Source organism: Lissotriton vulgaris, chromosome 7, assembly GCF_964263255.1.
Source record: "Lissotriton vulgaris chromosome 7, aLisVul1.2, whole genome shotgun sequence".
NCBI classification, from domain to species: Eukaryota; Metazoa; Chordata; class Amphibia; order Caudata; family Salamandridae; genus Lissotriton; species Lissotriton vulgaris.
This window is the reverse complement of record NC_141695.1, coordinates 265,846,701-265,918,789: the sequence shown is the minus strand read 5'-3', so window position 1 is coordinate 265,918,789 and position 72,089 is coordinate 265,846,701. Positions and strand designations below refer to the sequence as shown.

At 45.4% G+C, this 72,089-nt stretch overlaps 1 long non-coding RNA gene across 1 annotated transcript; it reads right to left on the bottom strand.

Annotated features, from left to right (window-relative positions):
- Positions 1-31,749: 31,749 nt before the first annotated feature.
- On the bottom strand, positions 31,750-57,821 carry LOC147701341 (uncharacterized). Its single transcript, XR_015297451.1, has 4 exons — positions 57,722-57,821; positions 54,452-54,509; positions 43,342-43,392; positions 31,750-32,442 (listed from the first exon to the last, which is right to left on the bottom strand). It is a non-coding gene; the product is annotated as an uncharacterized LOC147701341 (long non-coding RNA).
- Positions 57,822-72,089: the final 14,268 nt, after the last annotated feature.

Here is a 72,089-nt window from a genome sequence, read left to right as displayed (position 1 = left end):
GTTATAGGACTCTGAACACTTTATCAGTGATACCCAGTGATAAAGAGCATGTGCTCCCCTAAATATGGCAATATTGGTTTATCCCCAATTGGCATATTTAATATACTTATAAGTCCTTAATAAAGTAGTGAAGTGCATTATATGTGCCCAGGGACTGTAAATTAAATGCTAGCTGGCATGCTGCACTGATTGTGCCACCGACACAAGTAGCCCCTTATTCATGCCTCAGGCCTGCCACTGCAGAGCCTTTGTACACAGTTTTACGATCCCATGTCGATCTGGCAAGTAAACCCTCTTGTCAGGCCTAAAAAATTCTCCCTTTTTATACATGTGAGTTACCCAAGGCCCTGTATTACCCACAGGGCAGGGTGCAATGTATTTAAAAGGCAGGGCATGTACTTGTAAGTTTTACAAGTCTTAGTAGTGAAAAACCCCCAATTTCGTTTTTTCCCACTGCATTGCCTATCTCTTCCAAAGGAAAATATGGGGATTGCCTTATTACATCTTTTAAGTGCAATTACCAGTTGTGAAGAGAATAGACTTTTCAACTTCGGTGTCATTGGACTTACAATTTTAAATCACAACTTATGGTGAAATCAGATTTTATATTACAGTTTAGCAAATGCCACTTTTAGAAGGTTAAACGCGTAAGGGTGCCCACAAGGGATTTGGTCAACAAAAAATATTTTGTATCAGCCTATCTCTTATACAGCCATACATTTATTTGTCTGATTAAATAAATCCCATTAGCTCAGTTTATTTCTACATTTTCAATTTATATCAAAATCTGTAGAATTAGGGGTTCATTACAACAATTCAAAAGGACGTTGATAACAGATATTACTGTTGTAATATACAAAAATTAACTAGTCATCAATGCATAAATACACATCTAGATGATGTCAAATATGGAGTCTATCCCATACGTAGGATATAGATGTCTCAAACTGAATTTCACAATATCAAAAAGGAAAATTGGATTTGGCATCAACGTTTCAGTCTCTGGTTTAATATATCTGTGAGACCATCTTCAGGACACAAAGTTTGTGTGAAGATCCAAGACCCCTTGGTCTGTTAGTAGAAATCCGAAATATTGTGAGAGTGGTCTCTTCAAAGGAATGGAAGCAGATTTTGATAGGTACTATCAGGTAGTAGTCTTATTATTAAAAGCTTCAAACTCCACACGGGCCTGCCATCACACGCCACAGCTGCAAACACCAAAAATGTATTAAGAATAGCAAATTTTGGCGAATTAAGATGGTGGCCGACAGACACCGCAGATGAGTCGCTCCGCTGAGCATCTCCCCGCGTACTGAGTTTACCGATGCTGAACGGGTAAAGCCGTACAGGGAAACCCGACAGGAGCAATTGCGCTAGTTTGGAACAAAGTATCGAGTGAGAGGACCGTGAGGAATGGTCTTGAGACACCCACCTAGGGTCGTGCACGTTGTCCTGACCTACAGCCTTTGGATAAAACAGTCGCATCGCCCCTGCCGCAAGGACGTGAATCAGCTATCCTGGATCTGTGCAGGGCTGGTGCAACCTCAACTGTCGTTCCACAGCATCAAGCCCACAGTGCTGCTGCAGGCTGCGCACGTGCAGTCTCCACACCAGTCATCGGATCCAGCCTGGTACCTTCGGCTTGAGAAATCGCTCACCGCGCTGCCCTTCCCTGTGTCATCTCCATGCTGGCATTGACTTACAAGTAAGAATGACAGGGAAGGGGGTTTGTGGGGGGAAACCCAAAAATACACTTGTGATAGGGAACACTCTTTTACATTTTTACTCTTCCAACTGCTACCCGGCACAAGAAACTGGAGATTCCAGGCGGCAAGGCAAAAGTGGGGGTGAGAAGGGGGAAAAAGCAAGCTGCGCAGAGAAAAGGCCAAATTAACTGGATGCCTTAAACTCTGCCACAATTAAAAAAGGCCCCGCACGAGTAACTGGGAAACAGCAACCACTAATAACAACAAGATTTGGGGCCATTTCAAGGGACAAAACAGGGCCCTCTTCTATTTATACTACTGTTGCTGCCACAGATAGCGAGACCCATTCAGGCGAGCATGAACAAGGGGGGCCCATCCCTCCCTTGCTGGATGTTTCAGTGAGTGATTCGCGGTTTTCAGACAGTGCTACATCAACAACAGCCACTGTACTCTCTTTTCTCCCTGAGGGAAGCATTACGTAGCAGCTTGGCAGCCACAGCACGACCCTAACAAAGTAAGCCACCACAAATCCACCCTGAGGGAGCCTGTGAGATCATTTCCCCCCCATATACAACCTAGTAACCCCTTTCAGCAGGAGTATGCTCTCAAAACGCCGGACTGTCAGGACAAATTTTACTCCCTCACTGAGGCTTCTGAACTCTCAGACATAAGTATCTCTATCTCCAGCCGGAAGAAAGGCGCCAAGTTGTATAGTGGTTCTAATACTGACACTCTATGAAGCATAAGTACCTCTCAAAAAAAGAAACAACTGCTTAAAACAAAGGAGAATAAGGACCCACATGGCAATTACTTGGACACGCCCAACAAAGATGATAATACAGACCTAAAATGGGAGTATGAAGACACCTCACTCTCGTCATTCTCTAAACCTCCTGTAACCTCTGGGGGGGTCCCAAGCTGTGGGAAGTAAGTAAGTAGTGGAAGCGGTCAAAACAACGAACCAGCTTTAGCAGACATTCTACAATCGATCAGGAGTTTCCAAGCAGATGCAACGGCACATAGCTGGAGGCCGCAACTGACAGCAAAGAAACTACAAGGTGCTGTGCGCAAGGTGGGGAAGACGACGTGCACTGAAATTGTTGATCGCATGGCCTTGGTGGAACTGCGAACTGAACACCTGGAAAATTATGTTTCCTTGCTCAAAACTTAGCATGGCGAACACAAGGGCATTGTTAAATACATGGGGGTCCAGTAGGATGTTGGGCGGTGGCACCACCGAGGTGCTGGCAGTGCGGAAAAACTCCTTTTTCCGCCCGTGAGCAGCGGTACCCACGTCCGCCATATTAGTATAGCAAAACATATGTCATTTCCTGTCCGCCGCAGAGCGGCGCGCACCGTCATCAAAGTGCGCCAGCCACGTGGCGGTGTGAGCCAATGGAGACTCACCGCCCTGCGGAATGATGTTTGCCCGCTCCACAAATTAAGGTGGCCCAAACAGACAGACGCACCGCAGCAGAGACACCGCCCAGCCAGACACGGTGGAAACTCGATAGCGGAGCGCCATAGCACAGACCCGGCCGTCACCATCCGGTCATGAATGCCATGGACCCAGCCCTACATATGCATCCAGTGATGTACCTGCTACTACACTACCATCAAATGGGCCACCGCGGACGACGTCGCAGGTACGCAAATACACAAATACAACACACAACACACGGGCTGACACAGGGTCCAAGTCCACCCCAGACACCCTGCTGAGGGTCACAATACATCCACAAGGGCACCTCTACATCACCCACCTGCCAAGAAGACACCCCTCTGCATCCGGGACACACATCGACCGCGAACTAGCAGCAACGTCCCGCTCCCAGTCACGTCATCGCCGTGGTCAACACATGCGCACAATGCATAAGGCAGGGCCACTACAAGACATGGGCAGGGCACAGAGACCATAGGGACACATCACCCCTAAACACACATCAACACACAACAGCAACTCACAGGCTAGGCGCCCATCCAGTGCACCGCCATGCACAGCAATAAGCACAGGAACAAGCAAGCACAATAAACACCCTGCACCACACAACAGACAACCAGGGAGACAGTCACTGCATGAGTGGCTGACAAGGAACACACAAATCCGGTGCTAAACACACTCAAGGCTGACAATACTTCCCAGCACATACACATACCCTGGGTGTATCCACAAACAGAACACACACACAGGGAAGCCTGAACAGATGCCTGCCCAAAACTACACACAAACACCACAGGAACACACACACCCACCCCAACAGAAGCAGACAAACCCTGCCAGCCAATCTGCTGAAAGGCAATGGGAGTACAAACACAACATGAGTGCACAACCTCATCACTCATGAACAAAACACACACACACCATACCAACAATCACACAATAATTGCACCTGCACAGAACTACACTGCCACATCAAACAAACCACACATGCACATAAAAGCACAAATCAACAAACACCACAGGACATCAGGGGATGCACATCAGGCAATGCCAAGTCCACATACACACAGCACTGTATGCACAACAAGCAGTATGTGCACGACAAGCACACCAGCTACACACAGACATGATTGACACAACCTCAACACACACACCACAAATCAGTACAGCACAAAAGCAACAGCACACCCAGGAAGTGAAGCAACACCACAGCCAACAGACAGACATCCAACACAACAACAACAGGATGCACCACTCTGGGATACAAGAGCACAACCAGCTACACCAGAGCACCGGGCAGCTCATAAATCGAATTGCATGTCAGTAGCCGACATGTAAGGGGTGTACCATGCACAAATAGAGGGAGTCCGGACCCACAATGGCTAGGCACAAGTGGCACACATAGGGGATGGCATCACATCACACACCATGCCATACAGGAGGAAAAAAGGCACCATGTGCCTGCAATGCATGAGAAAGTCAAACACAATGCCAGTTAGGAGCAGCAGGGCCACACAATCTACACAAACACACATAACGCACATTGATGATCAAAGAAACACAACACTGATGTGCAAGTCACACACTTTGCACACTCATAAGTGACCAAAACAACAAGGAGGAGTCACACAGAACTGCATGGACACACCAACACACTGCACAGTGCACAACAGACAACTCACACAAGTGCATACAATCATTTACACTGGGCAGGACAATCCAAAAAACAGTCACACAACTCCTGGGTGACACATGTGTGGCTATCAAAATCCAGGGGAACACACCCATCCACACCCACTACAAAGTCACACCCTTTACACTGCACACCTCTTGACTACCCAAGAGCACACATCTCATGTAGGCTGTGGGAACAGGACTAAGGGCCAACACAGGATGACCATACACATACACATACACATATATACACATACACAGCTGGACACACATACATCATGACAGTGCCCAGCCTGCATGCAAACCTGTGCACAGCATCACACACTGTGCTGGCTATGTACCCCAACATGACATGGCAACAACGTAGCAAACCACTAAAAAGGGAACTGCATGACAGGTAAAAGAGCCAACACAGATAACACTGGATTAAAGACCATGTCACCCCTGTTTAAAATGTGATGCGGCCAAAGAGCTTGGTAATGTTTAAGTGACACATAGAGCATGGGGCACTGGCAACCAAATGCACACACCAAAATAATTTTAATCAGCAAGGACACAGACGAAACAGACAACAGGAGTAACTGTCTTTATTCACATATTGCACAGATGTGACAGTAGAACAACAGATGTAAAGATTCCCTTTTCATATGTTTTTCAGTAAGGAGACTGCAGTCTCTAAGGGATCTAAATCAAAGAGAGGGGGTGAAACACTAAGTTGTATCTAAGGTTGTGTAAGGATTGACAAATTTACAATTTCAACAAGATAAAATAATTTCAAACATTTGAATCATAAGTCAAGTAGAGCCAATGAGAATGTGAAGACAAAGGGATTTATCAAATATATCTCCGAGATTTATTATCTATTTATACAAATATTGTTGATTAAAAACATCACATTTATTCATAAAAAATATTTCATGATTTAAAAACAATATATAATTCAACAAAGAAAAATATGTCGACGCGGCGTTTCGGTAATATAGATGGTCACCTTCTTCAGGACAATTTTTCAATTAAAACAACTCTAAATTTAAGACAAAAGTATAAAATACTTGTTACAAAAGCTGGAATTTATTCATATTCGTTTTTCACAACAATCAACATTTCATAAATTGAACACACTATGATCCCCACATTCTCCTCATCATTTTCCAGTTACTCTTATAAAGCTTTCTAGATTGTTTTTTATTATATGCAAAACATTTCATTTCAATATTAGGTGATACATTTCTCTTATTCCCATAGTACAGGCCTATACAATATTTGTTAATCCAAAAACCTTCTTGTGTTCACCCTCTTCTCTGGGGTCCCCACACAAGTTATTATTGTTTTGTTGGGACTGACTTCATCCTACCATCAAGTCCCTGTGCGCTTCTATGGTTGAGCTATTGGGTGATCTTGCTCATTCTTTACTTATTATGAGATATCTGGGTGGGTTACTCTACCACCATGCCTGATCATCAATCACTGTAGGTATTTATGGGTGGTTCTACCATTCCAAACACACACTAAAATTTAATTTGCAAGGTATACACAGTACATACCTGAATGAGCTGCTGGAAAGTCGCTTTAATCAGTGGGCGATTTCAAGCTTTGACAATTTTTACATCATTTCTAAAAATTGAAGAAACAGGCTCATCAGACAGAGAATTATATACTGTTGGTAGATTGCTCTGCTTAGTTCTTAGGAATTTACCTTATTCTTATGACGGTTATTCTTAGTAGAAGAAGTTTTTCTTTTCTTCTTTTATTACAGGCCCTCTAGATGATTCCTCAATGCTCACTGTTTAAGAACGGCATTATTTAGTTACATCCTCTTTTGATACAAACCACAATCATCGTTATGTATTTCAAACATCCTGGTTTTTTCTTGTGTTACAGCCTTATTCTGTATACTATCTTTACATCATTTTTAAATTCATAAATTATTAATTATTTTCTCGGAATTTAACTTCCACGGATTGATCTTTGAACTATTCAAGGGGGCTATGGCACCTTCGTTGTTTACTGTAGCTAGCCTTCCCAAGTCCTATCTCATCGATGTTTTGTTCAAGGGTGTTCCCTTTTGCTTGATATGTTAAAGGCTACATTTACATATTACCCTGTGTGTTTTTACTTCAATCGGTTGGCCAATGCCTATTTATTTGGGTTGTTTAATTAAAAATTGGCAAACCTAGTTTTTAAGAAACACCAAAAATGTTTAGATCCATTACCTTAATGGTTCTTGTTCTAATCCTTGGAAGGACGGCCGTTTGGTTATTGCTACAGACAGTAGAGTTTTCTTGCTAAGGGGAAAGGAGGGTCTGTATTAGCTACTGTTTTATTCTGCTCATATTAAGAGTCTAGTTCCGTTTTGCTCTGTTTCTATCTTACCTGACATCTCTGTATGGGCAGTGTAAACTTTTGCTTGCTTTCTAGTTGGTCCAGCTCCACTTTGCTTGTAGCGGTGCTTTGCTTCAATTTCTATAAAGTCAAAGGGGTGCATGTAGCATTTCGTTTATCGTTTACTAGAAATGTGGGTCTCTTAAGCTAAAGATTATCTCAGGGTCGCATTATTACTTACTTGGCTTCCTTGTCTCTCCTTCCAAAAACAAAGACTTCACAGACCGTCCTTTAGGGCTGTAATGGCATTGCTCACCCTGGGCTTTGCTTTTATCCCTCTCTTAATTGATTGTTAGGCATTCGATCTCTTGCACCTGTGGTTTCACTCCCCGCTCCGAACGGTGTTGGAGTGGCGGCCATCTTATACTAGCTTAAAATGGCTTGAGTCGTATGAGCCCCACGTTTACGACTTAATCATCGGGTGCTCATTGTAATATTTGTTCTTGCTTCTCTAATCTTAACCATTTAGGGACACAAGTGTATTTAGATTTTCAATATATAACTAGTTAATCCGAAATGGGATAGTCTCTCCGGTCTTAAACAAAATTGCGGTGGCCATCTTTTAGTAATGGACATCAGTCCTCCAGCAGCGTTGGAGCGGCGGCCATCTTGTGATGGCTTTGGATAGCTTACGTCTAATGGGCATCTCCTTTTTATCTTTATTCAATGGGACTTCCTCGTAGTTTTTCCCATTGCTTTTTAATTCATGTTTATTCATGGACATAATTATGATATCGTATCTAGTTTGTCTTATTAATTCAAGGTAAGGGAACATTTCGAGTTTTCATCTCCGATTTATCAGAATTGGGGCGGACATCTTGTGATGACAAAAGTCGCCGTTTCCCTCCTGTTTGGAACTGTTATTTGTATCATATTTGTTTATTCGCTGTTCATAGTTATTGATCACTGATAGAGTTCTATTGTTTATTTAAAGCAATATATTCACTTCCGTGAGTACTCTAGAAGGAATACCTTTTGTATATAGCTATACAACACAATATTAATTCTTTTCAGGATTAGACTATTCTGTCCCATTCTTCTCGACTATTTAGTCCGCTCCTAAAGGTGTCAAATTTTGACATATAATATGGCTCTCTCTTTTTGCATTTCGCCTCCAGGTCACCCCCTCTGGGGTTCAGTGTCACTACCTCAACAATCCACCACTGTAGTTCAACAACAGTATGTTTTTTCGATTCCCAATGTTCCACTAGGGGGGGATTTGTACTTTTTTGCGGATTGCGGATTTGACCTCATTGAGCCTCAGTCTAATTTCTCTTGACGCTTCCCCTATATAGGCTTTTTGGCAGTTACCCTGAATCATGTAAACTACATTCTGGGTTCTGCAATTTACTAGATTCTTTTGGTAATGGTTGACTCCATTGTAGGTTATTTTGGAACCTTTGATAATTAAACTGCAATTTTTGCAGGAACCAGATGGGTAGTTTCCCATAGGTGTTGTACCATCTTTGGTTTCAATATTATTTCTTTTGCTCTTGTCTGGATATGTATGTACTAGACAGTTTTTAATTGTTTTATTGCGTCTGAATGCAAATATTGGCTTTGGTAAGGGTATAGAATTCGGGTTTTGGAGCGGGTTCCAATTTCTATTTATAAGGTTCTTAATTGTATTACTTATGTTGGAGAAGTTGGTTACACATACTAGTTGTTGATCTTTTGCTTGGTCTTGTATTTTTGATTCAAATAGACAATCTCTATTGAACTATTTTGCTCTTTTGTGGGCTTTCTTAATCATTTTCTTTGGATAGCCCCTTTCCAGAAATGTATTTGTTAGAGTTTGGGCATATTTTTCAAATTCATGTTTATCCGTGAATTCCATTTTACCCTTAGGAATTGTCCGAAGGGCATGTTATTTTTTTGGGTTGCAGGCCGTTGGCTACCATAATGCAACATTGTGTTGCGGTCCATGGGTTTACTGAATAGTTCCACTTTTAAAGTTCCATCTACATGTTTAATTTTAATATCTAGAAAGTCACAGCTTTGGTTGCTGTATGTGGAGGTGACTTTAACATTTTTATTTCCTAAATTTATCCGTTCGATGAACATTTTAAGATCATCTTCACTCCCTGTCCATATACAGAAAACATCATCAATGAAACAGGACCACATTCTTATATTTTCAAAGAATGGGGCCATTTCATCTAATATATGTTTTTCTTCAAAGGCTGCTACATAAAGACACGCAAGGCTCGGCGCACACGTAGCACCCATGCTTGTGCCTTTGGTTTGTTTAAAAAATTCTTCTTTGAATAGAAAAATATTGTTTTTTAAAATAATCTCTATACAGTCTACTATAAATCTAGTATGATCAGACAGCTCTTCTTCTTCTCCTCTTAGAAGATTTTCTATCATTATCTTGGTATCATTTTGTGGAATATTTGTGTATAGTGCCTCTAAATCTAAGGTCACTAGCCACTCACTGTCTGCATTGAAAGGTTTATTCTCTACCTTGCTGATCATGTCGGTTGTGTCCTTTATGTATGCTTGTTGGCGGCTCACTATTGGCTGGATGAATATATCTACATATTGGCTCAGAGGTTCTGTTAGTGAATTTAAACTTGAGACTATGGGCCTCATGGGTGGATCAATGATGTTTTTGTGTACTTTTGGGAGGCCATATATGGCAGGTATTACTGTTGTATCATTTCTCATGTAATTGAATTCTTCTTGATTTATCACCTCGTCTTCCAAAGCAAAGTTTAACGTATCCCTTATTATTGACTTTAATTCTAACCATTCTTGCCTATTGGATGATACATAGTGTTCAGGATTCCTGAGCATGTTTTTCATTTTATTCTCATAACATTCCGTATCCATGATGACAATGCTGCCACCTTTGTCACCAGGTTTTATTGTTATATCTTTACATTCTTGTAGGGCTCCTAGAGCTATTTTCTCTTTCTTGGTTAGGTTATGTTTAATCCAGGGTTTTTGTTTAAGTAGATCTTCCAAGCCTTTCTCTATTACCTTTTCAAAAATGTCAACTTCTTTGCTAACCATAGCACCAGTGGGCATCCATTTGGATTTGGGTCTAAGACCTGATTTGTTGTCAACAATTGTTTTCTCTTCACCTTCAAAACATTTTTTTAACCTTATTTTTCTAAAAAAGCTTTTGATGTCTCTTTCCAAATTGAATTTATCTACTGGTCCTGAAATTGCAAATCCTAAACCTTTTCAAGTACCCTAATTTCATCTATGTCTAGAGTCCTACCAGAAAGATTAATAACCGCAGCTTTGGGGTTTAATCCCAGTTCTTTTGGCTTCGGGTTTTCATGTAGGGACGTGCTTGCCCTTGGTTCCTGGGATAGAAATTCCTCCCCCTTGCTCGTCCTCTTGGATTTGTATTCTGATTTGCTTTCCGCCTGTCTAAAAAAGGCAGGCTCTCTCTGTTAGTTTTACTGCTGCTCTCAGTTTCTCTAGGACCAGAGTTTTCTGAGTTTGTTTCGTGTTTGGAATCAGTACTGGTATAAGAGGTGTTATATTGGAACTACTCTTTTTGTTTGTCTTTTTGGAGGTAAGGGTAAGTTAGTTCAGGTCTATATTTGTCTACTTCTTTTCTGCATTTATTACTGTTTTTGTTTGTTAAATAGTCCCTGTATCCATCCAGGTCCCCCTCTATTTCTTCTAACTTACTCTTCGCATCTTCCAGTGAAGTGTTTTCTCTTAGTTTCTTTTCCATCTCCTTTAGTTCTTGTTTCTCGATAATTAGTGTCGCATGTGCAGTTTCTATTATTAGTAATAACCAGTCCCTACTGCATCTATTTGCAATGAACGTCCATGTCTCAATGAATTTATGATTTTTTGTAAAAAGGCTCGGTTCGTTCCTTATTTGTAAGCCTTTCGGAATTATTCCTTTTTTGCAGTACTCTACTAGAAAGTCTGCATGTAATTCTGTCCGAATTACCTTCTTTTTTAAACTCCACAATTCTTTCCATTTTTCCTCCTCACTGTCTGATATTATTACAGTGCTGGTGGTTTTAGTCTGACCATTTATTAGTTTATTAAAATGGTCCTCGGAAAAACTTAAGACTTTAAATTGGTCCATCTTTTACTTAGGACTGCTGCACTTTATGGTGCCCCTCGCTTTTACTTTAGAGGTTGAGGTGAACACTCCTCAGTTAACAAACTGTGCTGTTGACAATGTAAAAGTTTTTAAGGAGAAACCCTTTTATGAAAAGGGAGGGGTTAAGTACTATGATAAATCCCTTTGTCTTCACATTCTCATTCACTCTACTTGACTTATGATTCAAATGTTTGAAATTAATTTATCTTGTTGAAATTGTAAATTTGTCAATCCTTCACAACCTTAGATACAACTTAGTGTTTCACCCCCTCTCTTTGATTTAGATCCCTTAGAGACTGCAGTCTCCTTACTATAAAACATATGAAAAGGGAATCTTTACATTTGTTTCATAGTACTTAACCCCTCCCTTTTCATAAAAGGGTTTCTCCTTAAAAACATTTTCACAGTAGAGCAACAGTACACAAGAGCAAGGTACAAAATGCTGATCAAATGCAAGATAATCTGCACAAGCAAACTACAAACAGGAAGGCGAGTGGGCTTGGCACAGGGTAGAGTTCAACACAGCAGAGCAACAGGGCCAGTGTCCAGGGCAGGTGTCACAGCAAGTACATGAGAGGCTGCACGGGGGAGACTCCAACACAGCAGAGCAACAGGGCCATTGCCCATGTACAGGTGAGAGTCCAACACAGCAGAGCAACATGGCCAGTGTCCAGGGCAGGTGGCACTGCAAGTACATGAGAGGCTGCACAGGGGAGATTCCAACACAGCAGAGCAACAGGGCCAGTGCCCATGGCACAGGTGAGAGTCCAACACAGCAGAGCAACAGGGCCAGTGTCCAGGGCAGGTGGCACAGCAAGTACATGAGAGGCTGCATAGGGGAGACTCCAACACAGCAGAGCAACAGGGCCAGTGTCCATGGCACAGGTGAGAGTACAACACAGCAGAGCAACAGGGCCAGTGTCCATGGCACAGGGGAGAGTACAACACAGCAGAGCAACAGGGCCAGTGTCCATGGCACAAGTGAGAGTGCAACACAGCAGAGCAACAGGGCCAGTGTCCAGGGTGCAGGGGAGAGTACGACACACCCAGGTAGCAGACTATGGGCAGGACAAGTACACCTGTATGGTAGACAGGTGTATGAGGGGAACTGCCACTCACATTTGGCTGTCGGGTGGACTTGGAGCTGTCTGTGTGTCGGGGTCAATGGGGAACACTTGACTGGGGAGACAGAGAAGCCGGTGATGTAGGGCTATCAGTCGTTTGGCAAGCTGGAGGGCTGTTTGGACCAGGTGGTATAGTGGCACGTGGAGGTGGAGTCATGCAGACCTGTGACACAGTGTGGGTGGGAGAGGTTGGAGTGGTGCCCTTCCACTTTTTGGGAATACAAAATGGCTTCCCTGTCTTGGGGTTAAACGGAACTGGTAATGACACAGCAGGCACACACACCAACTGTCCCGCATCAGGTGCAGACACTGGCACTCCCTCTGGTGACATGCTGGATCCTGCGGAACGCTTTGTCTGGCTACGCCTTTGGACCACCTTCCCCTGGTGGCCAGGTGTCCCATCTACAGTGCCCTCCTTTGCTACTTTGCCAGAGGTGGCCCCTACAGTGCCCTCCTTTGCCTCTTTGCCAGGGGTGGGCCCTACAGTGCCCTCCTCCACCTGCTTTACTCGGCTTGGAATTGGAGTTGATGTTGTGGGGGGATGTGGCCCTGTGCCCTTCTTAGGTGTACCCTTGCTATACAACACCTCCTCAGTGGGCACAGACACTGCACACCTAGCTCTGCGTGAAGATTTATGGGCAGGAGAGTCCTTTGCTGGTGATGCCTCATAGGTATGTGAGCCTGATGTCAGCCTCATTGCTTTTTCAGCCTTGCTCTTCCCTGACGGGCTCTTGTCTTTGCATTCTGGGCTGGCTCTGCTCTTCTGTGGGGATGGTGTCTGTGGGCGAGACCGTTTGGGTTGTGTCTGCTTTGTGCTCTTTTTGCTTATCGTGTCTGTGATGCATGCAAAACCGTGGTCACTGTCCTCTGATGTGGCCACTGACTGGAGGGTGGACAAAGGCACCTGAGCATGTGCCTGTTGGAGGGCAGACGTCACTGCGGATGACAAAGCTTGGACTGTACGGTGGAGCCCACCCACGTCAGAGTGTATGCCTTCCATGTAGGCAACCACCTTCCCTAATTTCTTGTCATGGTCTCTGAAGGCATTGAGCAGGGCCGTCTGGCCCACACAAAGCTGGTGCAGGAGATCTACAGACTCAGCACTGAGGGCAGCAGGAGGGACAGGTGCAGGGTCAGCGGTGCCAGGTGTGAATGTAACTCGTCCCCTCTTACTGACACGGACACGGGCAGCACCTAAGGAGGTGGATGAGAGGCTGGGCACTGGCCGCTTTGTGGTAGATGATGTTGCAGACTCCACATCCCCTGTGCCTGACAACATAAATGCATCACCGCTTGCATCAGATGATGTAGTACTCTTTGTCTCAGCCACGGATTCCTCCTGCATACTCCTGTCCCCTTCAGATGCGCTGGTGAGCTCTGTGTCACTGGCCTCCGGTGCAGCTGTAGTGATACTCTCGCCACCACTGGTTTCCGGCTCCCATTCCTCCCTGCCCACTGGCGATTCTGCATGAGAGAGAGATGCAGGGTTTTATAAATGATATCATCAAGACAAAGCAATCCAAACAATGCATACAGGGGATGCCTAAATCAACATGGTGACCACCACACCCTGCAATCACATTGCAGCAACACACTACATACCACAACCATGCCTGCAACACTGAATAGCTGCCATGACTGAGCCATGTTGATGTCACACAGCACAACACCTTGCAAGTGGATGAAGTGTACCAGACACACAACTTGCCATTCCCACACCTATCATGTCCCAACACTCATTGCCACTGACAGGCCTTCAGGGAACCGGTGGGGACAACACACACACCTATTAGGACATGACAGTCCACAATACCAAGTAGGCCATACCAAGCACCATGTGGTACTCTGGGGCACCTTGTTGTCAGACGTGTGACCCTCAACGATCATGGTGCATGCAAAGTAGGAATACATGAACTCACACTCAGATAGTGGACCCTTCTGTTCACCCCCTAATAGATTCCCCACACTATCCCAATGCAGAATGACCATGTGGATCCTAACACACCTTGCTATGATAAAGCACAGCAGGGAGTATTAGCCTTGTAAGGGCTGTTTGGCACAATGCCTGACACTAGCACACATCCCTGCAGCCGGTCACATGACACATCACAGCACCACCCCACGAACATCGCATTGCTCACCGCTGCCACAGGCCATGTACACATGCATCCGCTCCCAGTCACCCTCCCCAATTACTCACCCCTGTCTTGCTGGCGATGCTCCTTCAGATGTGCATTCTACTCCGGATTAGTCACTGCCAATATGCGGACCCTAGGGCTCGTACCTTTGCAGCAATGGCCGTCCACACTGCCTTACGCTGGTGTACCTTGAGCTGCAGGTATGAGAGAAAAGTAGGGTAAATGACCAGTTACACAGTGGCATGTACCAACTTCTATCAGAACAGTAGCAATACACAGACTCAGGACCAATTGTAATCCCCCTACATACCACACAGGGGCAGGGGAACACCTCAAAAGGGCCCTCTGCATGGCCCAAATAGATATTATTGCATGCATACATGAGGGCGTAGAGGCAACATGCTAATCACACACACATGCAGGAGTACAGCACTGAGCCCCCTCATTGGGTCGCAGACATCACTTGTCCCATGCATGTCTGACACACCCCCTGTCCAACAGCACCCTCAATGATAACTCACCACTACATTGGGGCCACCATACAGTCTTGGGTACTGTGCCAGCACCTCATCCACTAGGACCTCCAGCTCCTCGCTTGTGAATGGACTGGCACAGATCTTCTCTGTTATTGCCATCCCTGTGGACATGAAACACCTGTGGTTGAAGTGAGTGGTGAGGGGTCCCAGGCAGCAGGCACTTGAAGCAGCAGCAGGAGAGGGTCCCAGGCAGCAGCAGGAGAGGGTCCCAGGCAGCAGGCACTTGAGGCAGCAGCAGGAGAGGGTCCCAAGCAGCAGCAGGAGAGGGTCCCAGGCAGCAGGCTCTGTGAGCAGTGGAACTGTGAGGCTCACTCCCAAAGATTTATAGCCCCCTGGGCTCGTTTGTGAGGTGCAAAGCTGCAATTATTGGTTGTCCAGGTCTGCCTCATTCAAAAGCATACAATGACCGCCTCCGTGGTGGCAGAGCATGCCTTCCGCGATTTTCAAAGCTGCATCATGCCACCGCAAACCTCGCTCCCATTGGCTGTAGGCAATGCTCCATGTCGGTGAAGCTCCGCAGGGGTCATTCGGTAGCTATAGCGATTTGGGAGGTGCAGCATGCCTACCGCCATGTACCCATGCCAATGTCTACCGCACTTGTGAAGCGGGTGGTTCTGATGTCACACAGCCGTGGACAGGCGGTAGCTACCGCGATTTTGGCCACATGCAATGGCAAATTCCATTGTGAACTCTGCATCAGTACACAGCAGCAACATGTTTAATGGCACATCATTGTGCACACAATGCCATTATTATATATAATGCGCAGGTGGTCGCACGTTATGTCTGACGCACATTGGTCTGTGGTCCCTGCAATGTCAGAGATGCATTTGATGGTCGATGATGCTTGACAGTGTTAAGCTGTTGTCAATGATGTGTGACAAATCAATGTGTTGTGGGTCAGTGCTTGTCTCACTGTATGGTGTTGATACTTACTTGTGCTACCATATCAGCCCAGGTACACGAGTTTACCAGCTACTGTGATTATTGGGCTCTTGATGTGTGCCAGCTTCACATGATGCATTGAGGTGTGACAGGTACAGCAGATGGGTATGAGGCATTCATGGTCATCTTACACACTTTTGTGGATGGTACGGTATGAGGCATGCACATGTGGAATATGGTGTTCAGTATGTGTGCATTCCCATTAACCTATGTGTTTTTTGTGGCACCTGTGTATGAGTGAATGAATTTATTGTATAGTTAATAAAAACCATTACAAAAATAAAAATGCATTAGTTTAAATTTGGTCAGTATACATGCCTGTTTTAAAAAAACATTAATAACTATTTATATTCATAAAATATCAGATGTAAGAATATTACTGAACTACATTATACAATTTCCTATTTGTTCTATACAAAATAGCTCTTATTTCAGGAGCTCAATATCAAATTACATCGGTCCATTTGCTAGTGTAAAATGATTCGCACAGCTCTTCCTACTCAGGATCAAAGTTGATTTGGGTCGATCTACTGCGAGTTATGTGAAGCCATAGAATGGCGTGTGACGGCTGGTGCAATTACTTGCGTGAGAGTAGCAAAAGTTCTTATAGCCTCTTAACGTTATGTCTTGATCTGAATTTTTAACAACCCTTTTCAATGACACCTCTTTTGCTCTCAAAGTTCATAACAAACTTGACTGATCTGCAGATAAATTGTGGATCCGCTGTACACAAAACTTGTATAATGGCAGTTCGACAAGTACGTATTCCATAGTCATTAAATTTTTCCTTTAACCAGCGCCGTCGTTCCTCGTCCAATGTTGGACAGATGCAAAATAGGTGGATGAGGTCTTGTTTTGTGGCACCACATAAGTCACACTCCTTGGTGTCCGGTTTCATCCAAGCTGGTTGATCTGCATTTGTCGGCAGGTTTCCCATCCTTAAACTAAGGTATTTCAGTTTGATAAATGATGAAAAGGATGCCCCAAAATAAACTGCGGGTTTGAGCATAGTGTATGACTGAATTATCATCCAGGCATGTGCGCGGTGACTAAAGATTGACTTGTCATTAGTCAGAGAATGCCTGTTTGCCGCCTTTTTAAGTACTTGCTTGAACGATGATACCGGTAGCTTAGTTTGCCACAATGATGCAAGTTCGGTAGTATCAAGGGACAGATTTAAAAACTTGGTGTACTGGGAATTGGGACTATTTTGCATTGCCTCCCACGTAGCAGAATTGATCTCTGTTTGCCTGTTCATCCAGATGTCATACCAGAACTTAATGGTCTCATACTTTTTTTGCAGATCTTGGGATTGTAGGCCAAACTCGAGTCGGACCTGTGCCAGAGAGGCATTATACGGTAATCTGAATATACGCTTGTAGACTCTAGTTTGAATCTTGTCTAATTGTTGTGCACTTCTCCCATGGTGTAACACACTGCCGTAGGCTATTGTAGGGAGTAGCTTGGCCTTAATGACGGTCAAAAGTGGATTAAACAGAGGGCCCTTTAACTGCTTGGAAATACTGTTGAATGCATGTAACAGTGCTATTCCCTTTTTTTCGATGGCCTCAAAGTGCAAGGAAAAGTTAAGGCGTCTGTCCAGTTGTATTCCCAGGTACTTATAGCTATCCACTACCTCCAGTTTCTTGTTGTCTATGACAAAAAGTGGCAGGGCTTTGCGCTGACGAGTTATTATCATGATCTTTGTTTTTTGGCTATTTATTTCTAGAAGATTCTGTTTAGTGTATTCAGCCAGTTCATGCAGGAGGCGTTCGAGACCTATTTTAGTCTGACTAAGGAGCACCACATCATCGGCATAGGAGAGATGTGTCAGCCGTAATGTTCCTAGCCGCGGTGGGTGGGTGTTAATCCCGTCCAGACTTGTTGTTAGGTCTGCCATGAATAGATTAAAAAGATGGGGCGCCAAGACGCAGCCCTGTTTCAATCCGTCATATGTCCTGATCTTCCGTGTTAGTTGGTGCCCATTAGCGATCTTTACCTGCATCCAGGTATCCGTGTATAAATCCATTATGGGATTTAGAATAGAGTCCGGTAGTCCCTGCTGTTTTAACTTGGACCATAGTAGCTGACGATTGACACGGTCAAAAGCCGCCTTGAAGTCAACAAAGCAGGCATACAGTGCTCGACGGTTTTATATACTCTTTTCGGCGATTAAACTTATTGCCATGGCATTAGCCATAGTGCCTGTACCCCTGCGAAACCCTGTCTGATTTACCGGAATGTTCTTATTATCTTCAAACCATTTGGTAAGGTCGATTAGCACAAGAGATGCGTAGTATTTTGCTTCAGCATCAATAAGTGCTATCAGACGGTAATTTGCTGGGTTTTTTCGGTCTCCTCCTTTGTAAATCGGATTTATAATCGCCCCTCTCCAGCTTTCAGGGAGCCCACTTATGCTATTTATTGACCGAAATAAGATGTTTAATTTGCATGCCCAATATTGGGGGTCCTCCTTATAGATGGCCTGGGGAACACCATTTGGTCCCGGTGCGCTATCTTGCCTGCTTCTTTTAATTATTTTTGATATTTCTGATTCCACGTTAGAGCTGAATGTCTGAGCCCCACCTTTCTGATTGGTACACAGATTGTTTAATTGTGCTAAGATGGAGGTCTTTAGGTTCTCTACATTTGATGCATTGTTAGTTGTTGTTATGGACGGCATCGATAAGTTTACTGAGAATGTGTCAAGTATATGTTGAACCCATGCCTGTTCTGTAACACAGGTAATGTTTATTATTTGTGCTGATCTGTTTAGTGAGTTTACCTGTGACCAGAACGCTCTGGAATCGGATTTCTTTATGTTGTTCAGTAGTTTGGTCCAAAAATCGGTATCTCTGGTTTTTTTTTCAATCCATATTTGTCTCTTATATTGTTTCCTTACATGTCGGATTGTTTGCCAAACATGCGAATCTGAACTGCGACCCTTTGCTTGCCTCATGAACTTCCGCAAACGCCTTCTTAAGGACAGAATGATCTTACTGGGCTGACCTTTATTCCTTTGGTTGAATTTCACGCTCAAGTTGGCTCTAGTCTTGAATAATTTATTCAAAAAGGTAGTCCATGTTTCTGCGCACATTTCATTTCCATTGGTTATATTTTGGAGTAAGTGCTTTGCATCCTGTGCAATTTGCGGTAGGGAGTTATTGGTCCATCTTAAACGCTTCAGGTTGATTGTCGATGTTTCCCCAGGTAATGATCGAGCTTTTAAATGTTTGAAGGGTGCCAGGCTGATTTCAATATGCTGCATTGAATGGTCGCTGTCAGCCGAACATAGAATTTGGAAATTTTTGATTAATCCCAGCAGAGGGAGCGAGACAATGGTATAATCCAAGATTGTACTTGCGCTAGGGCCTATATAGGTGTTTGAAGGGGGTTTATCCTGTTTGATTCTTCCATTAAGTACTCGCAACCCATGATTTTCCAGGGCCCACATCAACTGTTTTCCCACTTGATCAGCCTTCTTGGCGAGCAGGATCTCCTGTGTTTCAACTGCCCAAAATTCATTTGCAGCGATTACGTTATCCTCCTCTTCTGGGTGATGTATAAGATTAGTATTGAAATCGCCCGTGAGGATTATCTCCCATGCTGGTTGATCTAAACGAAACCCGGATATTACATTGTTAATGCATTTAAATAGCTCTTTTTTTACCTTCAATTTTTGGGTGAGCATATATGTTGATTAGTATTATGGTTCCGTTACCAGCCTGGGATAACCTCTCAAATTTGATTATTTGCATGTCGGTCGTAGAGTTTGCCAGCTGGGAGGCTTTGATGTTTAATGCAGTGTTTATGTAAACTGACAGACCGCCTTTTGCTCGTCCATGGCGCTGGGTGCGGGTTGCACTAACATGAAAACTGATTCTGCCTGGGACATCAATTGGCTCTGTTAGCCATGTTTCCTGTAGGGCAACGATGTCATAAGTGTCCCAAGTGTCCATTTTCCAGTTGTTGTTTAAAATTTATTTTGCTCCAGCGATGTTCCAGGAGAAAACTTTTACTATACTTTGTTCGATGTTATACGCTCTGCTACTAATTCAGTCTTCAGTTGGACGTTGCATCGGCCTACTCTGTTGCTCAGCTTTTATAAGTTCTGCACCCCTGGCACCTTGCAATACCGAGTATGTTTGTTTTCGACTTATACCGGTATGATCTTCTCGTTTGATGTGCCTTCTTAATAGGGGCGAGGGATAGCCTGCCGTTTTCTCTTCTTTGAGCGAGATCCCCCACTCTTCAAATTTTGTGGTTTCGTTGAGTAACTGCTTAACTATTTCCACGCTCCTCCAGGTTGAGAGTGTGCCTTCCTTTGCTGAATTGTTACCAAGATTAACAAATTCGATTGTCAATAAGTCTGCAGGCGTTATATGGTTGAGGCTCGGAATAACCGAGATCAGGTGTAAGATGTTTCCTCGGTTTAAATAGTCTTGTGTATCTCGCATTGTAAAGTTGGGTATAAAAAGTAGCCTTCCTGTTGATGTTGATTTTATATCATGCACATTGCGATGTTGCCGAGTTCTCACATTTTTATTACTTCCGTTGTCCCTCGACTCATCCTTTATGATTTTGTCCTGTTGGATATAGTCATCATTCACTAATTGCTCTGTTGGCATTCTTGTCTTAGTTTTTACTTCCAGAATTGTTCTTTTCTGGCCGCATGATTTTGTGTTAGGCGTACAGTCGTTAATGGTGGTCACTAGAGAAGGCATTGGCCTTGTTGCTTTTTCCGGTCCTATGCTTTGATGTTTGTCATGCCGCTCTGTAATAATCTTTACTTGTAGTTGGTCCCGTTTACTTCTATTGACTCTTGCTGTAACTTGTCTTGTGTTAGTTTTGTCCCTTTTGGAGGTAATGTTGATACTCCTAGTTGAATCAGGATTTGGCATAACTTTATGTTTATTATCAAAACTGTTAGTCTCTACCCTTTGATCTCCTTGCTTGTTTGACTCGTATTTACTGTGTTCTTGTTTCATTCCTTGGTTGTTAGTGCCTTGCGGCTTAACGCAGGTTCTTTGTTGTTTTTTATTCCCATCATTATATGGTTCGTCCTTCGGACTCACTTGTACTCTGTTCAATGGTGAGTGGTCATACTCGATACTTTCCAGACTCCAATCCGCACTACTTGATATTGTGGCTAGGGTTGCATGTTCATCATTATTTGAGTCATCTGTATCTGAGCTTGCGACATGGATCATCTCCTCTTGTGTTGTTGTTGTTCGTGATCTTTTTATTTGGGCTAAGTCGTTACACCATTCCTCTTTGGCAGTGTGCTGTTGCCCTTCTATTTTTGTGCTCTGCTTCCGGGATTTTGGTGTTATTGATATTGATAGGGGGTATAACCCCTCTTCATTACCAACTTTGGCTTTAACTGATGGATTTGGGCGGTTAAAGATCGGGAAGTTGATCAAGGTCTGCTTTGTTGCTGGCATACGGTTTAATAGTTGGTTTCTATTTTTCCTCGCCCGTTTTTTCTGTCTTTTAGTTAGGGGTTGTTTGGTGTTCGGATTTTTTTCACTAACCTGTGTGAACTGTTTCTTCTCTGTTAGGTCATGACAAATGCTATTCCGAGCTCCTGGGTTTGTCCCTCTAAGATTTTTGACATCCTGTTGTTCTTCAGTTATTATTTTTATTGACATGTTTTGTTTCGATTCCTTATCTGTTATTTGTTGTGCTGCTACTGTTTTCGAATCTGCCTTTCTCTTTTCTCGATTTGCTATTTTATCTTTGAGTACATCTTTTTATTGCACGCTAAGGTCTCTTGTATCGAATGTACTGTTGACTCCCTGATTTGTCTTCTTGCATTCCTGTAGAATGTCTTTAAGTATTACCGGCAACTCCTTTAGTTTTTCCAATATTGGAAAGACTGTTCCTGAATAATCTCAGCCATATTTCCCATCGTATCCAATTTTTTGTTTATACTCGATATGTGTTCCGCTATTGTGCTCATTAGGTGGATTTGAATATCAAGGTTGTCTGACTGCATATTCAATGTTTTGATTGAGGTTTCCAAAATGTTACCCAGTGCACTATGTAAAGTTATTATTGATTCCAAATTTTGGTTGAGACCGTGCATTCCTGCTTGCTGGTGTACGTTTGCTTTAGTATTGTTTGGCGTGAGTTTAGTGTATGAGTATTCATCAAGAGACACTAGTATTCGATGTTCCTCGTTTAGTTTGTGTAGAGATCCTTTATATACTGACTCTTTTACGGGTAGTGGCTCGCATAATGCTGTCAAACTTGAAATTTCTAATATTGATAATTCCTGGCGGTGCTCGTCATCGTTACAGTTGAACAAATCTCTACATTTTTGGGTTTCGTGGGTTTCTATGTCCTGATTTGACCCACTAGATATCTCAATGAAGTTATTGTTTGGTGTTACCAGGGTTGATTGATTGCCTTGGTGCTGTTCATTTGAGGTATTTTCTTTTGCCTCTGTTGTTGGCGCTACAGACTTGTTGTGTAGTTTCATTTGTTTGGTACCAGTCAGGTTTGTTTGCTTGTCTTGCTTTACATTGCGCGACATTATGCTTTGTTTATTGTCCCAAAAGGTTTGGCAGTCCGTCCTGTGATTACACCCATCACTGTTGTCACTGGACTTTAACTTTATTTGATTTAAACGTGAGTCCAGTCTCGGGGTTGAATGATTATTTGATTGTACCTTGTACGCAGCATCAATCGTACTAGCATTGTGGCTTCCTACATCAACACCCACCGCCAGCGGGCTACTGGTCCTTGGTAGTTCTTGATTTATGTCAATTATTAATGGAACTGGCTGCGTTGGATTCGTGGTGGTCCTTTGAGGCCACGTAGTCAACATACTGTCGCCCAACGGTTTTTCACTAGTATTGTCCAGTTTCCAGTCTATGATACCTGGCGGCATTGAGTGATTGATTTGTTCTTGCGCCGGGTCATGACTACTGTTATACGCGTGCTCCGTGTGTACCATATGTACTTGTGCTTGGATTTGTATCTTGTGCTTGTTGTTCCTCAGAGCTATTTGTGGGCTCTTGTCTAATTCAACTTTTCCAAAGCCCTTCGCTGGGGTGACCGTTGCACCGGACAGGGGGGGCTCTGGAGCAACTGACTGCATTGTAGCCTTGCTCGGAGTCATAGGTTTTTGTAGTCCATTTGGGATTGCTGGCATTGTGTATATCGCAGACACAGGATCTTTCAAAAATGTGAATTTTCCATTTGGCTTCATAGAGCCAAATATTGAGTAGATTGGAGGTATTAGTGGGGTAGTGGGGGGATTGGCTACAGTATCTTTACAGGGACTAGTGTTTGCTTTTGCTTTGGTTTTCCATTTTGTAGTCCGTTTTGTGGTCTGCAGGGGGTTCCTCGTGTTTTTCCCGACCTCATTGTTCCCACCGACTGAACTCCAGGCTTCTCGCTGCCCTTGTGGACCTTTGCAATGGGAACTTGCTAGGCGTATACTTGCTTAGTATGAGGATCAATAAACATGTGTTGTGGCCATTAGTGAGTGAACTGACATGGCCCAAACACCCCCTCTGCACTCCACTCCACCCCTCTCCAAAGTCCTTTCAAAACAGTGGCTCCAACTATGGCTGCCTTTGCTACTGCACGCCCCCACTGTCTCCTCTGTGCCGCTAGTACTCAACACCCTCCACCTCTCCTCACCGGGTATGCTGCTCACTGCTCGCTCGCAGGATTCCTCAAAAGATGCTTTAGGCGTTCCAAGCACTTTAGACACCTCCGTGCTGACGCCTCTCCTCTAAACAGGCTTTGGGCCCTCTCCTCTGGTCAAGCTTTAGGTCAGACAAGGGGTCAGCAGCGCCTCGGGGGCTTCAGGGCTTCAGGGCTTCAGGGCTTCGGGATGCCACGGCGCTTCAATGCCTCGAAATTCACTTATGCTCCAGATGTTATTGAAAATGCTTCTGTTTGATTATCTGCATCTGCCTCTGGCGTCTGGCACTGGTGCCAGGTGTAATAGTGTGATGCAGTACTTCAAGGCTCCGAGAGCCGAGTACCGACTCAGCCTGGGAGCAACTCTCAGCCTGCTCCCGGCACCCGGCTCCTGCTTCTACCTGAACTTCAGCAGGGCGGTGCAGCGCTGAGCTGTAGTGGAATCCTCTGGGCTTCTGAGGTTGTGACAGGCGCCTTAGGGCTTCCGAAAATACCGCGACGCCTCCGGGCTTTAGAGCGCCTTAGAGCACCACCAGCGCTCTCGGCTCCAGCGCTTTAGAGCTCCATCAGTGCTCTCCACTCGCGGCTCGCACCAGGCTTGGGTTCGCGGTGTGATACGGTGCAATGCGGTATGCCGGCTTTTATCCCACTGACTCTCCACCAGAGCTTTCAGCTTCAGCTCTCAGCCTGCTCCAACAGCCCGCTCTGGCACCCCCCTCTCCTGCTCCTCTCCCGCTGCAGCTCGACTGCTCCACGCCGCTCAACAGCCCAACAGCACCCTCCAGTGGCCAGTAGTCAGAGTCTTTCAGTGTGTTACTTTGCGGCACCTGTGTATTGAAAATGGATTGGTGTGTCCTCTGTGTGTCTGAAATTTCCACCCATGTAACCTTGTGTGCAACGCCTCTCTCATGGAATTGTAATGTTTTGCGTGACATGCTTAACGGTATTTGCTGAGGCCACCTCTTACTGGTTGTCATTGACATGTGTCTATGTACATCTCAACTAGGAGGAGGCCAAATCTCATACGTCACCTGAGAGTGCTGGAGTACATGGAGGATATAGCGATCATCCGAATATTCTGCCTCGACAGACCGACCATGAAAACCCTTTGTGATCTGTTGGAGCCCCACCTGCAGCCTTGTCGACACTATCCAACAGCATTCACACCCACATACAAAGTGATTGCAGCCCTCCACTTTTTTGCAACTGGTTCCTTCCAGGAGACAGCAGCCGGTGCTGCAGGGATGTCCAACCCATGTTCAGCATGGTGCTGAGGGATGTTCTTGCAGCCATGATGATATATAAGAATTGATACATACATTCCCCAGGGGAGCAGGATTGGCTGGTGTGAAGGGTGACTTCTATGCCCTTGGGCACCTCCCCCATGTTGTTGGTGCCATCGATTGCACCCATGTCGGTCTGGTGCAACCACAGGCCACTGAGCAAATTTTTAGGAATCGCAAACATTATCATTCAATAAATGTGCAGGTGGTGTGCCTTGCGGACATGACCATATCACATGAGTGTGCAAGATTCCCCGGCTCAGCCCATGATTTGTATGTCAGGAGGAACAGCATGGTGCCCCAGATGATGGCTAACCTGCGTCTTGATCGTGCTTGGATTGTGGGTGAGTATGCCTAGTGATATGGCGTGCTGTGTGTGTGTGACCTGCTACCCTCTGCCTGTGCAACATTGCAATGTGTGTTTGTCATTCCTAGGTGACTCTGCATATCCCAGTCGTTCATGGCTGCTGAACCCACTAATGAATCCTAGGACCCCGGCTGACGTCAGGTACAATGAGGCCCATGGCAGAACACGACGTGTCATTGAGCGGACTTTTAGCCTACTCAAGTCAAGATTCCGCTGCCTTGACAGGACTGGATGTGCACTGGCATACTCACCTGGGAAGGTGTGCAAGATCATTGTGGCATGTTGTATGCTGCACAACATGGCCATTCACAAGGGGATTCCCCTGCTCCTGGATGATGGTGAGGAACCAAGGCCCCCGCCTGCCCAAGGACCTGCGTCCAGTGATGAGGACAGTGTAGCGGAAGAAGGAGTTGACATACGTCAACAGCTCATCACCCGCTACTTCACTTGAAGGTGGGTGAAGATGTATGACTTGTACATTGTCTGGTGTGATTGTTGTTGTTGTGAAGGGCTATGGGCAGATGTTCCAGACAGACACATGTTGAGTCACCTGTGTGTAGGAAAGGTGGCATTGACATTGCATATGTGGACGTATGCAGGACTCTTTTTGTTGACACCTGCTGCACATTGTGTTGATTGTCTGTAGACTCATGTGTATATTTTGTGTAGTGTTATGTCTGTGATGCCACAATGACACCAGTGACTGTTGTTCTGTTGTGTCTCCCTAGGTGCTTCAAAATTATCCAGCCCTACATACTGTACATCATTTGGAAATGTCATGGACATTTTAAAAACTGTAAATATTGCAGTAAAAACAAAACAGCACAAATTCTGGTACGCAAGGTATTTTATTTGCAAAGTGGACATGTGAGGGGTGCAGGCATATTTACATGAAGGTGATGATGGAGCAGTGAGTTGACAGTCATGGTAGATGGGATGCAAGAGTAGACACCACATGAATGTGGTGACCCAGTCCAACAGACAAGTGCCATTGCCAAGGCAGTGTGGGGAAGGATAGTCCAAACAGTCAATGCAGTGGGGAAGAGGGTTGCCATCAGGGCTGGCTCCTTGATTGGCGTGTGGCTGGTGCTTTGTCTCCAGGGAGTCCCAGGCTCTTTTTTGGACGCCCCTTGATCTTTTTGGCTGGGGGGCCTGCTGAATGGCCAGTGGCATCTGAGGACTAACCCCTCTCTGTTGGCGCAGGGGAAGGATGGTACACTGTCATCCTGCAGCACAACAGAAGGAGGCGGAGGTGTTAATTCGGATGCAGGCCTGTCCCTCAGCAATGCCGCTTGCTGGGCCATGAGGTCCACCATTTGACCAATGCGTGTGTCGATGGTCCTCATCAGTAGGATGAGCTCACGTAATAGTTTGTCAAACCGGCCACTCTGTCCCTAAACCTGTTCATATGCACCGATGAATCTGGTGAAGTGGTCCAGGCATGGTGGGCGGGCGTTACATGGACGTTCGACTCGAACCTCCTCCATATTCCTATATAAACACAATGGCGCCCAAACACAGCTTGCAGGACGCCTTTCTCGCTGACGTTTTTCAGAGCCGGGACCATATCACAGGTACGAGTGTCAGATGGGGTGACGGGGGGTTTGCGTTCTTCGGGACGGGTTGGGGTCCGGTATTCTTATCACTCAAACTATTTGATAGCTCCTAACTACGATACTTGGGTCTTTCTTGAGGATTGCTCCTTCGTTTCTTGACTTGGGTCACTACCTGACCCTTAGCTGTTACGCTACGTTAGCGGTACACACACTTTGGACCTCTTAAACATTGGACCGTTTACACCGGGCCGCCGTATTAATACGAGGTAATGGCCACTAATATATCCAATTGATTCATTAACTATTGGTACTTTTTATGCTATTTTGAATACGTACTCTGCCTTCGGGGAATTTGCTAGTTGGACATTCAAATGTAAATGTAATTATTCCCTCTTTTCTGGACTCGGTATCAGCGAAATTAGAAATGTTTTCCACATGTCTATATTATTGTGCCCGTGTTGTTAGAAACACCAACTTATTGATCTAATGCTCGCCTCTAATTTGTGATTATAGAACTCTTGCTGAAGACGTCACGATCCTTCCGTGTTGACTGTTTCCTAACTTGGGGCTATCAATAGGTAGGATGCTGACCGAAGGGTCACCTCTCTCGAATTTCTATGAGATATAACTTTAATTTCTCGTATTCCAGTACCTAGATAAACAAAATAGGGTAGTGGTAGTTGATGGTGTGGCCTCCCTTTCATCTAAATTCAAATATGACGGGGGCTTCACCATAGGATGCAGTAATATTACTGTTGACGGATCTAGGATATTATACTGTGGGGTCATCATCTTTAATCATTACTTGTTGGTCCTTGTTCATATTTCTCTTTTTTAGCACTTGCAAAATATTTGACTTCACCGCACCGACTGGGACTACTCGAGTTCATCTCTACTAGGGTTGATTTTTCCCTAACTAAGGTTTACCGTGAACTGTGATTTAAAGAACTATTACAGCAGCTTAGACATCCTCTTTTTGATACATTGCAATAACTTGATCTCAATGCATATAGCCCCTTTCTATAAACCCAAGCCGTCCGATTTTCAACGTGTTTTGATTGATACAACGTTGATATCCCTAACTCATATGAGGGCATCTTGTTTTGCAATTTGGTATGTCATCATACCTCACTCTAACAGCATCTATACCCCTACTTATCTAAGTGAACATTGCTTTCAACATGGTATGCTATGTAACTTTCTTCCAACATGCAACTTTACCCTCACGTACTTTCCGTTTTCTCCCAGGAGACCTTCCTTGGCCTAGTGAGCTCGCCGTTATTCCCGGTCTGCTTGCTGCCCCCTAAGAATACTAGCTTGGTATGCATATATGGTTTATGGGTAATTACATCTGCCTTACTTTTTGGAGTTTGGAGTTTTTTCTCGCATGTGTTTTCAGACCTTGGTAACCTTTTATAAATCCTATAATTGTTTTTAAATTCTAATATTTTGTAGATTTGTTTCGGTGTTTTCAAACACTTTCTGAGGTGCTTTTTTCAAACTACATGTCTCTATCTGAACTCATCCTCCCCCCCCCCCTCCCCCCCGGGACAGTGGATAGATATATGTGGATATAGGCATTTGTCATGCTTTTCATGTTGTAAATAGAATTTTTTTGTTCAGTCCTCTTGGGCCACAAGTGACTAAAATCATACTGTGTTTTATAGCATTTTTAAGTTTGGTGACATGTAATTTCGTATTGTATTTTGTGTAACGTGTTGTTTGTTGGGTTGGTCATGTTTAGTTTTGTTGGGTTGGTCATGTTTAGTTATGTGAAATGTTTAATGTATATTTATGTGTATATATATGTTTGTAATTTTTACAGCCCTGACAAAGTTCCAAAAGGCAAAAAATGGGAACGAAACGCGTTGGCTGTGCCTTTGCTTCATGAATACTTTTGAATAAAGAAGAAGACATTTATAAATTACTTTCTCTATTGACTTCATTTGAGTGCACCTTCCATTTTGTTTCTTTGCGTTGTGGTAAATTGTACATCCTAAGGCAGCTGATGTTGGAAGCGATTGCACCACCTAACCTCAAGAACTTTAAGATCCGTTGTGCTTGACCTTGTCTGCTGCTTTTGGTCTTTTTGTTTATATGGTGTGCCAACCTCCTGAGGTCTGGGGTGACCCTGGCCCTCCCACCTGGCCTGCTGCCACAGACCTGTTGCCTCACCACGGTGGGTCCCCGCACACTCTCCCTGACCTCCACAGTTGGTGGTGTGTCCTGGTCGTTCCCTGGGACAGGGAGGGTGCTGGTGGTGGTGGTTGTGGTGGTGGTGGTGGCCGAGGTGGCAGAGGTGGAGGCAAAGGCTGTGACTGCAGCGTCTGCTGTGCAGTTGTTGGTGCAGCAGATGTGGTGGTGGGGAGGATGGGGTCCTGGGACCTGTTGGGCCTTGGCACACCAGATGGGCCGGCCCAGAGCTCATCGTCCAAACTGTCCTGGGAGTCAACATCCGAGAGTCTATGTACCAGGGGTGGAGACTGGCTCTGATGGTCGTTGTTGTCCTCAGCAGAGAGATCTTCATCACCTGTGGATTAGATGGAGAATGGTCAGTGTTTTGCAATATGCAAGTATTCTGTTAGCTGCATGTCATCTGCTGTCTGTACACTACATAATTGAGACAACTTTACTATTATTGTTAAATGCAATACTGGCTGTTATTACATGGTGCAGGGGAACATCAAATAATCATACATGTCCTGTATCTATGCATTGCATGCATTTGGTGCCGTGTGTAGTGATGCAGGTCTCAGAACCACAAACAGCCAGACCAGTGAGGATGACTACCTGTAAGTGTGTTTGGCATACTGTGCAATGGCTTCCAGGTGCTCCAGGGTGGTGAGGGAGGAGACCTCCATCTTACTGGGGAATGGGACAGGGGGCATAGTAGGAGTCGTGGTACAGGCCACGCACCCCCAAACAGTCCTCCAATACAAGGTGAGGGTGAACAGTGCAATGACTGACACATGCTCCTGGGTGGGGGAGTCCTCCATGCTGCTCAGGTGTGGTACAGGGCGCATGGTGGGATTGGTAGTGCAGGCCTCCCTCAGTCAAAAACGTCACAATGCAAGGCATATGAATGTTTAAAATCATTTATTTTCATTTATTGAGCAGCAGCAGGTTGACAAACAATGAGAGTTAATGATCTGGTGCAAAACTGTTGTTAGCAGGGGAATATAAAATGAGCCTCTTAACAACCACATTTCTAGATAATAAGGGATACCGGATCCTGGTATTAGTACAACTCAGAATGTCAATCCATGCATGGGTGTAGCTGAGTTAGCTAGAGGAGATGTACAAACTATTTAGAGCATCCTCCACGTCTGTGGGAGAAGTGGGCTGCGTGTGAGGAATACACATACTCACAGTGATGTTTGACACATGTAGTGGGCAGCAAGAATATCTATGTCTGCGTTAGACACAACTTCAGGATATGTGCATGCAAACAGTTATAAACAGTGCATTTTGAAGTGCATTAGTTCAGCAAACTAGGCCAAAGCTAAATGTTTTAGGAGACCCTTGAAAATAGAGTGAGAAACAATTCCAGTGCATTCGGCCTGCAGCATCCTTCAAACATCGGTACATTTTGAAGACCTCTTTATGCGCTGTTTTCACCATACGAAGTATATGACGTAGGAGTGGGTTGGTAAGCTCATTAGACTGACTGGGGGAAAGACCACTATGCCAAGAGTCTTGGAAAAATGTTATTGCTACTTTACATACAGCTGAAGGTCAGAGATTGCAGAGCTTTGAAGGGAAATGTAAGGGCCTATTTATGAAATTATCATGCAGGGCAGTGCAGCAAGTCACCTTGCTGCGCAGTAGGATTGGGAAAGGACAGGAATATATACAGTGCATTCTTGACATTTGGTGGCACACAATGTGCTGGCCAGCAACATTGAAGGCCCGGATCAAGGGTGCCTGTGTTACAGGCAGGATTGTGTTTGTGCAGGAAGGGGCACCTTCCTGCACATAAAACAGACTTCCAGCCGCGGTCCGCGTAGGTTGGAGCAGTGGGGCCGGATGAGGGGGTATTTCGACGGACGAGAATGAGGGAAAATTAAATAAATTATTCCTTTTCCCTCTTCATTGTCCGTCGAAATGCCCCCTCACCTGGCCCGACCGCCCCACTGCTCTGACCTGCACGGGCCGCTGCTGCAATCGTCGCAGGCATGTTAATCTTTCTAAGGGCAGAATGCAGCAAACTTAGAAAGAGGAAACAGCAAAGAGAAATACATATATTTTCTGCTGGCTGCGCCTCAAATGGGGAGGCAATACATTCAGACGCATTCCCAGGTCTACCAAACTTGGTAAATATGGGAATTCATGAGAATGCATGGGTGGATGCGTGGGAACACTCATGCTGCACCCATGTCACGCCCTCACCACGCAGTGTGAAGCAAGATAACAACTTGTGCCACCTTGTGTTTTGCTAGATTTACAGAGCCACACAGCGCCACGCAGACTGGCCTGCGTCGCCTGGGGTGGCGTCGGGCGAGGTAAACCCTATGATAAATAATATGCCCATTTAATTTGTTAAATGTTATTTGCTTTTTGAGCATTTCATGCAGCAGAAAATGTCTAGGTATTTGCAGTCCTAATGCCTTACTTACTGGGCTACTTTCTTGACATTGGAACTTGTTGCAGTAGCACTACAAACGCATCTCTACAGCAGAGAAATAAATATCTATTTTTCAATCCACTTTGAAAGAATGTTCAAGTTAGATGAACATATTATTGAAAAATGAATCTGGTTAGCCAGCTCATGTGTTTAGCCACTATCGTAGTGTCTATTGAGAACTATAGTATATATTTTACTACTAAAGACTCAAAAATTCCAACATGCATCGTGTTGATCGCCAAAAAGCCTTGTTTTTAATAATGTATCCAACATGAGCTGGAGTCGTTAGATGTTACGAGTATTGTAGAAAATACCGTTCACAATATTTTTTTTTCCTCAATATTTTTGCCACAACATTCTGTCCCATGATATTTGTGATATTTGTCCAATCAGTTATACTCCTAATCTCACTTGTAATTTATTTAACTTGAAAGTCCCTGCAATATAATGTTAACTCAGTGATTTCCCTTGATTGCATATTGGTGAGTTTACAATTATGAATCAAGTATGTTTGCATCCTAAATAGTGTTCAGAGAGCTATGGGTACATTGTTTCACCCCTTCATGAGGAGGTTGCTCCAGAGCATTGCCCTGGAAGTACACACGCGTTCCCAGACTTCACATAGCCCTTGTCACAGAAGCACCCCAACACACATGGCAATATGCATGATTGTGGTGGATTGCTGTAATTATCACATGTAAGTGGGCATGCAGAGCCACAGGTCTCATAGTGGGCGTGTTTGTTGCAGGGACAGTCCTTCTCAGGTATGCATTTCCCATTCTGTAGGACATATCCAGGCACACATTCGCATCCTGGTCTGCATTCCATTGTGCAGCTCCTAGGTAGACCCATGTTGGAGACATCTTGGCAAGTTTTATGACAGGATCCAGCGCAGGATGAGTACACCATGTTCATGCCACACTTTTCTGTAAGGGAAATGACAGCATTGTAATAGATCATTTTTACAATGTCCCAAAGCACTGTGGTTTCAATGCATTCTAATAACAGGCTCTGAAATTAATATGTATCAGGTTTAGTACAATTTGGCAACATCTGAGAACAGTATGGTTTCGACTGACAGAGTTCTAAAGCCTCAGACCTGAGCCGCATGACATAAAACAAGTCAGGATGGGGCAGTAGGAAGGTGCACTGCAACAATATGCACGGAATCACCACCTGGATTGCTAGCAAAATGAAATATAACCACTTATAAGTGTAAATGAATAGGCAAATGGTTTCTGTGGATCGATTAATGTGGTTTCTTAAGGACAGTTGTACCATGTATGTGTTAGTGTCCTTGATGGGACTGTGTCTTTGGCTTTAGACTAGACCTAAGTTACTTCATGACAGGGAGGTATTACATGAGCATTTTCCCCCCATGCATTTTGACCAGCCGTGGTCCGTGCGGGTAAGAGCGGTCGGACCCGGTGGGGGGGATTTGGACATACGACCACACTGTAAAATTAATTATTTATTTAATTTCCCCTCACTGTCGTATGTTGTCATACCCCCTCACCCAGCCTCACCGCACCACCGCTCTTACCTGCACAAGCCGCGGCTGATTTTGACACAAACTCAGATGTACAAACACTTGTAAACCTGGTTTTGAGTCAAAATGGTGCGCCTACCTGACAGAGGTGTATCAAGGAGAAATATCTTATTTTCTCCTCGTTACTTCCTCTGTCCATGTGTGCTGTATTGGACGGCACACACAGAGAGAGAAATATGCCTCTAAGGATCGTTTTTGTGCAGCAAGGTATCCCGTCCTGTACAGAGATGATCCTACCCACAATGCTGGCAACCATTACTAAGGGTGCTTGCCTTGCCTCCAGGTAGCCACAAGTGCGTCAGTGCATAGAGGGAGCTGAACAGCACCATATGTTGGTAAATATGGAGCAATTTTTTTTAGCTCTTTTCTGTCAATACAACGCAGCTCAGCAACTTGTTTTGCTGCGCCTCGCTGCATGAATTATTCGTTCTTATGGCACAGATGTTCACTCATATGCCCTAATAAGATAATTAGTAACTGAATCCCTGGTGTGGTCCTGCTGAGTGGTAAAAAAGGTGCTATCCTGCTGAAGTCCATGTCGTTTCACCTCGAGAAACGTGTAAAGAGTACCTGGAAGTTTGGGACACTTGGAGCACAGACCTTTCGCTGTCAGTTCTGAGGATTGTGCAGCAACATTTCAAAAGAGTATTTAGCCCCTTAACCCTTTATCTCAGGGAGGGCTAACGGTCCACGTCTTAGGGGGCACAATACTTTCTTTTAAAATGTAACGCTCCCAAGAATTTTGCGGCTAGAGCAACTGCCCCTGTGGACCCCCCACGCTACGTTACTGGGATTGTGACATGAAATTCCAACCACGTGCTGCATGTGCTGCACATGCCTAAGTCCGTGTTTTTGAAAGACAGTATTTCTTAAAAAACTGAACTGCTTAAAATAAAACCAATTGTCTGACGGACGAATTGTTTCAGTGCATAGCTATTCTCTAATAGACATTTTTGAGAAACCACTTCTGTACTGAAATGGTTACTTCAGAAATTGATTAAAATGCAAACCAAATCCAGGGCCTCATTTATGAAAAGTGATGCATCGCTACTTGAAAACAGCGATGCGTCACTTTTCATTAAACCCTCCTTGCGACATGCTGGATGCGTCATATTTACACTATGACATATCATGTCACAAGGAGTTACAGATACAGTATTTCTGACGTATCTGTAGGCACAAACATTTTGCATTGCTGGAGTGTGTGACAAAAGTGACGCAACCCCAGCAATGTATCCTTTCACATGGGGCCCCATGTGAAAGGGCCTTCGTCAGTCTTACGCCTGCTGTGAGAAAGGCGTAAGATAATGACGCAATGGTGTCCAAGAAGTGTTGCAGTGAAATCTCAAAGATTTCACTGCGTCACTTCTACTAAGCTTACTTGCGTGAGAAAGCGCCCCCTGCATACATTATACCGGACACTGGTACAGGCGGGCAGCTAGAGCCAAATTTCGGGTGGGGGGCTGGGAAATATTTTGGGGGGCTAATTCTTCCAAGCATAGACAGAGTGACTGAAAGAAGGTGTGAAAACATAAAAAACGCCAAATTTACAAGTAAAGGGTCTTTTAAAGACCTGTTAAGTACTCGGGTGTGGCTGCAATTAGATGGTGGCCAGCCCGCAACGCTGTGTCAGCCCCGGCTGACACACACGACGGGGGGGGCTGAAGCCCCGTGAGCTGAGTGGGTGTTGCGTGCCTGCGCAGGTATAATGTAGCGCAGGTGTTCCGAAAAAGTGACGCATCTGCTTAGATACATCACTTTGTAAATAGAACGCAACAGGTTGCATGTTTTACTCTGCCATTGCATCATAAAAAGTGAAATAATTGCAGCGCAAAACTGACGCATGGCCTCATAAATAAGGCCCCATATTTTTGTTTTTAAATGTTCTCTGATCCCCATCTCAGATCGGCACAATGTCGTGCCATTGAAATCAATTAAATTGAATCTCGGTGGAAAATATATTTGTTTTTGAATATTGACTTTGGTGGTATTTTGGTGTTGCCAAAGACTATATATGCACTTCCCTTGCTGCCGCTCTTCACTACCTAAGGTCTACACTGTTGAACTTTTTGGGAAATCCCACTGGTTCCCAGTCCAGTCACCTACATGTTTGTCGGTGTTTTTAAAGGTTATATCTACCCGAAGGGAACGAAATGGCTGCCTGAGAAAAACGTGGTACTGCAATTAGTAGAGAAGGGAACAATACATGATTATGTCCATTAGAACTAGGAGTAGTAGGAACATTTTTATGAAGCCGGTCCGAGGCCAGGAGCTCTTTATTGGTCCTTGTTTGTGAGATGTACATAAGTACTGCATATTTCTACGGTACTACCAAAACTATCCACAAGAGGATGCCAGATTACCAACAAATGTCACCAAAAATAGGCTTGCTGGGAAGCTTAGACATGCCACGAGAGCCACATAAGAGACAGATAGATACCCAAAGAGATCTGTGTCATAGACGACAGGTAGATTGCAAATAATATGACTGGAGTATGCATTTAAACATGTATTGGTGCTACTGATATTATGTAGCACGTATCGATTTCAGAGCATTATTCTTGAGAGGCCAGAGGTTGGAACTTAACCAGGGTGCACATTTGCAACCAAATTAGAATGAAACGATATCTTTCCAGCCCTTCTAGTTATAGCCACTCCCTCGTGGAGGTATGAATGAGGCACATGGAGTTCACCCCTAATGTGAGCGTTTGGAGCAGTCACCTGTCTTGCAAGGGGAAGCATCAATGTGTTGAAATAAATATCTCTGGAGAGACCCCTTGGCACCCCATACCTATCCATAGTTCAGCAGGTGCAAGGACACCAGGCCTCGGGTGTTTGAGGGGCCACTGCGTCCCAGGTATGGCTGTGGTTATTAGAAAGGGATAAAGAACCCAGGGGCATATTACCAAGCAATAGCGATAATTATCGCTATTGCTTGGTTAGAGGCAGAAATTTACCGCAGAGCTGCGGCGATTTGTACCGCAAATAAACCTTGGTATTACCAAGGTTTATCGCAAATGCGATAAAAATCGCCGCAATGCATGAATATCGCTAATGCTCTTAGCCATGTTATCCACCTCCCATTGGATAACATGGCTAAGAACTGCTCAGGGCAGGTGTTAGCTTTTGGAGATATTTGCGCTTAGCGCGAATATCTCCAAAAGTTGGTAATAGGAGATAGCGATGTTAGCGACTGTTTTCAGTCGCTAACATCTTCGCACGCCCACTTTGCATGTCATTAGTGATAAATATCACTGACATGCAAAGTGGGGCCCAACATGGTCGCTAACTGGTGTTAGCGACAGCTAGGTAATAGGGAGATAATTTTACCTCCGCTTTCTTGGATTTTAAAGCCAAAAAAGCGGAGATAAACCCCCTTGATAATATGCCCCCCAGTTCCCTTGCTTAAAATGACTTGGCACCTAAGAATGCGCGTCGAATAAATTACTACGTGACTAATAATTTTCCTATTAGTTTATGAATTTTAACTGTATAACAAGAGAAAAATGTTTTATGTATGTAATTTTTATTCTTTAATGCCACAGTCTTACTATATGTATTTTTTTTTTTAACAATAATGTACTTTTGTAATGAATAAAATAACGTAACGTATAATCTAGCTTTAATTGCAGTCTGACCTCGCTCAGCATCGGTCGCTCCCACAGGCTCCCTGAAATCTGGGTATCGTAGCGCTTTGTATTTCTTTGCCACCAGCTGTGTTTGGGTTGTGCTCTGCACTCCGGTAGCGCTAATCAGCTGTAAGCTCCGCCCACATCACTCGAGTGACTCGCTAATTCGCCTGCTGCGTTTTTTAAGTGTTAGTATTATTTCTCCTTGCTGCTCATACATTTAGAGGTGCCTCTGCCCACTCTTGCAATAACTTTCCCCACTTGTGCTGTGACGATCTCGTGGTGCTTTGCGCTGTGTTGTTGCGGCGATTTTCTGTGTTTGTTATTGTGCCTGCCAGCCCGCCTCCCACCCCGATCACACCTCCCTGCGGGCCCTCCCTCCCACGGATAACATAGAACGGACCCTCCTGATCGTCCGCTGTGACCTACCTGACCTCACTCAGCATCAGTCGCTCCCCCAGGCTCCCTGAAATCTGGGTATCGTAGCGCTTTGTATTTCTTTGCCACCAGCTGTGTTTGGGTTGTGCTCTGCACTCCGGTAGCGCTAATCAGCTGTAAGCTCCGCCCACATCGCTCGAGGGACTCGCTAATTTGCCTGCTGCGTTTTTTAAGTGTTAGTATTATTTCTGCCTGCTGCTCATACATTTAGAGGTGCTTCTGCCCACTCTTGCAATAACTTTCCACACTTGTGCTGTGACGATCTCGTGGTGCTTTGCGCTGTGTTGTTGCGGCCATTTTCTGTGTTTGTTATTGTGCCTGCCAGCCCGCCCCCCACCCCGATCACACCTCCCTGCGGCCCCTCCCTCCCACGGATAACATAGAACGGACCCTCCTGATCGTTCGCTGTGACCAACCTGACCTCGCTCAGCATCGGTCGCTCCCCCAGGCACCCTGAAATCTGGGTATCGTAGCGCTTTGTATTTCTTTGCCACCAGCTGTGTTTGGGTTGTGCTCTGCACTCCGGTAGCACTAATCAGCTGTAAGCTCCGCCCACATCGCTCAAGTGACTCGCTAATTTGCCTGCTGCGTTTTTTAAGTGTTAGTATTATTTATGCCTGCTGCTCATACATTTAGAGGTGCCTCTGCCCACTCTTGCAATAACTTTCCCCACTTGTGCTGTGACGATCTTGTGGTGCTTTGCGCTGTGTTGTTGCGGCCATTTTCTGTGTTTGTTATTGTGCCTGCCAGCCCGCCCCCCACCCCGATCACACCTCCCTGCGGCCCCTCCCTCCCACGGATAACATAGAACGGACCCTCCTGATCGTCCGCTGTGACCAACCTGACCTCGCTCAGCATCGGTCGCTCCCCCAGGCTCCCTGAAATCTGGGTATCGTAGCGCTTTGTATTTCTTTGCCACCAGCTGTGTTTGGGTTGTGCTCTGCACTCCGGTAGCGCTAATCAGCTGTAAGCTCCGCCCACATCACTCGAGTGACTCGCTAATTTGCCTGCTGCGTTTTTTAAGTGTTAGTATTATTTCTGCCTGCTGCTCATACATTTAGAGGTGCCTCTGCCCACTCTTGCAATAACTTTCCCCACTTGTGCTGTGACGATCTCGTGGTGCTTTGCGCTGTGTTGTTGCGGCCATTTTCTGTGTTTGTTATTGTGCCTGCCAGCCCGTCCCCCACTCCGATCACACCTCCCTGCGGCCCCTCCCACGCTCCGCCCCCTCCTGTGTCCATTTATGACTGATGACCCAAAGCGCTGCGTCAACGCGCTGCGGCCGCGCCGAAGGTGCGCCAAAGGTAAGCCCGTCTACGCCCGTCCACGCCTGGACAGCGCCCAGCGCCAGTCCCCCTGGCCCTCGTACCACCCACCCCACCCGCATTACATACGACGCCTCCACTCTCTTAGCCCTAAACCCCGGCCGACTCCCCAACTGCGCCCAAGCCGCTCCTGAACACACCCATGGACCCTTCACATGCAACTCCTGCAAGTTTGACAGGACCAAGACCAACTCCCCATCCACTAACTCCAAACAAAGATCCGACACCAACCAACTAAAATGCATCCTGCTCAACACCCGCTCGGTCCACAGACACGCCATCGATCTTTGGAATCTACTCGACACCATCTCTCCGGACGTCGCCTTCCTAACAGAAACATGGATGAACGCCTCCTCAGCCCCAGACATCACCATTGCCATCCTGGAAGGATACAAGATCATCCGAAAAGACCGCACCCACAATACAGGAGGAGGCATCGCCATCGTCCATAAGAATTCCATCCGCATCTCAACCAGCTCAGACGTCAACCTCGCTAGCGCCGAACACCTTCACTTCCAGATCCACACCGACCCCAAGACCACACTCAGAGGCACCCTCCTCTACAGGCCACCTGGACCCGAGCACAATTCACTGAAGTCATCACTGACTTTATCACCCCACATGCCCTCCCCTCCGAGGAATACATTATATTGGGAGACCTCAATTTCCACCTGGAAAGGAGCAACGACAGCAACGCCACCACCCTTCTGGACAATCTCGCCAACCGCGGACTCAAACAACTTGTTAACACCCCCACTCACTACGCAGGTCACACACTCGACCCTATCTTCACCTCCAGCAAACACATCTCCTTCAGCCACACCACAGATCTCCACTGGACGGACCACAGCTGCGTTCACTTTGTCTACAAAAAGACCACAACCCACAACCATCCTCAACCTACTCTGCGAAGAAACTGGAATAAAATCACCATCGACCAGATCTCCTCATCGCTTTTTCAAAACCCCCCTGCCCACTCTTCGAACCCCAACCAAGCAGCCATTAACCTCACTCAATGGCTAACCAACAGTGCCGACAACCTAGCACCTCTGAAAAAACGTCAAATCAAACTAGGCAGCAAAAACGCCCCCTGGTTCAACGATGACCTTAAGAAATCCAAGAAACTCTGTCGCTCCCTTGAGAAGGCCTGGAAAAAAACCCAAACGCCAGCACCAGAGACGCCTTCAAAAACGCCACCCGCATACACCACCAACTGATCCGGACTACCAAGAAAGCCGCTTTCAAAGACTGACTAGACAACAACGCCCACAACAGCAAGGAATTATTCAACATCGTCAAAGAGTTTACTAACCCCACTGCCAACTCCAACGACATCACTCCCTCTCAAACCCTCTGCGACTCCCTAGCCTCATTCTTCCACGACAAAATCGCTGACATCCACAACAGCTTCGACAACCAACCCGGAGACCAACCCACCCAACCTTCTGCCGCACCTTCACCCCCCTCGAACATCCTGAATGACTGGAACCCAATCTCCACTGAGGACACCATCCGCCTGATGAACTCCATCCACTCAGAATCCCCCACAGACCCTTGCCATCACCACATCTTCAACAAAGCAGACTCCATCATAGCTCCACACCTCCGAGACGTCATCAACTGCTCCCTCAACTCCGCCACCTTCCCGGAAAGCTGGAAACACGCCGAACTCAGCGCCCTTCTGAAAAAACCCACAGCTGACCCCACCGAACTCAAAAACTACCGCCCCATCTCGCTTCTTCCATTCCCGGCCAAAGTCATCGAGAAAGCTGCCAACAACCAGCTCGCCGCCTTCCTCGAAACCAACAAATCCCTCGACTCTTCACAATCCAGCTTCCGAGCCAAACACAGCACTGAGACCGCACTCATCGCAGCAACAGACGACATTCGAACTCTACTGGACAATGGAGACACAGTCGCCCTCATCCTCCTCGACCACTCCGCAGCCTTCGACACAGTCTGTCATAGCACCCTGTTACAACGCCTCAGAAACGTCGGGATCCAAGGAAAAGCACTGGAATGGATCACCTCGTTCCTTGCCGGAAGAACTCAGAGAGCCCGCCTCCCACCATTCAAGTCAGAAGCCACCGAAGTCATTTGTGGCGTACCACAAGGATCTTCACTCAGCCCCACCCTCTTCAACGTATACATGAGCCCCCTCGCGGCCATCGCACGCCAACACAACCTCAACATCATCTCCTACACTGATGACACTCAACTGATCCTCTCACTCACCAAAGACCCTAACACCGCCAAATCCAACCTACATGAAGGAATGAAAGAAGTAGCCGAGTGGATGAAACACAGCCGTCTGAAACTGAACTCAGACAAAACAGAAGTCCTCATCTTAGGCACCTCCCCCTCCGCCTGGGATGACTCTTGGTGGCCAGAGCCCCTTGGAAAAGCACCCATCCCGACGGACCACGCACGGAACCTGGGCGTCATCCTGGACTCCTCACTCTCGATGACCAGACAAGTCAACGCCGTTTCATCATCCTGTTTCAACATTCTTCGCATGCTCTAAAAAACATGTAGCTGGATCCCCACCGAAACTAGGAAAACGGTCACCCACGCACTGGTTACAAGCCGCCTGGACTACGGAAACACCCTATACGCCGGAACCATCGCAAAACTCCAGAACAAACTCCAACGCATCCAGAACACATCAGCCAGACTCATACTAGACATCCCGCGTAAAGACCACATTTCTGGTCACCTGAAAAACCTCCACTCGCTCCCCGTCAATAAGAGGATAACATTCCGCCTCCTAACCCACGCACACAAAGCACTTTACGAACTTGGACCTGAATGCCTCAACACACGACTTTCCTTCTACACCCCCTCCCGCCAGCTACGCTCTTCCAACCAAGCCCTTGCTGCTGTACCTCGCATCAACAAAAACACCATGGGAGGAAGATCCTTCTCCTACCTAGCAGCTAAAACCTGGAACTCACTTCCCACTCACCTTCGCCTCACTCAGAACCACCTAGCATTCAGAAAGCAACTTAAGACATGGATATTCAACAAGTAATCCCCCACCCTTCTACAAGCGCCTTGAGACCCTCTGGGTATGTAGCGCGCTATATAAATTATTTGACTTGACTTGACTTGACCCTCCGTTAATTTATATATGTATGCATCTATGGTTGCCTAGGAATTGTTTTTTGCACATGTTTTATCCCTGTCCTAGGAATCGAACAAATATAGTTCAGGGGGCCTTTGTTTTTCTCCAACATTGGCAGCTAAGAACTCCATGGGATTTGCAGTCATGGCTGTGAGTGGGATGCTGTAGGGCTTCAAGGACAGGCAGAGATGAGGGCTGGGTGAAATGTGAGGGATCTGAGGCAGGGGATAAGTGTGGCTCAATGGTTAGAGCGGCAGACCCTGATGCAGAGGTCTGGCCCGGGACCAGGGTTCAATTCCCTGTCTCAGCGGGTCTTGGGCTCAAATTTCTACGGACCTGATAATTCTCGCCTCGGTGCCTATTGAAATCATGGTGTCCCACGCTGCAACTCTGGGCAATAGCTTGCTTAATCTCCACAACGGCCTCAGCAAGTCTTGGGCTCAAATTTTCACGGACCTGATAATTCTCGCCTCGGTGCCTATTCCAATCATGGAGTCCCACTCTGCAACTCTGGGCAATAGCTAGCTTAATCTCCACAACGGCCTCAGCGGGTCTTGGGCTCAAATTTCCACGGACCTGATAATTCTCGCCTCGGTGCCTATTCCAATCATGGAGTCTGACTCTGCAACTCTGGGCAATAGCTTGCTTAATCTCCACAACAGCCCCCACAATGCTAAGGATGCCTGGCCTCCACTTTGTGGGTGCCCAGGAGTCAACGCCTCACAGGGAAAGCCAGGATGGGTTCCACAGCGGTATTTGTACAAGCGCCTTGAGACCCTTGCGGGTGAGTAGTGCGCAATACAAGTATCGGTTTACAATTTTAGGGGATTTCTCGCTCCAGGTGCGCTGTGTGAATGGGATGATGGCGTTGCACCATCACAGAGATCATGTCCGATGTAAGTGAAATGAGGGCACATTTGTTTGTCATTGAACAGCCTCTTGCCTGCTTGCTTTTCGTTCACAGCCCCATCTCCTGGTTTTGCCAGTTACCCCAGGAGTGCAATGTTTCTCTAGGAGGGCAATGGCCGCAAACTGAACACCTTCATTGTGACATCAAACAGATTCATTCATTCAACCAATATGAGTGTGGAAAGATATTACAATCTAACAAAATAAGAGTGTTATATACTGTCAATATTTTCCTACACAACTACTCAAGGAGTGGAATTACCACAACACATTGCCAAAGGTGATACTGGAGTGAGGCCAAACCCTCTGCCATTGCCCAGACAACTCACCTCCTCCCATCACCCATCTCCTGCACAGGGTGCACTCAAAGTGAGATTGATAAAGGTTTGAGGAAAAGAAGCCCAGAGTCACAGAATCAGTTGCAGCACAGACAGACAGACAGTTCTAATCTAAAAAAGAGGGACAAGTGAGGAAACCAGAGTTCAAAGTCAACAGGTTGAGTAGGGAATGCGGCCAACAGTAACAAACAAAAGAATATTAATAAAAGCAAAAGGAAGAAAGATCCGCGCTAAATTGGTAAATTTAATTAGACTGAATACAACCATGAGCCCTCGACAATGACTATATAGCCATCGGCTTCAACCCTACGACTACCACTACTCCTGTCCCTGACTCTATCCTTAGGGTTAGCCCTAGCATTACCATCATGTAAACAATACTTTCACAGTGATACTAAAAATTGATTCATTCGATCAATTAAATTATGAAAAGATAATCCTATGAAACGAAACAGGAGATGTCCAGTAATGGATCCCTGCACACAGAATGATACATGTGTGACGTTTACTTACCAGTGCCATCACCATCCTGACATTTTACTGTTCCAAGCATCGCAGTTAGCACTGGAAAAGAAAAATATAACCATAAATGGAAGCATCACGTTGTCGCTTCTCCTATTGCAAATTTCCTTACAGATAATAAAACAATTTGGGATGAAGCAAGATATCCTCCAGTTAAACATCGATCACCGAGCTAGAATTAAACCAAAAATCAACATGCCATTTAGTTTACTGCAGCAGAGAAAATGGAATTTGTTTGACATCATATTGGACACCAGTTACAAAGTACTGCTCACGAAGGGCCCGATTCACAGAACTAACTTAGGACAAAATCCTAAACTTACTACCATTTTGATATTCAATGAAGGCACTTACCCATCAATGAGTAAGTGCCTTCCGTGAATAGCAAAACGAGTGAGTGCACTTACTCATTTTGGTATTCACAGAAGGCAAAATGAGTAAGTGCCTTCTGTGAGTACCAAAATGGTAGTAAGTTTAGAATTTTGTCCTAAGTTAGTTCTGTGAATTGGGCCCAACGTCCTTAATCTCATCTCAACTGAAAATATCAATATGAAAAGGTAACATTAACATTATAAAGGGGGTGACATAGGATTTTGATCAAGTTTATGTGGTCATGTGACGTAATTTACAAGAGTCGCTTGTTTACTCACAAGGCACATAGGGCAGTTTCACAGAAATTGCACCAGTGGTGCAACAGGCTGTATGCCCACTTTTTATACTGCCCCAAGAGCAATTTGTTATTACGAAATGGCTCTCCCATGATATAGATCTTGCAGGCACTAAATGTGTGCCGGCATGATATAAAAGAGACATTCCTTCTTTGGTGTGGGGTTATCGACCCATGCAAATACAAAACACTGTAATACCGAAGAGGGTGCAAAGGCAAAGTATTTGTTGACAGTGTGCACTGTAATTACACACCCCCAGAAGGCACCCACTAAAAAGGATGGAAAGGAGCACAGGCAGTCCCAGGGACCATCCGAGTATCCCCTTGCAGGAGGGTGTACACATGGTCTGTGCCTGTACTGGGAACAGTGCATATGCTGTGATATGGTGCACCACCCCCCATCTGGGTTTGACACACAGGCATAAGTGTGTTTTGCAGTGAAGTGTGAGACAATGTTCTGTACCTCTAATATTGCACATGGTATCATGACTAATTGTAGTAGTAAAAAACTTGGTTGTTGGTTGACTGAGATATGTTGTATCTGGTCAAGCAGAAACTACAATCCTTGTCAGGATAAGGCACAATCAGACCCCCAACTTGCGTCAACTTTGACGATCCTGTCAATCGGGCTTGTGATGTGAAGTCTGTTGTCGGGGATGGAACACGCATTTGAGGTGATGCGTAGGTTCTGAAGATCTGAGAGGCTGCAATGCAGAGTCTGTAGTTGTCGTCAAGGCTGCTGTCGCCAAGAGATGCAAGCTCCTGTGCTGGGGAAGCATCACGCAGAGTTGGTTCCAAAGGTGACACAAGTTGCAGCATCAATGTGAGTCTTTGCAATGGGTCCAATCCCTGCAGTCCTGCTCGGATTTGCGCCATGCAACAGAGGAGATGCATCAGATCTGCTGGTTCCACATGCTGGCAGAGCTCCTAAGGCTCACTGACAAGGGTGCAGGACTGGGGTGGCACCACTCTGCAGGGCAGACTCACAAATTGCAGAGTCCAGGTGAAAATACAAGTTTTTTGGAAGCCTCTTAGGTCCCTGTGGCTTCAGATCAGGGGGGGGGGAGCCTTAAGCCCTAGGAGTCACTCTGGGTTTGGGGTTCAATAGATGCAGGTCTAGTCCTTCTCACATAGGCAAAAGGGCAGCAGGTCAGCACAGCAAAGCAGGAGTCCAGCAGATTGGCAGTCCTTCAGCAGCAAAGCAGTCCTTCTTCATGGCAGGGTATCCTCAGATGCGAAAGTCGCACTGAAGTGGTGGTGTATGAGGCCCATTTTGTATACCGTGGTGCACTGGTTCGGGAAGGTGGGAGAAGCTTCTAGACAATGGCATTAAAGTGCCCTGGCTCCAAGTTGGCTAGAGTGACAATGCAGAGATGTTAGACTCTTTGTGAGAAGACAGTCTATATCCTATTCAGGTGTAAATAAGGCTGTGTCGAACTCCTCCCTCCCATCGTGCCACTGACGGCCCATCCCGGCAAATCTATGCTCCCCTTCTGGATGGCTATCTGGGGAAATACATAAAGCCCAAGTGCACCCAGTCGTACAACCAGCTAGAGGCTTCAGGCACCAAACGGCTAGGACAAGAAAATGTCAACTTTCTAAAAGTGGCATTTTCAGAATTGCAATTTAAAACAACTTCATCATAAGTTAGAATTTCAAATTATTTAGTTATTTATCCATTTGTAGCATGCATGGTTACACCACCGGTGTGTTCCTGTGCTAATACAGAGCCTCTGAAAAGGATGCGGCTGCATTTGCATGCCGTACTGTGTTGTACAAACTATCCAAGAGTTAACTTTATTCATTTTTAGAAAACAGCAAGGTCTTTAGCTGTTTACGGAATCTACTCTCACATGGCTCTATTCTTAGAAACATTGGAAAAGTGTTCCACGTTTTTGCTACTAGATACCTGAATGAGTGTGCCCTCATTCTTGCTCTAAGTTTCTTGGTACAGTCACCAGTGCCTTCCACATAGATCTCAGCCTCCATCCTTGGATGTATTGCGTTATTACCCGTTGAAGGTACTTTGGGCCATTCTTTACTAGAATGCGGTGGCAATGGCACATTGCCTTGAACATGACTCTTTTTTTCCAGTGGCAGCCAGTGTAGTACTGTCAGGGCTTTCTACGTTTAGCTCTTCTCGGAAGGCTAAGTACCAATCGAGCCGCCACATTCTCCACCCTCTGTAGTTTGGACAATCTTTTTTTTGTAGCGCCAAGATATAGTACATTTCCATAATCCAATTGGGAGGTTATTACCGCATGTACTATGGTTTTCCTAGCATTAGGTGGTTAGAGATATAAGACTTTTCTCAGCATTTTCTTTGCCCTGTAGCATTTACCCACTACCTTCTGAATCTGACTATCGAATGTCAACTCGGAATCACCCAGACTCCGAGATTTTTTACTTCAATTTCAGGGGAAGGTAGTTGGCCTAGTGATTCAGGCCACCCCGTGGACAACCATATGGATGGCGCCTTGCCTGCAACCATTACCTCCATTTTACTCCCTTTTAACTTGAGGTAATGGTTCAACATCCAGTTTGCCACCTCTTCTAAACATGTGGAAAAAGAAATTGCTGCCTGGTTCTTGTCTTGAGATAGCATCACAATTAGCTGCTTGTCGTCCCCATAGGAAACAATTGACACCTTATGTTTCTCCACTTGCTCATCCAGTGGTCCCACATAAAGATTAAAGAGAGTGGGACTCAAAATTGAACCCTGTGCAACCCCCTGAGGCCTGGGAATACTCTCAGATAAATGTGACTGATGAAGACTTGAATGCTCAGTGCTGAGAGAACCGATGTCATTCAAATCAGAGCGCTTCGAATAATGCCGCAAATCTGTAATCCAAGGAGGAGCAGCTTGTGGGATACGGTGTCAAGCGCTGCACTGAGATCTACCAAGATCAGTGCGGCCATTTGTCCTTTGTCTGCATATTTTCTCAGTGTTTCTGTGGCCAGAAGTAAAGCTGACTCTGTGGAGTGGGCCATTTTAAAACCTGATTGAGAGGGATGCAATAGGTCACTCCTATTGATGTGGTCAACCATTTGTTCATTGGTTACTTTTTCTTCAATCTGGGCGACAAACGGTAGTAGTGAGATAGGACATACTTTTTCTGGTATATTTTGCTCTAACGAAGGATTCTTTTTTAATTGGCTAACAATAGACTGTTTCCATTTTGTGGGGAGTACACCATTCTGAAAGGAACGTGAAATGAGCTCTGAGATATATGGCATAATCAAGGTCCTCCCCTCCATTACTATCTCGAGTCTTGCAGGGTCTAAAGGGGAGCCAGATTTTGTCCCTTTTGCTGTGGCTGTTAGTTCTTCCAATTCCTGCATCTTAAATTTATCCAGAGTCACCCCAGCATAGTTTGTCTAACTTCCACAAGTCAGGCTAGATCCCTGTCGAGCGTCTACCCGGAAGGTGTCATAGATTATTGTCACTTTATCAGCGAAAAAGTCTGCCACCTTATTGCAGCTCTCTACAGAGGCAGTTGTATCACTTATATTTTCATATGTTCTGAGAGACTTCAGTTTGGCGAACATTTCTTTGGAGGAGTTACTGGCCCTTTCAATTTTTTCTGTATAAAATTTACATCCGGATTTCCTAATTAATGAATGATATTGTTTTAGTTCCTTTTTGTAATTTTCTGTGACCCTAATACAATATTTCTTCCTCCATACTCGCTCCAGCTTTTTACACTTTTTTTGGCCGTCATCAGTTCATCATTAAACCAAGGAGCTGTTGCATTTTGTCTCTTAAGGGTCCTGGTGCTCCAAGGTGCTATCTCATCTAATACCTCTGTATTCCAGTCTTCCAGTTGTTTATTGGCTAGGTTAATGTCTTTGTTTAGTATAAGAGTTTTATCCATCAGCGTGGGAGTTTTATCCTCTTGCCTGGGTGAAGAGGTGGAATTAAAATGTTTCCACTTCCTTGTTGTAATTTGCTTAATTGGTTGTTCTAGCCTCTTTCTAAAGGCAGACTAGATAATGATCTGACCAAGGGATTGGCCCTGGTGTTCCTACCTCTGTCTCCTTAAAGATTAGAAAAATTGGATCTAGAGTGTGACCCCCTTGGTGTATTTGTGCCTCTAATCTTTGTGCTAAATTTAATGTCAACAGGTCCTTGCATATTGTGCGAGCTTCTTTGTTCTGCTTGTTTTCAAAGTGTATATTCAAATCACCTACCACCAGAAACATTTTGTATTGGAGAACTGGGTGCTCAACTTTCTCCTGTAGGCTCCCCATGAATTGTGATACTGAACCTGGTGGGCGGTAGATTAGAAAGCCAGCTATAATATTGTCTTCTGCCACTGATGGGGTAAATAAGAACGACTCACAATTTTCTAGGTCGGCTTGTTTAATCTCTGTTAGAACTGGGGGGTCTCTAGTTGGCAGAGGTAGGTATTACTGTCCAAATAGGGACCATTGCTTAAAGTCAGGGTAAGGAGGAAACATTCTGCAGATAACCCCTGCTCACCCACTTGGTAGCTTGGCACGAGCAGTCAGGCTTATTGAAGGCAATGTGCAAAGTATTTGTACCAACACTCACAGTAACACAGTGAAAACACCACAAACTGACTTCACAACAGTTTAGAAAATGAAAGGTATTTAATCTAAACTACACAATACCAAAACGACAAAAAATCCAACATAATAATAATAAATAATAATAAAAGCATCTTGTATAGCGCCTGGTTATACTTGTAACAGTGTGTCCCCGCGCTGTATAAACAAAGGACTAGGCCGCTCCCGAGGGAAGAAGAGAATAGAAATAGGGAGGAAAGGAAAGAAAACTCATAGCTTCGGGAACAGATACGTTTTTAGTTTTTGACGGAAGCTCCTCTCCGTTTGCTCCATCCGGAGTTCAATGGGTAGGGAGTTCCATTGTTTACTGGCCAGGTATTTAAAGGACCGGCCGCCCATACGCGCCCGGTAGATTCTGGGCACTTGAAAAAGCATACAGCCCAGAGATCTCAAATGGCGTTTGGGTTGATACTTGGTCAGTAATTTTTGGAGATATTTTGGTCCTTTACCTTGGGCAATGCGGTGAGTCATGCATATTGTTTTGAAAACAACGCTCTCCCGTATGGGCAGCCAATGGAGAGTAGCTAAGCCACGTTTTCCTGACCAGTTCAAGAATATGGTTTCAAATGAGTACTTAAGGTTGCGTTAGAATTGTTCACAGTTGCATCACGCTTTAGCCAACAGTTCCTTTAGTTGCAACAAAAGTTCCAAGTGAAAAGCTGTAGTGGTGAAAAGTAAGCTATGCGTCATCCCTGAGACCCTGGGGAGGCGATGCGACAACCCCGCTCGATGTAGATGGTGTGTCGCGGTGACTCTGGTCTGTGCGGGGAGGGATGCGATACCTTGCGTGGATTCTTGTGCCCAGGTTTCAGTGGAAGCAGCTCGCAAAAGGTACGATGCGACGATCTTCTGGGCGGCGACGATCTCCGGTGTAGCGACGATGCGCGGCTCAGCGTCGATCTTCTACTCTCATTGTCCCTCGATACGATGACTCTGCGACGACTCTCACAATGACGTGATGCGGCCCACAAGCAAGTGGTGCGACGATCTCACCCAGTGAAGAAAGGCTCTGCGACGATACTTGCAGCGATGGTAATCTTCCCGCACCGGACTGGTGCGTCCCGCAAAAGAAGGAAGCGACGGCTCTGGCAGCGGCAACAGGCGCTGCCACGATCTTGGCCCTCTTAGCGGCGGGAATTTCCTCACACTGACTGGGATGCGCTCTGCAAGCGAGCAATGCGATAAACTTTGGAGAAAAATCTTTAAATCTTGGTTTCCAGCTTCCCACCACAGGTACAACTTCCAGAGGCACCACGACTGGCCCAAGCACTCTAGGAAGGACAGAACTCTCTCAGCAGAGTTTAGGGAAGCTAGGGGTGAAGTATTTTTGTTCCTGGGACTTCTTAACAGGGAGCCAGCTCTTCTCAGGCCCTTGGAGATTCCTTCAAGCAAGGGGACGCAGCACAAAGCAAAGTCCTTCCCCTCTCCTTGGCAGCAACGCAACAGCAGGTCAGTCCAGCAGAGCAACCGCAGGATAGTCTTCCTTGTTCACTTTCAGCTTTCTCCTTGGCAGGGGTTTCTTCTTGATTAAAGGATGATCTAATTTTCTGTAGTCAGGAGTCCTGTGCTTATACCCCTAAAAGTTTTTGTTCCCTTTGTGCAAGAGGGCTCTGAGCCTGGTCTGAACCAGTTCTGGGTATTCCTTGAGTACTTTGTTTTCCTGGCTTCTCTTTTCCTTTCAGAGAGAGAGGGGCAGGGTCGTCAGCCGCCCAGCAGGAGGTGGAGCCAGCACTGTGGAAGGCAGGCACAGCCCCATTCAGGCCAGGTAGTATCCCCTCCCACCACTCAAGATACAGATGCAGTCATTCAGCCTAGGGATGACTCAGCCAGCCTCCTGGGGGCTCCCCAGCCCCTGTCACTCTCAAACCAGACAGTCAATTCACAAACAGGCCAAGGCACACAGAAAGGTCAGACAAGAGAACAGCAACTTTCTAAAAGTTCTGTTCTCAAGCACAGGATTTAAAAACAACCTTTCCTAAAATTCTGAGTTCAGAGATACCAGACTTGTATGTCCTACCTTGCTCCTATGGGAAGGTATGCTGGTAGCCACTGTAGCCAGCATTCCCCATGATAGCCTATGGGCAAGGTAGCCTTACAATAGTTAAAAAATAAAAATGGCTGTAATTCACTAACAGAGCTTGTCACCTGCACTGGTACATGCTCTACTTTTCACATACAGTGTGCCCTGCCCAAGGGGGTACCTTGGGCCTTCCATAGGGGTGACCAATGTGTACAGAAATGGAAGGGTTGGGCCTGGTCAGTGGGGACACTGACCCGGAGGGCATGGCAGTTCACAGACTGCACACAGGCACTGCGGTGGCAGGCCTGAGACACCATTTTAGGGCTACTCATGTGGGTGGCACAATCAGTGCTGCAGGCACACTAGTAGCATTTGTATCACCAGCCCTGGCACACTCAGTGTACTTTACTAGGGGCTTCTTGGTGATACAAAAATGCCAATCATGGATAACCAATTACAATCATAATTTACACAGGGAGCAATTGCACTTTGACACTGATCAGCAGTGGCAAAGTGCCCAAAGCATCTATATCAGCAAAACCGAAATCCAGCACAGCGTCAAAAATAAAGGAGGCGGAGGCAAAAAGACAGGGGAAGTCACGCCAAAGATGCCAGGTCTAACAATCGCACACTTCATTGTGGATTTATAGATTATAGCTATTCCGCTACCTATTTGATCTTCTCGATCCTGCCTTACTAGTGTATATTCACTAGGGACGCGTCCTGCACATCTGGAGTGGTCAGAAATAGAGCGTCCAATGATCTTTCCCTCAGTAAGTCATGAAGCTCATATTTGTGTTTGGCCAATGACCTGCAGTTTAGTAATGCTAAGTGCAGCATACCCTCGTTATTCTTGTATGTTTTACAAATTAAGGTCATGTTAGAGTGCTCACATTTTAGTGCCTCGCTATCTACATTTATATTATGCTTGTATGCTTTATCAGTGGGCTTTGATAGTCCAAGTAACTCCTCTCCTGAGTACTTAATCCTTACTTGTGGCCCGAACGGACCAGGGGTCCTGGCCCCTGCGCCTGGTCAGGCGCAGACAGGCTTCCCTTGGGCGCGCCGAAACACTCCTGCTGCGCATATCCGCTGGTGGCCGCATACACATTGTTTTTTAATAGGGTCGCGGGCGGGATGTACCTCCTCCGCCTCCCCGACCGGAAGTGATGCTCTGAGCAATTTCTGCCAATTAGAATTCCAGCGACACCAAACTTGAACCAGTAATTTCTTCCCATTGGAAATGACACTTATAAAATGTAATAAGGCAACTGCAATGCTAACCCATGGGAGACATAGGCCTTGCAGTAGTAAAGAACAAATTAAAGAGTTGTTTTCACTACCAGGACATGTAAATCTTGAATGTAAAAATCCTACTTTTGAAATACATTACACCCTGCCCTTTGGGCTGTCCTGTGCTTTCTCTATGGGAGACTTGTATGTACTAAAAGGGAAGGTTGGGGCTGATAAAAGGTCAAAATAGCAGTTTAAAAAACTGCATACACAGGTTCTGTAATGGCAGTCCTGAAGTATGATTAAAGGGCTACTTAAGGGGGTGGCAGAATCAGTGCTGCAGACCCACTTGTAGAATTTAATTTACAGGACCCGGGCACTGGTAGTGCCACTTTACTGGGGACTTATAAGTAAATAAATATACCGTATAGGTATAGGCCAATATTAACATGTTTAGAGGAGCGAGTACAAGCACTTTTGCACTGATTAGCAGTACTAAAGTGTGCAGAGTCCTAATACATGCAGAAATCAGGTCAGAAAAAGTGGAGGAGGAAGGCAAAAATTTGGGGGAAGACCACCCTAAGGCTGAAGGGTCTAACCTTAATTACCACTGATTTTCTGAACAGAAAATAGATTAATGCTTCAGTAATGGAACCCTCTTTTAAACGTAATCATTGATTGCTCAATTGAGATGTTAAGGCTTGCAAAACAGAAGCATACATTCAAGGGAAGGAGAGGGAAGGGAGAGGATGTGGCCTAAAGGGGACAGGATGTGGCCTAATGGCTAGGGTGGTTGCCTTCAAATAAGGAGATCTGGGTTCGAGTCTTGGCACTGACGCTTATCATCCTGTGATTCTGGGCAAATCACTCAGGGCCATATGTATCAACATCTTGATTTGCCATTCTCAAATAGCGATTTTTTAGAAATCGCTATTTGAGAATTGCAAATAGTGATGTATGTAAAAAAATCACAATTGTTTTGCGATTTCTTAATATTCCTTAATTGCGATTAGCAAATTGCGAATCGCAATGAAGGAATACTTTCCCATTCATTTGTATGGGCCAGGAGGCCCATATGAATGAATGAGAAGTTATTCTCAATTTGCGATTCGCAATTTGAGAATCGAAAAATGAGAATAATTTCAAGGGTGCAGGGGTGTCAAAAGCACACCTTGATGCACCCCTGAAATAAGCATAGGTGCACATGTGGTGCACGTACATGCCCTAAGGGCATGTATGTGCTTCACATTGCACTGTGAAAAATGCAAAAAAAGTGCATTTTTCAGAGAAATCTCAAATTACCACCAGCTTGAAGTTGGTGGTAATTTGCAATTCCTTAGTTCCAAATTGCACTTTTTTGATGCTTCTTACATTGCATTTAAGGAATAGCAACATTTGTGATTCCTTAAATACAATCGCAAAATAAGGAATCGCAAATTCTGGGATCCCTTATTTTGCCTTAATACATACCATTTGGTAAAATTGCATTGGGAAGCGCCGAAATTCTGCTAATTTCGGTGTTTACGAATGCAATTTTGCTTGATACATATGGCCCTTATTCTCCTTGTGCCTAACAAAAAAAATATTAGTATGTTCTTTAGAAACACAACTGGTGCTCATGTAAAGTGCTCTAATACCTTTGTGTCATGTTCGTGCTATATAAAACTCCAAAGGAAAAAAAAAGTGAGAAGAAAGTCATCTCCAAAGAAATTTGAAGCTAGTTTCATGATGCATATTGCTGATTATCTGGTTTGTACCTGACATGGGATAGCTTCTCTTTTAGAATGGTGTGTCTAAGACTTTTGATTCTTTCATTCATTGAACTTTGTCCTAGGTTTAATCAAATTCATGTATATAAATGATGTTGCAGGCTAATGTTATTTTTGGATTTTGCATTTATGTAGGTCTGGTTACATACAAACGCATGCACACACACACACACACACACACACACACCCACACACACACACACACATGTGCCTACACATTCAAACACATATGCCCACACACACAAAATATGGCATACAGAAAAAGACTTTAAATCAGCCCTATTCAGCCGCTGTCTTGTTTGAATGCGTCTTCTTCATACATTGGCTTGAAGGCCTGTCTGTCAAGCCTTGTTATCAGCCAATGGCTCTTTGCAGATACTTCATTCCTGCTGTCTGTTCTTTCTAAATGAAACTCTATAAGATGCTCTTTAGAAGTTTAGGTTTAGTTAATTGATTGTTAGCAGCAGATTAAAAGGACCATGAAGGGAATTCTGATAAATTGTTAGTAAAAGAGATGAGGGCAGTGCTGTTCCAGAGGCCTAGGACTAACTGTTCAACAAGTGAGCAAATATTATCTAGAAGCTATTGCACCAACTCAATAGAATGAGAACAAATAAAAAAAAACAATTTAGACGTGTTCCATGACTTGTAAAAATGGAAAACAAAACACAAGACCCTCCCAGTGATAGTGCTATAAGCCTCTCAACACTTGCCCTTTCAAGGTGCAGAAGTTGAGAACAAGAGGGCATGTGGCCCTAAATTCCCCTCTACTCCTCAAGTTGATCCTCCAGACTCTCTACTTTAAGCTTGGTTTGCACTCACCTGCTGCCAGCACAAGAAGGAAAGACGTTCTCTTCACCATTTTGAGAGTCACGATGTCCTGCAAAGAAAAGAAGTTGCATACACATGAGCATTCTATGTGGATTTGTTTAATAAGGCGTGGGTTCATGAGTGACTGAGAGTAGTGGTGAGATATGAAACGGTGCTTGCAAAGTACCTTCAGGATCTAATTATCTTCCTTTTCCCACTGCTTGCAAAATAGTATTATTAACTTTAAGTGGATGTTGATGCATATTTTTCATCCTCACAGACCGAACTGGAAGGGAGTGCCCTCTAATGGGACAAGAGGGCAGTGGCATTTTACAATAATCAGATTTGTTTTGTGCCAAATTGTTCCATAACTATATAATCTCACTGCAGAGGGATACTTAAGCCATTGTCCCAGAGAGCTGTGCAATTCCATTGAAAAAGCCTTTGTTTATTATTACTGAGCGATGACGCAGAATGGAAGGGCGCTGTTACTGTTGCATATGGAGCCGCGAGCATGTGTAAGGGATCTTCATGCTCAGGGGCCAACTAGAAGTGGCAGGACACAGCAGGAAAGTAACAGCCTGATTCATGATCGGGCCGTTTTGCGAGGCTCAAATAGCGAATCATAAGGAATCGCTATTTGAGACTCGCAAAACGGTAATCATGTAGGAATCGCAATATTAATTGCGATTCCCACTGATTCCTTATTTGCGATTAGCTAATTGCTAATCGCAAATAAGGAATAACTCCCCATGCATTCCTATGGGCCAAAAGGCCCATAGGAATGCATGGGGAGTATTCCTTATTTGCGATTAGCAATTTGCTACTCGCAAATGAGATAGCGATTTAAAGGGTGCCAGGGGTGTCCAAAGGACACCCTGTAGCACCCCTTAAATGCAAATTGAAACAGGTGTTGCGCACACACATGTCCAAAGGACATGTGTGTGTGCAACATGCAACTTAGAAAAATGCTTTTAAAAGCATTTTTCTAAGTTTTTGCTATTTACCGAGAGGTCTGACCTCTCGGTAAATAGCGGCACAAAATTGCATTTTCGCAATTTTCAAATGCTTCATGAATTGCATTTAAGGAATCTCAAATAGAGATTCCTTAAATGTAATTCCTCGCAATTTAGCGATTTAGCAATTACCGATTTTTGCATTTGGGATGCTGAATCCCAAATGCAAAAATCGCACTCGCAAAGGGCCGGATTCTCAGAATCCGGCCCTTTGCGAGCCGATTTAGCCTTCATGAATAAGGCTGTAAGTGTTTTTAACTCCTTGTTTGGTCCTTAAGGGCGAACCCAAGAATGCCATCAGTAGGACCAGAGACAGAAGCATATGCGTTATTCAGGCTGGTGAGAAGAGGCAAAGACAGTCACTGTGAGCTGTCAGTTCAGGGCTATTAACTACTCTCTCTTCTTTTGGATAGATAGAAAATAGAAGCGTTTCTTTCATTGGTTGTGGGATACATTATTCAGTAGAAAAGATCAAGGATCCAGTCTAAGAAATGTAAAATCTGAAATAATGTCTAAGAACTAGCAAAGTTGATTTATGATGTCAGAGATGGACAGAATGTTGAGGAAAGGTATATCAATTGGTGATTGGACAATCTTGAAAACACAATGCAAAGCTTGGGTAATTCATCTAAAGCAACATCAATGGGTGAGAACTCTGAACCCGATAATTCAGGCCTGGAGACCACTGGCCCATTGAAGTTGTTGCAGGGCTGGGGCTGAAGTAGCAGAATTGCATGGCCGCTGTCCACCCCCTGCAGCAGTCCTGGGTGAGAAGGCAATGCTTTCTAATGCCCACCCGCACTTTAGTGGACACTTTCAGCCCGCTCAGATGAGGTGGAAAGTGTTTTATGACGAAATCCTGAAAAATTGCCCGACAAAGCACCCAGTAACTCTGGGTCTGAGCAGTTACTTCCCATTGAAATGTACTTGCTCTCTCCCTGTCTCTCACTCTCACGCACATGGATCAATCTCAGTGTCTTTTTAAGTGTCCTTCACTCTCTAATACTCACTCTGTCTTTTGCTTATGTCTTCTTTTTCTCTGTGACTGTCTCTGCTTATCTTCTTTTCCAAACTGTGGATGCTCGAGGTCAGTTTGGTCCTCTCACCCCGATTTTATCTCTCGATATCGCGCTCTCCAAAATGGTTCTTACTTAGGGCCATATTATCAAGCCTGGGCGATAAAATTATCGCCGCTTTATCGGCAGGAAACTGCCGCTAAAGTGGCGATATTGGGCTTGATAATATTCGTTATAACTTTATTTCGGTCAACGACCATAAAAGCACAAGCAAAGTATGTACATACAATAAAATACATAAATAATTAAGAACCAGCAGTTAAAACATTATTAAACAATCAGTTATCCACAAAAAATGGCCATCATTAAAAATTAGTCACAATTAATCAAAGTGGACCTTCTGCGCCACATACCGTACAAAAAGCGGGAGACCGAGAACACAATAAGGGGGGATGTATCATATTTTAAAATTCTAACGGCGTAAGCACAATGTTTTAGTCCCTGATTTCTACATATTGGTACCAGCCAGGCTCTCCGGATTACGCTATAGGCAGGGCAAAAAAACAAAACATGGGCAATGTCTTCTTCATTGTTGCAGACAGGGCAGATTACCTCCTCTTGACCTGCCCATTTGCAGGTCAGTGCCCCAAGTGGCAGGCAGTCGTGCCTTAATTGTGTATATAGTTTTCTTGCAGGGTGAGGTTCTATTTGATCCAGAAATTCCTCCCTACTGGGCACGAGTTTTACCTGCAAAAATTCCGAAGACAATATGCTGTATGGAATTCCAATCGAGGCTTGAGTTAGATGTCCTTCCCATCTACCATGGGCTTCGATTGGAATTCCATAGAGCCTATTATCAAGCCCATTATCGCCACTTTAGCCGCAGTTTCCTGCCGATAAAGCGGCGATAATTTTATCGCCCGGGTTTGATAATATGGCCTTTAGTTTGTCTGCTTTGCCTACTTTACTATTAGGCAGTGTGGTCAAAAAAAGCAAATATACTAAAACAATTTAATTAAACGGAGGGCAATTAAATGTAATTACTGAAACGGTGGTTTGAGAAGGAAAATAAATGAGACAATAGCCGCCAATCCTCACGAGGAATTCGCACGGGTTGAATATATTGCCGTAGTTAAATCACACCGTGAAATGAAGTATTGTGGTCGAAGGCATGGGTCAAAACAACGAATATAAAGACATGTTGGTGAAACCTAAATCACTGCTCGAAGGCAGTGCGAAGGGAAACATACCTAGTGTCGACTTTGGAGCTGCAGAAGGTCTTCGTCCACAGGTCGGCTTGAATGAGCATCTTCTTCCTGCTCTAGGGTTTACATAGTCCACACTATTGCCTAAGGTGCACAGAGGTGTTTCTGAGTCATTTCTGATAGTTGCATGATTTGGGGTTCATGTGTAATTAGATTTAGAGCCGACACCCGCTTCCTTGTCCTGGTTTGCGACGCTCCATTACTCCGTTGCACAACTTGCATTTCACCTTTCATTGTTTTCGGTCAGACTTGACAACGCCTCAGTCTGTAAGATGAATTGTTATGAAATCGTTCACTGATACATAGAGTGAGATTTGACCCTGCAAAAAGAAGTATTACACTCTCACCTCACATTTTGTATTATTTACTGTATAATTCTGACACCCGCGGAGTGCTTCCCTTAGAATGCATGTTGAACTACTTATATTTCAGAACCCCATTCATCACACTGCTTGTGAAGTTCTTTCCTGCCTGTAGGCATTTATACAGTAACAAATCTGTTTATGCTTTTTCCCCTGCAGGTGCAAAGCCATCATGCGATTAACTGCATCGGTGTATGGAACACTTGTACAATTAGTTGCTTCTTTTGTTTTTGTTTTAATGTATCATTTTGTGTTTTGAAGCTTTTCCTTTTCTCGTTGTTGCAAGAAAAGGTGTCACAGCTTGTGCAAAAGAGACACTGTGTGCAATTGTTTCAGCACTATTTGATTATTTCTCTGATCACTGAGAACAGGGAAGGAAGGAAACAATATATGAAAACAAAGTTTAAAATGAAGCAATCGTTGGCACAGAAAGAGAAGGTGTGTTCTGCTCCTTGTGAAATCTTTAAAACCTTTTTTGTTCTTTCTTAATAAGGAAGTTGATTGCACATGAAAACGTTTCCTCTTTGTTTTTCACAGAGCGAATGAAGGAACGCCCAGGATCAGCAGTGGACGCGTACAGGGACATCCTCTGGCAGAGCACCTCATTCTGGGAACAGTGCTTAAACGTTTCTAGGGTACTCATAGAAAATCATGGCCTGAAAGTTATTCTAAGGCTATTGTTTAAGTCTCTGGGGGCAAAAGAAAGGCTTGTTCGTTAGAGAGACTTTCTGAAAAGTCACTGAAGGCCAACGCAAGCCCTTAGTAAATCAAATTTCGAAATTTACCAATAATCTCACTGCAGTCTGCTTCAGCTGCTTGCAGCCACTCAAAACAGCACATGATTGATGGCTAGAAACCCTCTAACTAATCTAAACATTTCCAGAATAATTATTCCTTTCCACATTTTTTGTTGGACTTTGACACTGAAAACAGGACCCTCAATGTGCAAAATACTTTTGACACTGTCCTAAAGTGGACAGTCAAGCAGAGAAAACCGATGACATTCGAGGGGTCAGAAAGTATGACTGTTACTGACGGCTGATGAGAGTGTTCATAAAGGCTTGCAAACAGGGACAGGCAATAATCAGAGTTTGCACTAGATTTCTAAACTCATGGGGACCATGTCCTAATATAAACAGTGTGACTCTGTGATGCACCATGCATTGGGTGCCGAAGACTGAATACACTTGTTTGCATTGAATTGGGTGCTTGATTTGAAAAATGGAAAGGGGAGACCACTCGGTCACCCCGAACATATGGATGGGTGCCCCGATCCCCCAGGAAACCGTTGCGAGCGGCGTGTCCCGGCCCGTATGCCCATAGCAGCGTGGCCAGAGCACGCCCCGCCGCCTAAAGGGGTTGTCCTAAACACCCGCCCGGAAGTCCGTGTACCTATGGGCGGGATGGGGTCACAGCCCCGCCTTCCTGCTGCTGGATAAAAGGCGCGGGAATCCAGGGAAGCGTCCTCTTGTTCCTGCGCTCTGAAGGCTGCAGCACTCGTCGCCCGTGAGCCCTCATGGGAACAAGCTGCAGTTTTTTGAACGTGTAATCTTGTTTTTTCTGTTTCAGACGTCAAGGCGTAGCTGGGGTTCGAGTCATGGCTGGATAACAGGCAGAGGTAAAAGCTGTATGCAGACATGCCTGACAATAAGAGTGGAAAGAGCTCCGACATGGAACGAATGCTGTGCACATTGGTGAACCAAGTGTCGGCGATGGACAGAAAATTCGGTAAAGTAGACCAGCTGGGTCGTGGCTTAGGTGCCCTCCGGAAACAAGTAGAGGCCCAAGCGCCCCCCTCAGGGCGACCTAAGAGGATCGTGGGGCCTGCTTTGCCAAACATTACCACAGGGGGGATAAGGGGAAAAAGAGGAAGGGGAAAACGGTTCCTAGCGAGACCCCCGTCCCGATGGAGGTCCCACTGGTCCCAGTAGCTCCAGCGTCCAGCCATGGTACCCACACCGGATAGGGGATTGCCAATCCCTGTGGTTATCACACCGCTGGATGACAACCAAATGCTTCCAGAATTAGCGCTTCAGTTGGCGGCTGTGTTACCCTGGTTGAAGAAGGGAGCCAGGGGATCCGCGGCTGTGGAAGACCCGGCCGAAGAAGCTAGGCTGATTATAGAGCAGCTAAGGCAGACAAGGGGTGCTGGGACAGCGAATGTGCCTTCTATTTCTCCACAGGTGGCGAAGGTGGTCGTTGTCGAAAACCAGAATAAGTCGACAGACACGGCTGGAGGTGCGGCGGAAGCCGGTAAGAGATCACTCCCAATGATGGGGGAGGGCGCGGTACCCTCAAGGCGGGAAAACTTGGCTCAACATATTCCCATAGCCACTAAGGAACTGGTGTGGGCTAATAAATATATAAACATGTTTTCATTGTTGACTGATCATCATGAGTTAGAATATGCCAAGGATTTATGGCACCCCAGTGTATGGCGGGCAAAAATGGCAGAATTCAGGGTCGAAGAGTCCATGATGAACTGGATCAGGGCATTTTCTAGTGAGTGGTTCAGGGTCGAGCACAAACGGCTCCAGGGCCTTTACACAAAAACAGCCTCAGCCCTTTCGACCAAACTACGGGGGGGAGTCTCAGCCCAGATCGGGTGGGAACGGAAATAAGCGAGGAGTGTGTTGGGGTTTCAGTAAGGGGACGTGTAGCAGGCCACAAGGAACATGTAGGTTCAGGCATGCGTGCTCTAGTTGTGGTAACACCTCACACCCCAAAACTAGCTGCCGATCCAGAGCCAATGGTACCGGAGGTTAAGGGCGTACAAAGCAGGATTGATACGGCGCCGTGGAAGTCAACACCATCGCCCGTAGATATCCTGGCTTTGACCCCGTGGCTGAACAAATACCCTGATCATGCGTCTGCCGGGATCCTGCGAGATGGCTTCTCATATGGCTTCAGGATCCCGGCGGGTGATTTTCAGGGGGCCCCCTCATGTAAGAACGAACTGTCAGTTCAGCGCAACCCGGCGGTTGCCGCCACAAAGATCGCCAAGGAGGTTGGCTTGGGGCGGGTTGCAAGACCTTTTGGTGACCCACCAACTGCAGATTTTGTGTGTTCCCCATTAGGGGTATTGCCTAAAAAGGACCCGGGGGAGTACAGGCTCATCCATAATTTGTCGGCACCAAAGGGGGCTTCCGTTAATGAGGCGATCGATCCTGACATTTGCAGTGTAAAGTATGCATCTTTCGATGACGCAGTGGTAATGTTGAATCGCTTAGGCCCCGGTGCATTGTTAGCAAAATCGGATATTGAATCTGCATTTAAGTTGCTTCCGGTGCACTTGCTGGGTTTTACGTTTCAGGGGAAATACTACATGGATATGGGCATGCCAATGGGTTGTTCAATTTCGTGTGCCTATTTTGAAACGTTTAGCTTGTTTCTGGAGTGGGTGTTCTCGAAGGCCACAGAGCACCAACATGTGATGCATTATCTTGATGACTTCCTGTTTCTCGGTCCAGCGGGCTCTCAGGACTGTGCACGGGCATTGCAGGATTTCTGCGTGCTCATGCGGGGTTTCGGGGTACCGTTGGCGCCAGGTAAGACGGTGGGGCCGACTACCTCCCTGGAGTTTCTGGGCATCGAACTAGACTCCGTGGAGGGTTGCTTCCGCTTGCCGGAGGAGAAGATCGCCAAATTCAGGGCTTCCCTGTTGCAGTGTCTTCGGAACGAGAAAGTGACACTGCACCAATTACAGCAAGCAGTGGGTCAGCTTAACTTTGCATTAAGGGTGATACCGATGGCTCGCCCTTTCTCACGATCCATTGCCCAGGCCATGGTTGGCCTCAAGGAAGGGCACCATTGCACGAGACTGTCAGCAGAGGTTCGCCAGGACATGCTCATTTGGCTGGCATTCCTGCCGGACTTCAACGGCTGAGTAGTCTGGAGCAAAGCCCCGGCCTCGTCGGCGGAAATAGGCTTATGGACCGACTCGGCGGGCAGCGTGGGGTTTGGCGCGATCCTAGGAAACCGTTGGTCGGCCCAAAGATGGCCAGCATGGTGGGAAACAAGCGGTTTGACGAGGAACATTGGCTTTCTAGAGCTCTTCCCCATCTGGGTGGCTCTGTCGGCATGGCCGGAGGAGTTCAGAGACCGCTCGGTGGTATTTTGGTCCGATAACATGACTGTGGTTGAGTGCATTAATCAGCAGGCAGCACGCTGCAAATGGATATTGCGATTGTTGAAAGAAATTGTGTTGAAATGCTTGAGATTAAACGTACAATTCAGGCAAAACATGTGCCGGGTGTACTGAATAATGCAGCTGATGCGCTCTCTCATTTCAAAATGCAGGCTTTCAGGGATTGTTTACCCTCAGCGGAGCTAGTGGCAGCGCCATTTCCCGAAGCACTATGGCAAATCAGCGCCCCGGACTACAAAACCTCGTGGCAGCCAGTTTAGTGCCTAGGACAAGGAAAGCTTATGATGGGGCGTTCTGCTCGTACTGCGCCTTTTTAGGCCCGGCATGGGAGCATAGATGGGGTCAGGAAGGGTCTTTTACCCAATTTTTAGTGGCACTTCATGAGGAAGGCTGGTCGGCGGCAAACGCAAGTCGGTATAAGGCCGCCATATCATTTATGGCTCAGCTTCATGGGATCAGGGACCCGACGGACTCCTTTCTAGTCAGGAAGGCGATGCGCGGCTGGCGGCGCTTAGAAGGGTGCAAAAAGGATAACAGGCACCCAATAGGATTTGACAAGTTGACCTCCTTGTTGGCTAAACTGGAGGAGACATGCTCCTCACCTAGCGAGGTTGTACTATTCTGGGCAGCGTTCGCATTGGCGTTCTATGGGGCCCTGCGGGTGAGCGAACTAGTGACTGCCAACAAAAGAGATACGGAAGGGGGTCTGCGCAGGGATCACATGCAAGTAAGGAAGGATTCTCTGCTGATCACGATAGCCAGGTCAAAGACTGACCAGGAAGCCCAGGGGAATAGCATTGTGTTGCAGTGCGCTCCAGGTAGTCCCTGTTGTCCAGTGAGGCATGTTGAGGCCTACCTAAAACAAAGATTGACAACATTGGGGGGGCCTTGCTGCGACAGACGGACGGCACCCCGTTGACAAAGTTTCAGTTTCAGAGGGTGCTAGCAATCACGATTGCACCGGCGGGCTTGAACCCGAGTGATTTTGGGACCCATTCATTCAGGATAGGGGCCGCTACAGAAGCTACGGCTCAAGGTCTGCAGGCAGACAATGTTAAACAGTTAGGCTGCTGGTCTTTGAATTGTTTCAAGAGGTACGTGTGACTGCACATGTTGTAAGTTACTGAAGAAGTGCACTCACGCTTGTTGTATTTTATTTCTATTACAGTTTCACGAGCCTGTGACGCAGGGCGGATATTGGGACCGGCCCAGTGTCAGCTAACCACCACTTCAGGAACAAGGAATGGAAGAAGTGTGGTCTGGGTCGTGGGTCACTCATACGTGAGGCGTGCCGGGGACATATTCAAGACAGGTGATGCGATCCCCACATCTGAGGAATATGGGTTCAGGGTGTCCTTCCATGGGAAGGGCGGCCTGTGTATTGACCGACTGCAAAGTTTTGTGGAAGAATTACTAGGGCGGCACAGGTCACCACCATCTGTAGTCATAGTGCACATTGGGGGCAATGACTTGGTAAGATTGGGCAGACAAGCTTTAGTTGAGCACATACTTTCTGCAGTTAGTTGGTTAGCAAAAAAGCTCCCGGGATGTACAATAGATGGTCTCACATGATCCCGAGGAGGGTATGGCGGGGTGGGTTGTCCACAACAGAGTTGAACCATTCGGTAAAGAGGGTCAACAATAAAATGGAGAAATTGTTTTGTTCTGCTCATCTTCACAGCATATCTCATGGGTGCATCTGGGGCGATCACTGTTATTCAGATGATGGGGTACACCTGTCCAGGGTGGGGAATGACTTGTTGATAGGAGACTTGATAGCTTGGCTAGTGGGATTTAGGAGACATGACCTATAGGAGGTCTGGGGGGGCCAGAAAGTCGGTCAACTATCTGGCCTGTGGCGGTAAGGTCATGATCGGTGAGCAGTGATTTCAAAGTCCCTAGGGGGGGCACCACCCATTATGGATTGGAGCCCCCGGGGGAGGCAGCCATTGGCCCCTCCCACAGGGGAGGGCGGTACCCATTACAGATGGGTCCCCCAGGGGGAGACAGCCATAGGCCCCTCCCGGGGGGAGACAGCTATATGCCCCCCCCCAGAATTTCCCGGGGGCTGGATATCCGCTCCGGCGGAAAAAAGTGCGGGGAAAGGGGGGAGTCCACGCTGTCCTTCTTACGGATACCCCGCACGGGAACTCGGACGACCTTAAGATGGCGTTGAGTGAAAGGAGGCCACCACGAGAAGGGAAGTTACAGTTGGCTACAAGGGTAAAGTCCTCTGCGCATGCGCCACTCACACATGAGGGCTGGAATTTGGTGATTGGGATCTGACACCGGTTAAGACCTTGCTGTTGGCCCCTAACGTTAGGATGTACAAATTCGTATGCAATGCATTTGTCATGATGTTAGACTCGGTTAGGAAATCTTTGTATTAGAGATTTGTTAAGGTTAGCCTGAATACCTGTCTTCATCAAATGTAATGGAAGTTGAATTTGTACATGATATATGAAACGCTTTTAATTTAAAGTTTTAAATTTTGTTTCATATTTTAATAAATACGTCCGGGGGGGTCGTGAGGCCCCCCTGCCTTCCAAAAGTTCAAATTGTGTCTGTCTCCTCCCATTGGGATTGGTGGTGGAAGGGATGGCGGGCATCCCGGCCCATATGGGTCTTCAAAGCCACCACGGCTCTTCATGGTAGCTGAGACTTGATGCAATATCGCACATTAACTACCATTACATTGTAGAATATTTGGTTTTATGAAACCAGGAGACATTGCATTCTTGTAAGAGAGAATTTGGATAATGATCCTGTGCCAAAACTAGGCAGTCAGTGCTGATGGTAAACCACTGTTAACAAGTAAAATTGTAATCTTCTGCAATGATGTCATTCTACTATCATTTGCAAAGTCCATTACTAATGAAGTGTTTGGTTCACCACCTCACTGATCTGACTCTCTCAAGATGAGGCCAATTCTCTTACCTCTAACAAAAGTTATTATATATCTGGAGAGCATGACTGAGTATCACACTACTGCCCATGTACCCTTCTTGGACAAGGGTATCAAAAAGGAAGAACATTTGCATGAATTCCCCAGTATTCAACCTCATCAACAACACTATTAACATCCCTGGCAGTGCTAACCCACATCTCCATGCCCTCCACATCCGCCATTTGATTCTCAACGCTGTCTCATCTCACGTGTACTTTGATGGGACTTTTGTCAATGCCTTGCCTAGCCAATAAAGGCAACATGTCCAAATGAAAGCCTCACAATATCATTAAATCCCCACACCATGCAGTATAACTTAAGGAGACTCAGATAGCCTGTCACCAAGACATGCATCTCACAATATTGAACAGAGTCCTTCAGAAATGAAAAGCCTAGGAACAATTAGTTATTATTAGTTATTAGTTATTTGACCAATAGCCTTGTATATCTTCTTTACCCCAGTTGCTGATCCATCCCTTAATTAGCGCCGAGACGCCCACGGGTATTCGCCGCGCTCTACAAATGTCAATAAATAAATAAATAAATAAATAGTTGAGTTACACACACTGTAAGAAATTGCATTATTAATTGAAGGTGGTGGGAATCCACTTAAAAACATTCACTGTCAGGGTGAACCACTGAAGTCGCTAAATAAATCTGTGCTTACTCTGTAGTTTTGCACAGAGCACTCTGGCTTAACGTCAGGGCCTTTTAATAGGAATGTGCAAGTAGATTACACGTGGCAATTAGGTGTAGTTAAATTCTACCATGTTTTCAGTCACTGGTATTCAAACCTGTTAATGATGTGGCCCCTTGTAAAAAAAGTCCTCGGGCCTCCACCCCAATTTATTCACAATTATTCTCCAAAATTGGCTATGTTTGAAAATGTCTAAACATGTTTAAAAATTGAAGTTAACCTCTGTTGCCCCTTTTTACACATAGTGCCAGTCAGGATATAAATGAAAATAGTTGTTAGTGATGGCCCATTACAAGATGCCTTACTGCTGCTCATGTTTTTAACACCTAAAACAAAGCCTGACGTGTCTCTTGGCCAGAGACTGGTGCCTCCTCCCGATATAACTTAAGGTCCCCCCACAGGTGGCCCGCTCCCCAATTTGAAGACCTCTATTTTAAATAGAGAGCATACGCACTTTAGCACTGGTAGCCAGGGGTAAAGTGAACAGACTCTCAATGCCAACAAAATAAGGAGTTCAGTAGAAGCAAAGTATCAAAGTAACAAGGTTTGGGGTAATACCACACCAAATATATCAGTTCTTCCATCCACTGAAGATGATCTGACATTCAGAAAAGTTTCTACGTTTGAATAGAGAGGGTTTCATCAGGATCAATGCCAAGCAGCATCTGATTGACGTTGAAGCATACCTTGGTACAGGTTACAGCTTTGCCCACTAGTAGCTTTCTTGCATTTGTCAAAGACCACACTGGGCTCCTACTCTTTAGCAACTCCCATCATTGTACACCACTTCAGACCCAGCGTGCAGCTTGACCAGCCGAGGACTCCTCAATGTCCATTTTTTACATAAAAGTTTTTAAGCTGGAAGTTAAACTTTTCACCAGTATGAACAGGGTCACTTTATCCAACCCACCATTCAATATTGTTTGGCTTAAAATTTGATTTGACCAGATCTAGCACGACTAGATACTCCCAGTTAACTCAAAGTGTTTTTCAAAGCATACAATAAAGTGATGGCTGGAATGATTGAATTAACCTCGGCCACTGGAAATCCGCTGGGCCACATCTTTAATTTGCACACCATGCCACGTCAGTTTTTAACCTGCCACATGCAAATCAATCTTGACCCTACTCTAAATGTAACAGTCCAGCCTGCACTGCCAGGCCAGGTCCTCCTTGAACCGGAACACAAGCAACCCAGTATCAAATTGTGATGGCATGGTGTGCAACATAATGCACTGGAATGTGGCCTGAGTAATTGTCAAAAGCCATGATCAATTCATTCATGCCAACCATCACTTCAGACTTTGTGCAGGTGGCTGCTATTTTTAATTCAAAGGTAAAGCAATTGTATCTTTTGTGTTACTGACTGGAATTTGTTGGTTTTGTTGTAATCTTGTTTATTAAAATGTATTAATTTTTCTAAATTGTTTTGGGATTTTTCTTACGTCATGTTTTACTTCATTACACTGCCTCAAAGTGTAGGAAGAGGGAAGGCCAGATACCCTTTCTCCAAGGGGCTGCCGATCAGGTTTTGCTGCTGCAGACAGTGGCTGCTACGGCAAAGACAGGCTGATGTACCTCAGGCAGATAGGCAAGCAGGTTGGTCCCGGTCTGACCTCGGATCTCACTGCAATTTTTAGTCCCTAGTTTTTGATTTTTGCTATCTGGATACTTTAAACAAAATATAAATAATTCAGCAACCCTACATAGGGTACAATACAACTGTATTATGATCTACAACCTTCATTTTCATAAACTATAATTCGGACATAGTTGCCATACTGGTTCCTGATAGTCAATATATTATTACACACAAGTCCATTATTACAAAAACAAACTAAGAAAACAAGTTAGCGTCAGCACCTTGGATTCCCAGCCCAATGACGGGATAATGTTACTAATAATAATATAATATAATAGTAATTGCAGTCATTTGAGTACGAGTGCCACTCTGTTATCTGTACTCACAGTAGCCGCCTGTGTATGCAGGTATGTCTCTAATGGACTCCAGATATCTTTCAGTAGTGATTGAACAGGCATGCGTTTCCAATACTCTGTAACCTTCTCCTGACAATAGGCAGCATCTCTAAGCCAGTCTGACACGAGCAGCAGTGCGCACCTACCCCACGTCATTGACACCCTATGCTTGGATAATGGCAGAAGGATCACTGTTAGAAATGGGGGTCTCTAGTTAGCAGAAGTAGGTACCTTTTCCAAATAGGAACCCTTGCTTGTAGTCAAGGTATTTTTCCGACACACAATTTAAAAACCATCTTTACTTAAAGATGTGTTATTAAATCCTGAGTTCAGGGATACCAAACACAATTTTTCAATCTTCTCCCTATGGGAAGATATGCTTGTAAAATGTTACAAAGCATACCCCATTCGGTCCTACGGGACAAGATAGCCTTTCAATAGTGAAAAACGAAATTGGCATCATTTCACTATGAGGACATATTACACACACCAGTACATGTCCTACCTTTCACACACACTGCACCCTTCCCAGGGGGATATATTGGGCCTAAAATAGGGGTGCCCTATATGTAAGAAAAGGGAAGGTTAGGACTTGGCAAGTGGGCGCACTTGCCAAGTCGACATCGTTGTTAACAAACTGCACACAAGTGCCGCAGTGGCAGGCCTGAAACATATTTTTAGGGCTATGAATGTGGGTGGCACAATCAGTGCTGCAGGCCAACTAGTAGCATTTGATTTACCAACCCAGGCCCACTCAGTGCACTGTACTAGAGATCTACTGGTAAAACAAATATGCCAATCAGGGAGAACCAATCACAATAACAATTTACACAGAGAGCATAAGCACTTTAGCACTGATCAGCAGTGGTTAAGTGCCCAACCAATAAACACAGGTCAGGAAAAAATAGGTGGAGGAAGCAAACAGTTTGGGCATAACGCTGCAAAAAGGGCCATTTCCAACAACCACCATCAGTCTACACCTATCTGATGGTACCTCCGGAACTAACCCAAACAATGGCACTCTAGATAAGCGCTCTAGCAGGCGGCCCTTGACGTCATCCACTGTACTAAAAATCCCTTCCTTGTATGCAAATATGGTAGAACATTTTCACGCTAGGTTTTAAATGTCAACGTCTGGAGCATGGCTTCTTATATAGCTAGAGACCTGCCTATTCCCCCCGGCCATGCTTACTGGGGTATGATATAGTCTGCATATAAATTTAAAATGATTGAGCTGAAGGCAGTAGTTGAAAGAGGGCACATGTAGTAATGAGCGAGAGTACTGCCACTGTACGTCAGTAAATGATAGTGTAATATCTTTGACCCTGCATAGAGTTTGGAGACCAATCTGTGTTTTGTGGGGATATGAGGAATGTCTCTAGTACCTGGAATGATAAGTGGTGCACTAGGGAACATTGAATGTAGCAAAGAACATAGCAGTGCCATTAATTAATTAATTAATTGTGGGTTTGTAATGCGCTAGAATCAACTCCTGAAGGAGTATCTTTGCGCAGTAGACCGCTGGGGAACCCGTCCTGGCTATCCCTGTGAGATGGTCCCTACTGGGTATCTCTAAGGTGAAACCAGGCATCCCCGGCGTATGTGGGGGACTGTTGTTGAGATGAGGCAAGCTAATGCCCAGAGTTGCCGAGTGTGATCCCTGGTTAGAGTAGGCACCGAGATGAGAATTATCAAGTCCGCTGACCCTGGTCCACGACCCTGCCCTGTCGGGAATTGAACCCTGGTCCGGGCCGTCCTCTGCTCTCGGGTCTGCCGCCTCTTACCAGTGACCACACCAGGGGGTTGAGTTAGAGTTCTGTACACTTTTACGGTCTCTAGTTCCCCTCTCACCCCTTTTAACCAGGGAACCAGCCACGTTAATAAAATTCAGTGTGAACTGTTTTACCCTTTTTACTTTCACTCACGTTTACACTGACTACACTCCTCTATCTCCTCACTCACACCCACCATCGGCAAGGAACTAAAGAACCCCGCTAAAAGAGTACCTGTCGGTACTCCGGCAGACATTGTAGCGCCGGTCTGTCGAGGGGCAGTGAGTTGATGATGACACTGGATACCCTCCAGTAAGGGTGTGTTTCACACCTAATACTCTGGGTGTATGAGGCTCTCCAAGTTCCGACTAGGGAATCTTTCCAGTCACGGTATTGACCATACCCACCCTTATCTCAACGCATTCACACCATCCCTGGGGAACTTTGTACTCTGCTGCTAGCTCGCCTCTAACCAGTGAGCCACACCACTCCACTGGGGAAGGGTTTCCGACGGCACTATGAATATATGATTGGAGTATTTGCACCCATAATCGAAAGTCCAAGTATGCGCAATCTGGTGCACATGCCAGGATAACTTCTAATGGGCAGCAGTGGATGGCAGAGATTGACACAGATGGTGCAAATAAATGTTCAACATAAGCCCTACGCCACAGCTCATCCCAATCTCAGACTGTGCAAGCAATTATGTCGACTCGGCCCGCGGATGAATTGAGGTCTGGGAAAGAGCCATCTGTAGAGGACCGGGTACTGCTAGATCTTATTTAGGGGCTGTGTGTGCAATGAATTGCGTTGGAAACAGCCAGTAATGTGCAAAATGGACTTCCACGTTAAAGTGATATAAAATCAGCAGCACCAAGCAGGCCCTGCTCAAAGGGGAGGGCCAGTGCACAGTTAGGCACCAGGTCAGGCAAGGGAAATAAGCCTCGATCTGAGCTGTCAGTGGAAATGGAGGGGCAGAGTAAGAGGCAAATTTATAAATAAAGAAATAAACTTTGGCAGTATTATCATCTTGGCTATTGCTAGATGCCCCATTAATGATAATGGGAGGAGTTTCCATCCTGCAAATCTGTTGTCTAACCAATTCAGTAATCTACCATAGTTGTTCTTTCACAGTTCCTCAATATTCCTGCTTAGTCACAACCCCAGGTATTTTACGGATCCCTCCGCCCATACAAGAGGGAATTCCAAGCCAATCTGGGGATTGGCATTTGCGAGAGGAAAAACAATGAACTTGGTCCAGTTAATTTCAATCCAGATATCCCCCCCGAATCTAGCGAATTCCCTAATAAGTTTTTGAAATGGTGTGAGGATCTCTAACATAAAGGGTGATGTTGTATGCATATAACAATACTAATATTCTGCAGGATTAAAATAACAATACCCATTGAGAGGGATGTTGACGTAGGCGAGCCATGTAAGGCTTTATTACAATCGCGAATAATATAGGGGAGAGTGAGACGAGTAAACGCAAATGAGTCAGAGATGCACCCATTGATGCACACTCAGGCCGTTGGCTGTGACTATGGTAGTATATTCAGAAAGTAGGAGCTTAGCCCAATGCACATTAGTAAAGCAAAGAGATATGTCCATTCAAAGGAATGAAATGCCTTAGTGGCAACCCAGAATACAGCTGCAGCATGCAGAGGTAAGTCGATGGTACGAAGAATTTGCAAAGAACGTTCGGAGATTGTGCACTGTGGACCTGCATGGCACAAAACCCGCCTGGTCTGGTTGCATTATCATTAAGAGCAGGGGAAGAAGCCTTGAGGCAAGCAATGTTGCAAGTATTTTATTGAAAATATTAATTTACGAGAGTGGTCTGTATGAGTCACAGTGACAAGGATCTTTACTTGGTTTTTAATATAGCGATAATAAGTCCCTCATGCATGGATCCTTACTTGGTTTTTAATATAGCGATAGTAAGTCCCTCATGCATGGTAGGAGGAGGCACGACCAATGTGAGAACCTCCACATTTACTTTTTTTTATTTTTTTATTTTTGATCACAGAATGCAATACATACAGAGCTGAACGCCTGCAACCCATCACAGGCCAGCATCACTGTAATCTGAACAACCCATGCCCAGCAAAATGAATAAGAAGCAATAAGAAAAGTAAAAGCATACAAGGCATCTTCTTCTGGAGCCCAATCAGGCAGGGTTCAGAGCTCATCACAGCACCGAATTGGTGATGCTTTCGGTGTTGGATGATTTGAGATTGAAGGCTGACAAAAGAAATCCATGTGCCCTGGTCCTTCTGGACTTATCCGCGGCATTTGATACCGTAAACCATTGTCAACTATTGTCGCGGGTTGAGGACTGTGGGATCCAGGGTACGGCCCTGGCCTGGCTGACTTCTTTTCTAGAAAATCGCTCACAGCGAGTCCAACTATCGGACCTCGTGTCAAGTCCAGCCAAATTGACATGTGGGG